The sequence below is a fragment of the Bufo bufo genome, chromosome 4, assembly GCF_905171765.1.
Source record: "Bufo bufo chromosome 4, aBufBuf1.1, whole genome shotgun sequence".
Lineage (NCBI taxonomy): Eukaryota > Metazoa > Chordata > Amphibia > Anura > Bufonidae > Bufo > Bufo bufo.
Window position 1 is genome coordinate 525,206,716 of NC_053392.1, and position 72,089 is coordinate 525,278,804.

The 72,089-nt window shown below is 45.3% G+C and overlaps 2 protein-coding genes across 2 annotated transcripts; one reads left to right on the forward strand and one right to left on the reverse strand.

The window, feature by feature from the left end:
* The first annotated feature begins 286 nt into the window (after positions 1-286).
* ERLEC1 (endoplasmic reticulum lectin 1) lies at positions 287-29,414 on the forward strand. The gene is made up of 14 exons (XM_040429737.1): positions 287-550; positions 2,050-2,154; positions 3,737-3,817; positions 7,796-7,873; positions 12,627-12,687; positions 14,095-14,138; positions 15,144-15,367; positions 15,801-15,930; positions 17,037-17,195; positions 25,641-25,700; positions 26,522-26,646; positions 27,933-28,010; positions 28,104-28,179; positions 29,025-29,414. Exons 1-14 carry the CDS (start codon positions 410-412, stop codon positions 29,094-29,096), a joined length of 1,434 nt encoding a protein of 477 aa, XP_040285671.1. The 5' UTR covers positions 287-409; the 3' UTR covers positions 29,097-29,414.
* Positions 29,415-66,631: 37,217 nt separating this feature from the next.
* GPR75 (G protein-coupled receptor 75) lies at positions 66,632-69,708 on the reverse strand. The gene is made up of 2 exons (XM_040427463.1): positions 69,586-69,708; positions 66,632-69,322 (listed from the first exon to the last, which is right to left on the reverse strand). Exon 2 carries the CDS (start codon positions 69,099-69,101, stop codon positions 67,488-67,490), a length of 1,614 nt encoding a protein of 537 aa, XP_040283397.1. The 5' UTR covers positions 69,102-69,322; positions 69,586-69,708; the 3' UTR covers positions 66,632-67,487.
* Between the last annotated feature and the right edge of the window lie 2,381 nt (positions 69,709-72,089).

Here is a 72,089-nt window from a genome sequence, read left to right on the forward strand (position 1 = left end):
ATTCAGTGCATAGGCAATAAATACGGCTAGCTGGAACACCCCTTTAAAGACGAAAATATGCGGACTCCAAAATTGTACCACCCAATAAGAATAGTGGTCTGGAAAAAAAAAAGGGAAAGGCGGTCCTGAGGCAGTAAGGAGCAGCAATCTATTTTCTGCATCTTCAAGTTATAATTGAAGTCAATCAGTTCTGTGGCTCTCAACCTGTTATGTGTAAACAAGTCCATTGTCATGTGCAATAAAGTTTATTAACAAGAAAAAAAAAAAAAACTCTTCTACCCCCGGAAGTGCTGAGCTGTCGCCGCTACGGAAGAGACGTGGCGGCCCTGGCTGTGTGCGCTGTGCCGCGATGTGATTGGCCAGGGCTGTGTCTGGCGGTCAGAGAGTTGCACCCGCAGCCGGGGAGAGGATGCCTTGGAGGGAGGTGACTGCTCGTGCTCCGGCCCTGCTCGTCTTGTGCGGGGTGTTGTGCAGCGGAGTGAGGGCGCTCCCGGCAATCAGCGATGACATCCCGTTCCGCCTCAATTGGCCCGGGTCGGACTTCTCTCTGGTCAGTCAGCCCGGGTGTGCTGGGGGAAGGGAGGGGAGGGGGTGTGGCACCGACAACTCAAGGGAATGGAGAAGTTGTCAGTAACCATGGTATTGGTCATGTGACTGTGAACTGGTGTGGGGGTGGGGGCTCCTCAGCAGATGTAGGGGTGCTGTCAGCAAGTCCATATACATTACCCATGTGTGTACCCCTGACATATGGGCACAGAAACTGATACCCACCCCACAGATACAGCATGGGCGGATTGGCCATAGACCCTACAGGGAAATTTCCCGGTGTGCCAATTCCTAGGTGGGCCACCCAATTCCTCATCATGGCTGCAAGGTGGGTACATAATCTAATTCTCTCCTACTCACATGGCAAGTAGCCCTTCTGAATTCAACCGTGTCCATCCTCAGGACAGTGATACCGTTGAATACTTGGGCGCAGGTGGCAGTATTTTGTGCTGCACTGTGGTGTTTGGTTCAGCTGGGGAGGTATATTGCTCTGCACTACGGTATTGCTGGTCCTGCCTACTTCCGTTGTCCCTGCCTAATTATGTTGCCTTCTTTCTATTCGGACCCGCCTGCAACATGGGGCCACTTTTAGTTCCCAGTCCGCCCCTGAGCAGCGCTGTTGTGTACTGATAAGGCCCTGTTCACATTTAGCATCTGCGCCATGACCGCTCCACATGCCCACAGTGTTCATAGCCTTCAGTCTCCTCATCGTTCGGTGTTGTGATCCTTCTTTCCATCTGTTATCTCCATACGTCCAGCACCCGGCCAGAGCAGCATGATAGTTACATAACATTTCCAGGGGCCACGCCCCCATTCTCACATCTGTGTCACGTCCCACTAGGGAATTTATACAGCTGATGGTCTATGTCATTATATTAAAACCATGTATGAACATAAAGCGGAGTATCAAACATGGCACAAAGGATCTTACTAGAGAAATGCATTGGAATTATTTCTTCCCCGTGTCAGCATGTGGTTTGATGCCGGGTCATGTGACCACTGCAGCCAATGAGTGGTGTGTCACCAATGCGGCACATCACTGGGCACTTGATGCATGGGGGACACGTGACCACTGCAGCCAGTCATTGCCTGCAGTGGTCACATGATCCAGCGTCAAACCGGATGTTGATACAGGGAGAATTGGGCCTTATGGAGGCAGAACCCAGCAGCGGGGATCAGGAAATTCTCATTACCACTGCGGGTCTGGCCATCCTGTGGAGCCTGTAGAAATCTGGTTCAGAGGTGAACAATCCCTTGAAGGGGGTACCTGACTTAGGAACACTGAGTAGCCTTGTAGGGTAAGTCTTCTATGCTATAAGCATGTTGACCTACAGCGGAGGACTGCGCTGTGATACCGTAGTAAGCACTTTGGACTTTATCCCACCCGCAGACAGTGGTGGACGGCTCTGCGGTGCCCGTGTTGAGGGTTGCAGCACTCTACTGAACCACACCAGCAAATTGTAATATTATAATTATCATATAATTGTTATTTATATTTTGCAGCCAACCACAGGAATACCATACAGAGAAGACAACTACATCATCATGACCACGGCCGATAAGGAGAAGTACAAGTGTCTGCTCCCACTCACTGCCAGCGATCACCAGGTCCGGCCATTACTGACTGAGCTGTCATTTTGGATTCTGCTTATACTTAATCTGCTCTTTTTAGTATTAGTAATCTATGGTTGTACTTTTCTTAGCCCCCTTGATGTTATGCAGGAGGGTTAGACATACCAGAGCAGGGATCAGCAGCCTCCGGCACTTCAGATCTTCTTAGACTACAACTCCCAGAATGCTCCACTCACTTCTGTGGGTGTTGTAAGAACAGCCAAACATGTTTGCATGCTGGGAGTTGTAGTTTCACAGCAGCTGGGGGACCGAAGGTTGTCGATCCCTGTACTAGAGCATAGAAAGAGATCTGACGCTGCTCTCCAAGCCACACCTTGTGTGTGTGTGTGTGTGTTTTTTTTTTTTTGTAAATCACTCTTTGTTCACCTACTTAAAGAGAACCTGTCACCTGGATTTTGGTCTATAGAGCTGAGGACATGCGTTGCTAGCACATCCGCAATACCCAGTCCCCATAGCTCTGTGTGCTTTAATTGTGTAAAAAAAAACGATTTGATACATATGCAAATTAACCTGAGATGAGTCCTGTCCGTGACATATGTATCAAATCGTTTTTTTTTTGCACACAATAAAAGCACACAGAGCTATGGGGACTGGGTATTGCGGATTTGCTAGCGGCCATCTAGCAACCCATGTCCTCAGCTCTATACACAAAATCCCGGTGACAGCTTCCCTTTAAGGCCGTCTCTCCATTGCCAAGCTAGCTGGGGAGAGCATTATATCATTTATACAGACCTAGGGACAGATTTATTAAACTGGTGTAAAGTAGAACTGGCTTAGTTGCCCATAGCAACCAATCGGATTCCACCTTCTGTTTTTCAAAGCTCCTTTAGAAAATGAAAGTTGGAATCGGATTGGTTGCTATGGGCAACTAAGCCAGTTCTACTTTACATCAGTTTGATAAATCTCCCCCGTAGTCTCTGGTTTTTATGCCGTTTTCAGCTGCAGTGACCGTGTGCCGCAATATACCTGTTCAGTCTCCCACCTCTTCCTAATAAAGTTTTATTCACCTGTAGTTTTTGCAATAGACTTTGACGTGTGAACAGACCCAGAAGGCCCTTATGCACATTAGATTACTGTCGGCCAAACCCATCCGATTTCAGCAGGACCAGCCGACTGTCTAATGTGTATGAAGACCTCCCAGCTCTTTCCCGGAGGGGTAGAAGGATTGAGCGAGTTGAATTTCGGCACCCGGTCCTTTTGTTCTCGTGGGTAACAAGCCACATGCTCGGCTGATCCATGCATGAATGTGTATGAGGGAGTCAGGAGGGAGAGTTGTCAGTCAAAACTGTCTAGGACGAGAAATCTACTATAATGGGACGTTTTCTAACTCTCCTTTAAAGGGGTTGTCTACCTTCAGCAAATGGCATTTATCATGTAGAGAAATTTAAAACACGCCGCTTACTAATGTATTGTGATTGTCCATATTGCTTCCTTTGCTGGCTGGATTTATCTTTCCATGCCATTTGCTGAAGTGAGAGAACCCCTTAAACACAAGTGATTATGTTGCTGTGACGCTGTTTTCATCTGGTATTAAGGAGTCTTAATTTATTATTTTAAGGAAGAAGAAAGAGAATATAAAGGTCTGTCTCCTGGAGAACTGTTAGAACCGCTCTTCAAACAAACCAGCTGCTCCTTCAGGGTACTGTGGATATATTTTCGTCTATTAAAATAGAGGTACTAAATATTAAAGAACCCCAGAGAAGTTCCCGAATAGTTCAGCAGAACTCATGCCCATATCCCCGCCTAGCTGTAAATGAGTCGCTTTCGTACACCATATGTCTACCACGGAGGGGGCCATTCCACTCGTGTGCTGAGCCATTATTTACATAAATGAGTACATGGGGATATTGGCTTGTTCCCAATAAGGCTACTTTCACACTAGCGTTCGGGTGTCCGCTCGTGCGCACCGTTTGAAGGGGCTCACGAGCGGCCCCGAACGCATCCGTCTGGCCCCAATGCATTCTCAGTGGAGGCGGATCCACTGAGAATGCATCCGCCTGCCAGCGTTCAGCCTCCGCTCCGCTCAGTGAGCGGACACCTGAACGCTGCTTGCAGCGTTCGGGTGTCCGCCTGGCCGTGCGGAGGCGAGCGGATCCGTCCAGACTTACAATGTAAGTCAATGGGGACGGATCCGCTTGAAGATGACACAATATGGCTCAATCTTCAAGCGGATCCGTTCCCCATTGACTTTCAATGTAAAGTCTGAACGGATCTGCTCAGACATCTTTCACACTTAGAAAATTTTCTAAGTTTTAATGCAGACGGATCCGTTCTGAACGGATACAAACGTCTGCATTATCGGAGCGGATCCGTCTGATGAAACATCAGACGGATCCGCTCCGAACGCTAGTGTGAAAGTAGCCTAAGAAGATAGACAATGCCTTGTGGATGGAGACTTCTGTCACCCCTAAATCTGGGACTAAAACCTAACAGAACCACCAATGTTGAACATGGTCCCATCCATCCTTGTAAACATGGAGAGTTCATTGGGTACATTTTCTGTAACCTGGTAGGTACAAAATAAGCCCTATGCTAAATTTTAAGGCTGCGAACAAGCACGCATAGGACGTTGTTTCTGCTCACCGCACGAGAAGGGCTCCATAAGTCTCCAGACAGAGTATATGTTTAATATTGGGACACATAATGGCTCTTTGGGGTGAGCAGCAGCAGGCAACTGTTTTTCTGGAATTGGTTTGATGATGGGTACCCTTAGGATTATTTCCTGGAATGTAAGGGGAATGGGCCAGACTTCTAAACGTCATGCGATCTTCCATGCTTTGCAAACATACCAACCGGCAATCGTTTGCCTATCTGAAACTCATCTTCTGACAAAACTCATCTGATACAGAGCATGGAGGTGCATGAGTTTCACTCTACTTATTCCACCCATGCTCGTGGTGTTAGTATTTTAATACATAGATCTCTTCCCTTTGTCGCTAGAGACACAGCAATTGACAATAAGGGAAGATTTATATGTGTGGACTGCTCTATTTTTCATTTTAGGTTGATCCTGGTGGCAGTATACATTCCCCCACCATACTCCAGCGAGGTTCTGACAAAAATACTAGTGTTCACAGCCAGGTTTCCTAATGTCCCCATACTAATGATGGGAGACTTCAATATGTACATGGATAAGTTCATTCCAGATGCTTGTGCAGTGGGCTCCTCACCCTCCTCGCTGGCTAGATTGATATCAGAGGTTGATGTGTGTTCTCTGGAGGGCTAAGCATTGGGAAGAAAGGCAATATTCTTGTTACTCTTCATTGTCCAGAATTGATCTAGCGTTGGGATCCCTGTCCTTATTGGAACTGATCCAAGAGGTCTCTTATCTCCCCCGGGGTGTATCTGACCACTATCCCATTCTGGCACAGTTGAAAGTAGGAAACTTGGGGCAAAATTCTGGCTTCAGCTTGTGGACACTGGCAGTACCATTTCTAATAAATTTTTCAATTCTAATATAAGAACTGCCACTACACAAATAGTATGGGATACAATAAGTGGCGTATGTAAGAAGTGTCAATATCAAGAGCATTAGTGGCCACAAGACCAAAAGTAGGGCTCTCTCTGTAGAGCTATCCAATAGAGTACTGACCACTGAATCCAAATATATAGAAACTCCAACACAGGAAAATGCCGCTAATTGGAAAGATAGTTGTATCAGCGGGCTGAGCACTTTTGCTCCTTTGGTTTAGCAGTCAGTTGAGTTCTCGGCAACCAGACTCACCGATCCAAATGTCTAACTTGTTGCCATAACATGTCAGAAGTTAAAAAAAAAAAAATGATAGGTACCACAAAATGCAGTGCCATCAGCAGACAGCATGAGCAGTCAGCTGAACAGTTTTGTGGGGAAAAATTACTGTATGTAAAACTTGTAATTTATACATTTATATTAGCTTTTTTAGAATTTAAGATCACTCCTGTAAACTGCTATAAATGACTGACCACTATCTGTACACACACTTAAACCAAGAGTTCTACCAATCACTGATACCTCCCTCATAAACAGCTATCAGTGATTGGTAGCATTCTCTGTGTAAGTGTGTATACAGAGATAGCTGTCAGTCACTGATAATTGTACACGAGGGGCAGTGTTATCAGTGATTGATAGCATTCCCTGTGTGATGTCTCATTCACACAATGAGTATTCGGTCAGTGATTTCCATCAGTGATTGTGAGCCAAAACCAGGTGCGGCTCTAAGCAGGGAACAGGTGCAGATTATTTCCCTTTTACCTTATATCCGTATAGGCTCCAATCCTGGTTTTGGCTCAAAATCACTGAGGGAAATTACTGACCAAAACACTGATGTGTGAATAAGACATAAGTGTGTATATATCTATATTACACAGGGGCGGTGTTATGTGATTGCACACTTAGGGAGCATTCACACGACCGTATAAATGGATCCGTTCCGCAAATTTGCTGAACGGGTGCGGACCCATTCATTTCAATGGGGCCGCAAAAGATGCGGACAGCACACCGTGTGCTGTCCGCATCCGTTGTTCCGTGGCCCCGGAAAAAAGATAGAGCATGTCCTATTCTTGTCCGCGGTTGCGGACAAGAATAGGCATTCTCCTATATAGAGCCGGCCAGGTGCGTTCCGCAAAATGCAGAACGCACACGGCCAGTATCCGTGTTTTGCGGGTCCGCAATTTGCGGACCGCAAAACACTTACGGTCATGTGAATGCTCCCTTACACAGAGAATTCCTCCCCTGTTTACAACTGAAGTCAGAAAAGGCAGAGCTAAATGTATACACATGTATATTACAGGTTTTACTGAATATTTTCCCACAAAACTATATATCGCTCTTCTCAGCTCCTCCTGCTCTATAAAGATTGCACTTTAAAGGGGTTCTCCAGGAATTAAAAACATGAAAATACTTAAATATTATTTTATAATAAATATATTCACAAATACCTTTCATTACTTAGAATGGCTTGTTTTTGTCTGGGGAGCAGTTATTAGGAGAGGAGAAAATGGCAGCTGTCCTATCAGTACACACAAAACCTGTCCTAATCACACAGCAGGACAAGTTACTTCACCACAATGAGCCATAGTGCTGCCTCATCCTCCTCTCTGCTCTGCTTGTCAGGAATCACGATCCTGAAAACAGATGAATCTCTGTGGGAATGGAGATGATGAGGAGACCTGAGAGGAGGGTGAGGTGTGTCTAATGAGCAGCAGCACTCGTTTACAGTCTCCATTACCACAGCAACACATTAGCACCGCCTGTCCGTCCTCTCTGTACTTCATGTCTCCTCATGAACTAAATTCCCCAGAGATTCAGCTAAAGTTCTTATCATCTGTATTCAGGATCATAATCCCTGACAAGTAAAGCATAGAGGAGGATGAGTGTTGTAAAGTAACTTGTCCTCATGTGTGATCAGGACAGATTTTGTGTGTACTAATAGGACAGCGGCCATTTTTGTTTCCACTGATGATTGCTCCCCAAACAAAACGAGCCATTATAACTAATGAAACGTATTTGAGAATATGTTTACAATAAAGTAATATTTAAGTATTTTCATTTTCTTAATTCCCGGAGAACCCCTTTAACAGAAGAACATTTCACGCTTTCATTGTTCCTTTGCAAATATCTTGCTCTTTAATGTTTTAGATTGAATCGTACTGGACATATCAGGTATGCCATGGAAAACATATTCGTCAGTATCATGAGGAGAAAGAGGCAGGACAGGTATGTACGTTATAGCTGTATTTAGAGCTTATACATTCTAGTCGGGGTTGGTAGGTAGGCGATGAGTCTTTCCACCTGCATGCCGTGTGTAATGGTTCTAGGCCTGTTATACAGCTGCATATGAACCTGCATTGTTGAAAGAGAATAGGGGAAGCTTAATCAAAACTGGTGTAAAGAAAAACTGGCTTAGTTGCCCATAGCAACCAATCAGATTCCACCTTTCATTTTCCAAAGGAGTTCTGAAAAATGAAAGGTGGAATCTGGTTGTTAAGGGGGCGACTAAGCCAGTTTTTCTTAACACCAGTTTTGATAAATCTCCCTCAATGTCTCTTTAGAAAATGACCTATTGGTTAAATCACATTTTTTTTTCTGTTCACATTTTTTAAGAATTTTTATTTTGTTTTTACATTTTTTCTTGTCAATATATTTAAAAAAAAAAAATATAAATAAAATCCTGCAATTTTCACACTGGTCACTAGGCCTAAAATGTTAAGACTTTTTAGAGCGGGTACATGGGATACAGACATAATGGACAAGGGGGGGCCAATTGACTTCTATGGGAGAGTTTTCTAGGCATGCTCTTTGACCTGTGTTTAGGTCAGGAGGGAGTAGATAAGTTGTGATATCACCTATTGTGAATGGTGGATTCTGTGTTATCTATACAGAGGTGTTATGTGTCATTGTAATTCTGCCTGTCGTGATAGTGATAATGGCATCCAAAAAGTTACCTGTAAACAACAGGAAATGATGACCTATTATTAGGCAAAGTGGCCTGTGGGAAAAATGCATGATTTATGTACATTTTGGAAAATTAAATACATTATATAGACATGGAAAATTAAAAGAGAACTCACAAAGAAATAAGTTTAACACAAAAACATGATTTAAACAGTAGGACATTTTCTGATTACACATGTCCTTTAATACCAATGTTCAGAAATATGTTAAAAATTATTGTAATAAAAGTTTTGAAACTGAAATAGATGCTTATATCAAATTCAACCCGTTGCCCAGTGTCTCAAGAGGAAGGTTACGTGTGATAGCATTGCCAGGGGCGTACACAGATGTCAAAGAGCCTCATACCAAAACTTAGTTTGGGCCCCCTTTGCTGCAGCCAGTTTCCCCATATTCATGTGTCAAACACTCTTGGCAACATGACAAACTGAATTTTTATATTTTTTTAAAGGGAGTCTGTCACCTACCTGACCGTTTTTAAACAGATCACATTGTTCAGTGGGGCACAAAGACATGACACAGATGTTAACCTGTGTTTAGTTTTTCAGATGCTTCAAATCGCCCAAAAACTCAGGCCCGCCCTGTGACATCATATTTCCCTATAGGACGTTCGCGCATCGCTGCCAGGCCCGGGCATGCGCAGTGTTCTGCCCACACAGAGATATGCAGTGCGCATGTGTCGATTTCACGGAAGTAACTGATATTCATTCACCTTGCAGTGTCTTTCTGTATCCTTAGCTGAGCTCCAGCACCACAGCCTTTGTTTGTTATGTACATGCTGGTCCCGGCACTGTGTATCGGAGACAGAAGCAAAAATTAAAATAAAAATGAACAGATTCACTTTATCCCCTTCACACCCTGTGCAGTAATAGTATGTTGCGTCAGAAGCCTATATCCCGTGAGCCTCCATACTATTATGGCACAGTGTGGTATCAGGAGCTGTGCATGCACCATCACCACAGCACACAGCTCTGTTTATGGAAAATTAAAAATGTTATAGGACTTTGAATGCTGCAACAAAGAAAATAAAAAATAAAGTGTTCTTATTGTGCAAACATAAAAAGAAACCTATAAATTCGGTATCACTATAATCGTATTGACCTGCACAATAAAGTTATCACTTGTAAATACACCACACAGTGAATACTATAAAAACAAAACCCCAAAAATGGTGGAAAAACCATATCCATGGAAATGTTATTGCTTTTGAAATGTGGATTCCTTAAAGGGGTTCTCTAGGCTTTTAATATTGATGGCCTATCCTCGGGATAGGTCATCAATATCAAATCGGCGGGGGTGCCGGATGTCGGACCCCCGCCGATCAGGTATATGCGGAGACGGTGCGTGCAGTGTGCACGTGCCGTTTCCCGCGTCTCTCTTCCTTCTCTTCTGCTTTGCGGGCACCGCCTCCTCATTCAGCTGATCTGCGGGGGTGACAGGTGTCATAACCTCACCGATCTGATATTGATGACCTATCCTGAGGATAGGCCATCAATATTAAAAGCCCAGAAAACCCCTTTAAATGGAATCTCTCACCCCGATTTTGGGCTATTAATTACAGAAATACAAGAGTAGTAGGCGTTCAGTAGTAGGCGAACCAGTCCACTCCCAATATCCCTCTCATTTTGGAATTCCTTCAGGATGGGTTGGATATGGGTCTCTCCCCAAACATTCTAAGGCCTCTTTCAGACGGGCGTTGCGGGAAAAGGTGCGGGTACGTTGAGGGAACACGCACGATTTTTCCGCGCGAGTGCAAAGCATTGTAATGTGTTTTGCATGCGCGTGAGAAAAATCGCGCATGTTTGGTACCCAAACTTCTTGACAGAAGTTCGGGCTTGGGCTCGGTGTTCTGTAGATTGTATTATTTTCCCTTATAACATGGTTATAAGGGAAAATAATAGCATTCTGAATACAGAATGCATAGTAAAACATCGCTGCAGGGGTTAAAAAATAATTTAACTCCCCTTAATCCACTTGATTGCGCAGCCGGCATCGCTTCGGTCTTCTTTCTTTGCTGTGTGCAGGAACAGGACCATGGTAAAAGATCATGTGATGACCGGAGTGATGTCACCACAGGTCCTGTTCCTGCACACAGCAAAGAAAGAAGACAGAAGCTATGACGGCTGTGCGATCAAGTGGATTAAGGTGAGTTAAATTTTTTTATTTATTTTTTAACCCCTCCAGCACTATTTTACTACGCATTCTGTATTCGGAATGCTATTATTTTCCCTTATAACCATGTTATAAGGGAAAATAATAATGATCGGGTCTCCATCCCGATCGTCTCCTAGCAACCTGTGCGTGAAAATCGCACCGCATCCGCACTTGCTTGCGGATTCTTGCGATTTTCACGCAACCCCATTCACTTCTATGGGGCCTGCGTTATGTGAAAAATGCACAAAATAGAGCATGCTGCGATTTTCACGCAACGCACAAGTGAAAATCACCGCTCATGTAAACAGCTTCATAGAAATTAATGGGTCGGGATTCAGTGCGGGTGCAATGCGTTCAACTCGCGCATCGCATCCGCGCGGAATACTCGCCCGTGTGAAAGGGGCCTAAGGGTGCAGGTGTCCGCCCTGTGTGCCTTCTACAACACCAGTATTTAGATGTCCCCTGGGTTGCTAGGTTTTTGAAAGCTGCAGATAGGCTAAAGCCGAGAATTAAGAATTTGGTAGCCCCATGGAACCTGAACACAGGACTTTTGGGCTTGTCAGATTCCTTGTTTGAGCCTTTAGATTCTCTGTCTATCGAGTGGCTTACTCTTAAGACTGTTTTCCTGGTAGCAATATCTTCTGCTAGGAGAGTTTGCGAGCTTCAGGCCCTATTAATCCAGGAGCCTTCCCTTAGGGTCTTAGAGGATAAGTTAATATTTAAGTTGGACCCCAATTTCCTCCCAAAGGTAGTATCCACCTTTCACGGGTCCCAAGATATTGTCATTCCCTCATTCTGTGCCAATCGCAGGAAGAAAAATTTCATAACTTAGATGTGAGAAGGGCAGTTCTTTGTTATATTATATCGTTATATTGACGCTACCAGGAAATGGAGGATAGATAAAAATTTATTTGTGCAGTTTTTGGGCCCTAATAAAGGTAGAAAAGTAGCTAAGGGCTCCATATCCCGGTGGATAAGGAGTGCTATTACGGAAGCGTATTCAGCCTCTGGTAAAGAGCCTCCTCTGTCTCTGAGCAGTGTCTACCTCCTGGGCCGAACGGGCCTCTGCCTCCCTAGAGCAGATTTGCAGAGGGCCCATACTTTTACCAAACATTATAGGCTTGATGTATTTGCCAATGAGGATATAGCCTTTGGACACAAGGTCCTGGGTGCTGTAGTTTCACTTTGATAGTGTGTGCTGTCATGGAGACGACTGGGGAAATGAGTATTACACTCACCTGTAATCCAGTTTCCTGGTAGTCTCTATGACAGCACATATATTCCCGCCCCTTTTCTGTTTTCGATAAATTTGGGTTCTACCCTTTATCCTGGTCTCCGTTAAAATACACTGGCGATGAGGGGAAGGGGTGAGTGTAGTACTCATATCTTGAGGGTAGGCCATCAATCCTGGAAACCTCTGTAAAAAAGCTAGAGAGATACTGGTGTCCAGTGATTTAATGTGCCTACTCCTTGTTTACTGCATTGATTACTTACCTGCAGCCCAGCTCTCCAGGCCCAAATGGACACTGATGAAGGGTCACGTGGCCAGTTCAGTCCATCAACAGCCTTTATTAATTAACACGGTGGATGGGCATGATCATTGTTAGTCAATACAGAACATTGACGGACAGGATTGGTTACCCTCCAACAACCATTTTAGGTGGCAGGTAAACAACCAATGCAGTGCACAAGGATCAGGCATAATAAACCATCTGACATCAGTCTATTACTAGCTGCCTTAATGTGCTGTTCCCAGCAGATCTGCAGCAATACTGGCCAACCCCTTTAAGGGGGTCACGGCTATAAGTCACTATATCTATAGTTTTATACATCAATTTTAACTGTCTTGATTTTCTTTCTTTAGCAATCGAATATTCAAGAGTATTACCTCGGAAACATGATGAAGAAAAGCTCATCTGACACAGGTCTGAGTCAGTGTAATGGCTAGGAGTTCATAGCTGGCCTTATGTCCAAAGTGGACTTGTTGCGAAACATTGGGGCAGATTTACTATTCTGGTACATGGACCTTTGTAAACTTGGAGTATCGTAAATCCTGCGGCAGATTTATGCTAGAATTCTGTTCATGTGCGAAAAGTTTGTCCATGCTGCAGAATTTTGTCTGTGCAGCCAAAAAAAAGTGTCCTTGTGTCCAAAAACGCTCTAGTCTAAGTTTTCGCCACCTATAAGATGTAGAGCCGCTAGGTGTAATGGTAACGCCCTCATTGCTCCTAGAGGCTAATTTGCATATATGAAAACATAACTTTTCTCAGAAATACGGACACATATGAACATGGGACCAACACAGAAGCCTTTAGCTGCCAAGCGCACATACGACAGGTCAGCCAGTTCCATTGGTACAAATCTGCTGACAGATGCCCTTTAATAATGTCTCCCATAGTGGCCCCCAGCATAGTATATTTTTTTTTTTTTGTATGGAATAAAAATTAGCTCATCCACTTGCAGATGCAGTCTTCTCTCCCCTCTTCATGCTGAAGACCTGCACTCCTAGTGCAATTACATCATCGTGCACTTCCAGCGATCATGCTGGTAGAGCATGGTGATGTCATCACGCTGGTTGCATAGGTCCTTCAGCATCAAGAAAGGAGCAACTACATCTGTGCGTGCAAATGGATGAGATGAGCAATTTATTTAAATTTTTTTACCTTGGCCATTTTCCACTAGTGTACCCTTTTTTTTAACAGCCGTTAGATGGGTACACTCCTGTCTAATCGCCGTTAAAAACGATCCCATTGAATTTTAGTGTCTCTGTCTGGCCATGAAAATGGCCAAAAATAGGATGGCCTATATTTTGACTGCCGCTATTCACTGGTCGTTAGAAAATGGCCATGTGAATAGTCCCATTGACCTCAGTTGGTTCTAAAAACAGCCGTGTGATGGCCATTACATGTCATGTGAATGTAGCCTAAATCCCTCCACTGACCTTGTCCTAGTCTACAGCAGAACAGAAATATCCGCCTATAGTGTGTGCTCCAAGCCAGGATGATTATGTAAGGATAATCGCACAAAAAGTTTTTTAAAAAATCCGTAATTCCGGATAGGTCATCTGCATCAGATCAGTGAGGTTCTGACACCCCACTGAAATGAAAAACATCAATTGTCGCAGCTCACCGTCACTGATCATAACGGAAGATTGTCAAACAACGGAATGAATTGCCTGGGGCTTATAGTGAGGCAGTGGTAAATGGAGCTAAAGTTCTGATTCACTTGCTATATTTTCGACTGGCAATTGTCTCAGGTTAAAAAAAAATCTGCCAATGTAAAGGGTCCTTTAGACATTATGAAAATAAACTTTTTCTTTGTGTATTGAACAGGTGAGAAACAGGAAGAAGGAGAAATAGCTGGAATCCATAGAGATGTAAGTAGGGCCAATATTCTCTTTGGTGCTTTTTAGTATGTACTAAGGAAAAAAGTAGTAATTCAATTTATCCTATTACAAATAGAGTAAGTCCCATAATGACTCGTGAAGCTTTCACCAGAGTTCAGGCTGTGTCTACTGATGGGTTGACAGGGATGTTGCAGGAATTTGTCCGCCGCTTTTCTTCCCTTTTGCTTCTAATAGTTCTGGATGTGCTGTCCGTACCCTGATATTTAAGTATAGGTTTGTAAAGATGTAAATATAAACTGTAGAAGTGATCTATGCTTCTATTATGGGACTGTGATACTGGCCCTTAAAGTGGGTCACCAGGTCTGAGATATTGCTGAACTGTCCTCAGGATCGGTCATCAATATTAGATCATGGGGGTCCAATACCTGGCGCCGCCCACCAAGCAGCTGTCTTGGGCAGCCCATGGCGTCAGAAACCATATAGTGGAGGAGCCGGTACGCAGAAGGCCCTGTCCACTGTGTAGCAGCTGTGCGGGAATACTCCAACTTAGCATACGTTTAAGTGAATGGAAGCTGAGCTGCGGTACACCAGTGCCAGAAACTGCACCGTGAGCCTTTCATCCAATAGATTCTGGTGCTGGCGGCTGCATGGAATAGCTGAATGGTGGGGGTGCCAGGTGTCTGACCCCCACCAATGATTTTGATTTTGGTAATCAATATCTAAGTCCTGTAAAACCAGTTTAAGGGTCTATTCACACGTCCACAAAATGGGTCCGCATCCGTTCCGCAATTTTGCGGAACAGGTGCAGACCCATTCATTTTCAATGGGGCTGGAATGTGCTGTCCGCATCCTCATTTGCGGATCCGCACTTCCGTTCCACAAAAAAATAGAACATGTCCTATTCTTGTCCACAATTGTGGACAAGAAAAGGCATTTTCTATGAGAGTGCCGGCGATGTGCATGGACCCTAATACAAGATTTTCGAAAGATTCCAGAATAAAATATTACCGTGGAGTCGTCATTGTTTTCTTCTAGATCCCAGCCAAAAACATTGAAGGACAGATGACACCGTATTACCCCGTTGTAATGGGGAATGGAACACCATGCAGCTTGAAACAGAACCAACCCCGTAGCACGACAGTCATGTATATATGTCACCCAGATGCCAAACACGAGATCCTGTCTGTAGCCGAAGTCACTACATGTGAATATGAAGTTGTAATACTGACACCTCTTCTTTGTACCCATCCCATGTACAGGTACGTTACCCTAGATGTCCATCTATAAATACTTGGACTTGGATATTGATGACCTATCTAATCAGTGCTTCCTTCTGCAAACTGAGTTGCAGTATCCTGGCATGGACTGGAACAGCTGATCATAACAGGCTGCTCAGAACTGGTGGTCAGTGGGGGTAACTGGTGTCGGACTCCCACTGATCTGATCTAGCGACCTACATGTATGCTGAGGATAGGTCATCGATAGCTATGTCCCGGAAAACCCCTTTAACGTGTTGTCGGTGGTAAAACTGGTTTGAGGGTACCATCCACTCTTGGAGGTGACATACCTTGTGTTAAGCAGTCATTTGCAGCATGGTTTTGAGCCTGCCGATGCTGTTTGAATGTATCTGTTCTGTTGTAGAACTGTCTCTGGCTCAGAATACACTGTCATTCCATTATCTCTTTCACACAGGTTTAAAACCTCTCCTATAAATGATATCTTTTGCCAGTCAATGCCAGGGTCACCACTAAGGCCACAAAGCCTATTGAAATTGGAACAGCAGCGGGAGATGATGAAGGCACCATTTAAGCCCAACAAAGAGGTGAACTATTTAAAGGGAACTTTTAAAGTTTATGCATAGTATAAACCATATAATAATGAGCATACAACAAGTGACAGATTGTGACAGAGTAGTAATGAGTCGGAAAAAGGAGGTAAGGCTACATGCACATAAGGATTTTAGTATTCCGTTCTGGCATAGAAATGGTACTGCCGGATCCAGCATATGGCAGACGCTGCTGGCACCCGACGAATCCTGTTCACTATAATGGGGTCCTTTTGGTGTCTGCACCTCCGATCATTTTACCCAATGAACAATCGTTTCGATCGTTCATCGGATGATCTACAGCGCCTTTACATGGCCCGATTATCAGGAGCGAGCATTCGTGGGAACATTGGTTTCCCCCATAATCAGCCCGTATAAATCCAGCATTAGACCTCACCTCTTTATCCAGACCTCTTGTTCTTGACATTTAAGATCATAAGAGGGGAGAGATAACATGGATGTCTCCAGAAACATATAGAAGACACTGTAAAGTATGAGATGTAACTTGAACCAGTACAACATGATTCAAGGTAGTGGAGGATAGGACTCTAACTTCTGGTAGTCATTATTATTTTTTTAAATGTGCAAGTGTGTGTGTGGAGAGTCTTTGAGCCTTAAAGGGGTTATCCAGTATCTACAACAGCTCCCCCCCCACCCATGTGCCGGGCCCCTCTGTGGAAATATACTTACCCTGCTCCCTGCGGCGCTCCTGGTCCCCGCACTGCCGATCCGGCATTTAAAACCATTGTAAGTCAATTATGTCCTAGAAAACAGATTCGGCACCATTGACTTGCATTGTGTGTCACACTGGATCCGTTTTGTTCCGCATCTCATGACGGACAGTATTTTTAACTATGTAACATTAAAATCAATGGATACCTGTGCTGTCCTCAGAAAATGCAGACAGCACACATCAGTGAACAATGGAAATGTGAACAAGGCCTCAGACTGCATGGTCGATGTGACAAGTTCCCTTTAAATGCTGTAAGACTGGCTAAGTTGTGCACTTACCCAGTTTCTGTTTTGTTCAGCAATGTGCAATACATAGTGAATACCTAGACAATGTAAGTTTGGCATTTTATGGTGCAACTATATAATTCCAGGAAGAGCAGCAAAGCATTAAGGACAAGTTCTCCACCATCCATAAGCCGGTGACGGTGGGCTCCCAGCATCTTGTCACTGTGGGGACCACACACATTTCCAAGCTGACAGACGAGCAGTTGATCAAAGAGTTTCTCACAGGATCATATTGTTTTCATGGGGTAAGACAGTCATATGTTTGTCAGGATACAGAACATTTTGTTTGCTATAGGCCCCATGCACATGACTGTATTTTGCGCAGATCTGCAAAACATGGATTCTGACAGCGTGTGTTCCGCATTTTTCCCTTGCACGTCCCGCCCTATGTTACAAATGCCTGTTTCCCACAAAACGGATAAGAATAGGACACTTTCTATATTTTTTTGCGAAAAAGACAGAACAGGCATTTTGCAGCTGCATTGAAATAAATTGGTCTGCATCCAATTTACAAAAATGCGGATTGGATGCAGACCAAAAAGGCAATCGTGTAAATGGGGCCATATTCAGAGTCTTCATCTTTTATTAAATTTTTATTTTATTGATTATCAGCAGCACACAACCGAATTACATAGGGAGATGTGCTGCCGATAATCTGGCATCTTTCATCCTAATGAAAGATGCCCATCAACCGATAAACAAGCATTTGCTTGTTTATCTCCTGATCAGCTGCTCTTTAATACGTGCCAGTTATCTGAAATGAGAGTTGTTCCCAATTGGCTCAAAAATTGTGTGGTCTAGGGCCTTAAAGGATAACTGTCACACTTAGGCCCTAATTTCAATTTTCATATATGTAGTTACTAATAACATGATATTCCAGAATCAGTTACTATTAGACTGATTTACCCCATATTTAATAAGATTCAGCCCTTAGCAACCAGTCTGCATAAAACTGCAATTTCACTATTCAGTTAAGATGGCGGCCACTGCCCTCACCCTGAGGCTAATCCCTCCTGCCCTCACTAGCCAGTAACAATAGCCCCCCAAAAGTGTCAGTAACCAGAGCCCTCCCCCTAAAGGGTTAATCTCCTGCAGCACAAAGGGGTCCTCTTACCACATGTTGCTTTCATTTATACACTGAGCAGACGGCAGATCTCCCATCTCTGGTCTGCGCTGATTCAACTCTGCATTCTCCAGCTCTGCTGAGTGAGGGAGCATCTGCCAAGCGCAGGGACAGGGAGAAGTGCACACAGCCCAGGCACTGTTATCAGCTGCTGGGGAGGACCTGGCTTTAATCATTTACTTACAGTCCCTGGCTGTCAGTAATCTGACCTTCACGCAGCCTGCTTCTGCGTCCTTCAACAGATAGATGGACCATGCCTAGCAACCTTATTTTAAGCAGAGGTAAAAGTAGGCAGTACAGGGAACAAAACTGTGGAATTAAGGGGTAATTGAATACACAGTGAAAAGTTGAAATAGGGCCACCAAGGTGATATTAATCACCACAATCCAATACTCCAAAAAATAAATAAATACGACAGTTATACTTTAAGAAGTAAAAGGCCACAGGACAACCAAAGAATTTTTTAAATATATTTAAAAATTGTGGCGATACACAAATAATTAAAAACTTGTGCTACCTTTCACTCCATCATCAAAATATGTTTGCTGTACAATTGACAAAAAGGCAATAGAAGTAAATATGACTTAAAGGGGTTTTCCGAGACTTTAATACTGATGACCGGTCCTCTGAATAGGTCATCAGTATCTGATCGGTGGGGATTCGACTCCCGGGACCTTTCCCCCCCCCTAAATCAGCTGTTTGAGAAGGCACCGGCCTTCTCCAGCTTTTCCTAGGCCATGTGATGAAACATTCAACGGTCACATGGCCTAGGCCAGGGGTGGCCAACCTTACAGACGCAAAGAGCCAGAAGAAAAAAAAAAACATATGACTACGAGGAGCCACAAGCTATACATCGTGTGGTTGTGATTTAATTTTTTTTTTCCTGTTACGGCGTTCCCCCCCCCCCATAGGAAATATTTTTTTTTATATTTTAATAATTCACACTTTTTCAGGCATGGCGATATGTAATATGTTTCTTTTTTATTGTTTGTAAATTTTATATGTAAAATTGGGAAAGGGAGCGATTTTAAACTTTGTATTTTTGGTGTTTTTTTATTTCCTTTTTTTAATTTCCTTTTTTAAATTTACTATTAGCCCCCTTAGGGGCTAGAACCCTTGTCCTATTCACCCTAATAGAGCTCTATTAGGATAAATAGGACTTCACACTCTCCCTGCAGCCCTGTGCATAGTGCACACAGCAGCAGGGAGCTTACCATGGCAGCCAGGGCTTCAGTAGCGTCCTGGCTGCCATGGTAACAGATCGGAGCCCCAGGATTACACTGCTGGGGATCTGATCGGAACAGCCACCAATGAAGAGGGGGAGGGGACCCTGTGGCCACTGCCACCAATGGTTAGAGTGTATAAAACGGGGGCACACATTTTCTAAATCCCACCTCCATTGATAAATTGGTATCCGGTTGGTTCTCTTTGAACCGGACTCTGATTTATCTACTCTGTTATAGATAGAGTTGCATTGTTCTGTTTAACCTTATCTATCCTACTTCCCCCTTTTTTTTTTTTTTCCTTTACTTTAACATTACCCTGTAATTCCTAAGTGACAAGTGAGCTCGATATTCTTATTTATGGCTGCGGAGCAACTACGTCACCCTTACGTTGTGGTGCCCGCACTTGCTCTGTAGCATATTGTATTATTTACTTTGCACTACCTTCACTGCCAGCGATGGTTTTCAAAATTTCTTCAATTAATGCTATTGGGCTAAATAGTCCTTTTAAAAGATCTATATTATGGAAAGAAGTTAATTCCCTTTAAAAGTGACGTGATTAGCATTCAAGGAAACTCACTTGAATAAGTCTGACACTTATTGACTTAACCATAAAAAATTGACCAACTTATTTGCATCACCTGCAGTGAACAAGAAAAGAGGGGTAATTATTGCTGCTAAAAATTCCCTTTCTTTTCAAATGATTTAAAGCAAGACTGACAACATCGGGAGATATATTATACTAGTATGTAACATCAACAATACAATATATACCTTAGTTTCCTTGTACGCACCAAACACAAATTAACTTGCATTTATCAAAGAGGTAATAACAACCGCCCTATCTATCAAACAAGGCTCTCTAGTTATATGTGGAGACTTTAATTTGCCTCCATCGCCCTCTATTGACAAGTCGAACCATACGAAATCTCAACCCTCCTTACATTTTGCGCAATACCTACTGGCAGAAGATTTATATGACACTTGGAGAGTGTTACACGCATCAGAATGCGATTACACTTTTTACTCATACCCCCATAAATAGTATTCTAGGATTGATTTGATAATTGTTGATAAATGGAATTTACAAAACATTTCGTTCTCTAGCCTAGAATAGGTTCCATAATATAGTCCGATCACCCACCAATTTCATGCCTAATCTCAGAGCGATTCAACCAACTCACATACACACCCTGGCGAACCAACAATCATTTAGCTTTACCTTCCACCCAATCCCAAATTAATGAAGCTCTTACAGAATATTTCACCTTATTCGCATTTCAGCCTTCTTAAAAAAACAGACGCACTCGTACGGAACAACTATGCTCATCCATTACTAATTTAGAAGCTACAGGACAAAATAAACCCTTCCGAAACTATACTAAACGAACTTAAAGATTTACGTTACGAACTATACCAGCTTTATCAAAATAACTTCAAACACAACTTGAGGAAATCCAAGGCGAAATATTACCTACAAGGCAATAGAGCGAGTACAATATTGGCCAATAAAATTAAAGCCGCCCAAAACAGAAAAAAACTACAGTTTATTTACAACTCTCGTAAAGAAAAGATCATTAACCCCCAAGGTATCTCCAACACGTTAGCCGATTATTACTTCGACTTATATAACCTCAAAGACTACAACTCAGTGCCCCATCCGACCCCAGACCTCATTAATAAATTCCTATCTGATATCTGACTGCCCAAACTGTCCCCTGATCAACTTGCTCAAATTAATAAACCAATTGAACTTGCAGAAATAACTCATATTATCAAGTCAACAAAAAATAATAAATCTCCTGGCCCAGATGGATTAATCAATAAATATTTTAAAACCTTAGTATTTTTTCTATCTCCCTATCTTTTATCTAGCTTCTCCCACATAATGTCTACCGGGAACATACCACCTGAAATGCTCCAGGCCACTATAGTAGCTCTTCCTAAACCAGGAAAATCTCCTGACCAACCAGGGAATTTCCGACCTATTTCTCTCCTGAATGTTAAAATTTAATTAAACTATTAAAATGTATTCTAAACTATTGGCCAATAGACTGTCTCCCCTGATTCCTTACCTGGTCCACCATGATCAAGTGGGTTTTGTTAAATCCAGACAAACGCTAGATGTTCATCAGCAGAAGCGGATATGGAGCACATATGGTGGAAATGCAGAGAAATCAAACCCGTTTGGAACTCAATTAATACAATTTTAACCTAAATATGCAAAACTCTCATTTCCCCATCAATGGCGCAAAGCCTACTTTCTATTAATTTGGATTCCTTCCCAGATTCTTTCCGAACAGTTATCATTCATATGATTATAGCAACCAGAATGAAAATTACCCACTACTGGAAAAACCCAAACCCTCCTCCGTTAATGGAAATAGTGAACTCTATGAGATGATTAACGCCTCAGTCTCCAATTAATTAGCCAGGTTTAAGGTTAAGTGGCATAACTGGCTTCACTCTCAATTCAACAAAGTTTCACTATTTTCGTGACGAGCATACTACTCCTTGTCACCTTCTTTATACAGTATCTCACAAAAGTGAGTACACACCTTACATTTTTATAAATATTTTATTCTATCTTTTCATCGGACAGCACTGAAGATCTGACACTTTTGAGCCAATGTATGGTAGTCAGTGTACAGCTTGTATAGCAGTGTAAATTTGGTGTGCCCTCAAAATAACTTAACACACAGCCATTATTGTCTAAACCGCTGGCAACAAAAGAGAGTACACCCCTAAGTGAAAATGGCCAAATTGTGCCCAATTAGCCATTTTCCCTCCCGGTGTCATGTGATTCGTTAGTGTTACAAGGTCTTAGGTATGAATGGGGAAGCAGGTCTGTTAAATTTGGTGTTATCACTCTCACTCTCTGGTCACTGGAAGTTCAACATAGCACCTCATGGCAAAGAACTCTTTGAGGATCTGAAAAAAAGAATTGTTGCTCTACATAAAGATGGGCCTGGCTACAAGAAGATTGCCAACACCCTGAGCTGCAGCACGGTGGCCAAGACCATACAGCTGTTTAACAAGACAGGTTCCACTCAGAACAGGCCTCGCCATGGTCGACCAAAGTTGAGTGCACATGCTCAGCGTCATATCCAGAGGTTGAGTGCTGGCAGCATTGCTGCAGAGGTTAAAGGGGTGGGGGGTCAATCTGTCAGTGCTTAGACCATACGCCGCACACTGCATCAAATTTGTCTGCATGGCTGTCGTCCCAGAAGGAAGCCTCTTCTAAAGATGATGCCCGCAAACTGTTTGCTGAAGACAAGCAGACTAAGGACATGGATTACTGGAACCATGTCCTGTGGTCTGATGAGACCAAGATAAACTTCTTTGGTTCATATGGTGTCAAGCTTGTGTGGCGGCAACCAGGTGAGGAGTACAAAGAAAAGTGTCTTGCCTACAGTCAAGCATGATGGTCAGAGTGTCATGGTTTTGGGGCTGCATGAGTGCTGCCGGCTGTGGGGAGCTACAGTTCATTGAGGGAACCATGAATGCCAACATGTACTGTGACATACTGAAGCAGAGCATGATCCCCTCCCTTCGGAAACTGGGCCGTACGGCAGTAGTCCAATATAATAACGACCCCCAAACACACCTCCAAGACGACCACTGCCTTGCTAAAGAAACTGAGGGTAAGGCCTCCTGCACACGGACGTTTTTTTTTCCCGTTTACTGGCCGTTTTTTGCGTTCCGTATACGGTCCGTATACGGAACCATTCATTTCAATGGTTCCGCAAAAAAAACGGAATGTACTCCGTATGCATTCCGTTTCCGTATTTCCGTTCCGTTTTAACATAGAACATGTCCTATTATTGCCCGCAAATCACAGTCCGTGGCTCTATTCAAGTCAATGGGTCCGCAAAAAAACGGAACACATACGGAAATGCATCCGTATGTCTTCCGTTTCCGTTCCGTTTTTTGCTGAACCATCTATTGAAAATGTTATGCCCAGCCCAATTTTATCTATGTAATTACTGTATACTGTATATGCCATACGGAAAAACGGAACAGAAACAGAAACAAAAAACGGAACAACGGATCCGTGAAAAACGGATCGCAAAACACTGAAAAAGCCATACGGTCATGTGCAATAGGCCTAAAGGTGCTGGACTGGCCAAGCATGTCTCCAGACCTAAACCTGTCGGGGATATAAAGCAAATGCTATATTTAAAAAATAAACTAATGGATCAAAAGAAAAATTATTTTGTGCAATCAGTAAAAACAGGGTACAAGCATCTATGCAAAAATATAAATGATTTATTATACTATAATTTAAAATACAATAAAATGAATCGATGTTAATTTCAATGATGCACAATGATATGCAGTACCCAGAATTCACCACTAGATGGTGCCAAAAAAAAACTACTCAACCAACACAAGAATATTATTTAATACTGCTTTCAATTATGAGAGATATATCAAACAATTCATTATGCACAGAAATTCAATCAAATAAATGACAGATACGAGCCCTTGCTCTGGTAACTATGCCCAATCTAGGATTGTATTAGGAGTATTGCAATAAAGCTTATACATTTATCGGCTTGATATCAAACTAGAGAATATAAAAATTCCCAACAGAGAAATTCTCTCTGAATTCAATATTAGATCCTTTATTCAGTTATATGCATTGTAACTGAACAACGCCAATATTGATGTAGCATCTTAACACTATAGCCACACAAAATGGGGATTTTGGCTAGATATCAAGCGAATGAATTTATCAATACTACACACGCATAAAAATCATACATTACGCGAGAATGTAGGTGATAGGCAGAGTCTAGGGGAAGTCAGCTCTCAAGAGTTTTCCTGATAATCAAGATCCTTCTCCAGGCTCTCTTCTTTCTTTTTTCCCTTCTATTTTTTTTATGTGGTTTCTTAACCAAAAACTTATCAGATGAACACACCTTCCTAGTTTGGAACTCTCCAATTATTGTCAGATAGGCGTGTACATTGATAAGGAATGTGACGTCATAACACTACCCAGAATGCACTTTTGCTACTGGTGTAGTGTTACCTGCTCATACCTAGGTGGAACTGTTGTATAAGCATCATACTATTAAGGGTTAAAGCATACATGCCTGACATCTTCAACACTACACATACCTGACATCTGGAAGCCTTATTTCAGAGCTGAGGGACAAACTTTGATACATGAACCAACTATAATATAGACTCAGGAACTTCTTGACACTTCTCACATTGTGGAATTTATGTTCAGATAACAAATACAATGAAGCCTCTACTACCACAGGTGGCATGTATCTTCTAACTGTCTAAATGACGATTGACTATTGGTTACAAAAACACAACTTCCTCTGAACGAAGTCTCATTCCCAGAAGTCTATTCAAAAATAGTGAATATAAACCAACATTGCTCTTAAAGGCAATAAATATCCAACATAACTAGACTAAGTAGATATAACTGTTTATACTTCTGAAAAGGCACAACATACCCTATTGAACATCTATGGGGCATCCTCAAACGGAAGGTGGAGGAGCGCAAGGTCTCTAACATCCACCAGCTCCATGATGTCATCATGGAGGAGTAGAAGAGGATTCCAGTGACAACCTGTGAAGTTCTAGTGAAATCCATGCCCAAGAGAGTTAAGGGAATGGTGGAAAATAATGGTGGCCACACAAAACATTGACGCTTTGGCACCATTTGGCCATTTTCACTTAGGGGTGTACTAGCTTTTGTTGCCAGTGGGTTAGACATAAATGGCTGTGTTTTAAATTATTTTGAGGGCACACCAAATTTACACTGTTATACAAGCTGTACACTGACTACTTTACATTGTATCAAAGTGTCATATCTCCAGTGTTGCCCCATGAAAAGATATAATAAAATATTTACAAAAATGTGAGGGATGTGCTCACTTTTGTGAGATACTGTATCCCCTTTTCTTCCTTTGTTATTATTTAATTTGGTCAAGTTAATCATATTGTAAAGTTTCTTTTTTTCTTGTGTCCCTCTGTTAATGGGACTATGAGGATCATGCAAGATCAGATCAATGTTTGGAAAAGAAAGTAAAATAATGCATATTCTTGTATGTAATACTTTATTTTATTATTAAAAACAATGTTTAAAAAAATAAAATAAATAAATGAGAATTAATCAAAGTTCCAGTTCATTGAAACCGGTGAGGAATAAAGTGCAAGTATATTAGAAAGTTGCAGTCATGATGTAATGAGGATGGTACAGAGAATTATCTGCATGATCCTACTCCTGTATTTTTTCTTGATTTTGCCTTTTATTAGGTAGAAAGCATTTTCCCTCTAAAATGTGCAGATTTGTTTTTCATTTTGTTTCTTTATTTTTGCAGGGTGTTGGGTGGTGGAAGTATGAATTCTGTTATGGAAAATATGTCCATCAATATCATGAGGTGAGTGCAGCTACTGTTTTTAATCTAGATGGCATCTTTCTTTTAAAAGCTACAGGAACAATGGAAGTGAAGATCCTAGAGAAGCAATATAACTTTATTTGAGATTGTGCTGTGGTCATATGTACAGCACTAAAACCAGTAGACACTGCAATAACACGAGACCACTTTACATTTTGCATTTCACTGTCAAGGACACCGTTTATAAACCTGATAAATCAGTGGTCTCCAACCAGAAGGTCTCCAGCCTTTGGGAAGCTACAAGTCCTACTATGAATTGACAGTTGCAGACTGTCAAGGTATGATGGAAGTTGTAGTTCAGGGATGCTCAACCTGCAGCCCTCCAGCTGTTGTAAAACTACAATTCCCACCATGCCTTGCTGTAGGCTGATAGCTGTAGGCTGTCTGGGCATGCTGGGAGTTGTAGTTTTGCAACAGCTGGAGAGCTGCAGGTTGGAGACTGAATCGAGAGCATGTGCGTTTAGAACAATTATGTTAAGTATATCAAAACATGATTATACAGTATATACTTTGGTATACAAAACTGCACGGAATTAGCGCTATATATAATGGGGGATATTTATCAAAACTGGTGTAAATGAAAACTGGCTTAGTTGCCCATAGCAACCAATCAGATTCCGACTTTCATTTTCCAAAGGAGCTCTGAAAAATGAAAGGTGGGATTTTTTTATTTTTTCCTTTACATCAGTTCTGATAAATCTCCCCCAATGTGTGTGTATATGAAAATGCTGCATTGGTATATTTCATAGCCAGTTACTTAATGGCTGATTTAATGCATTTCTTTCTTGGCTTTTGATATGCAGGATAAGGACACTGGCAGAACGACCCTTGTTGTTGGCACTTGGAAAGAAGAACAACATTTTGAATGGGCCAGAAAAAATGTTGCAAGGTTGTACCATCCCCCTGACGAGGGCGTGCAGAGCGTTAGGCAAGTCTTTTGTTGTACATCCGTGTCTTACCTTTTAATCAGAACTGTTCCATACACTGTACAGTTATTAGAGCCTGTGGTTGGCAACAGCTGATCGGTGGGGGTGCAAGGCATCCGACCCCCACCGATCTGATATTGGTGACATATCCTCAGGAAAAGTCTTGGAAGAATCCCCTGTAAGCCCCTTTTACATGGGCAGATGATCGGGTGAATAAATAAATGTTTGTTCCCAATCATTGCCCCTTGTAAACATGCTGACGTTGCAACGGCTGCACACGGACAAATGCCGCCCACCCGTGACTGCCAATGGCAGCAGGATTTTGAAGGTAAGTCTGACATATCACGTTCAAAATCGTGTGGCTTTTGGCCACTACATGCAGATGGGGTTTTGTCCACATAAAGCTGTTAGAACATTTCACCGTACCCTTATGCGGGCATAAAAATACTCGTTTACCCAATGAGATGTGCTGCCAACCAATGCCGACTGAATGGAGAACAACTATTGTATTAAGTGTTTGTCGACATATGGTGTCATCAGCCGATGCTCGTTAATCTGCCCGTGTTGTAAAGGGACCTTTAGCATTAGGATTGCTGCACTGCTATCATGGCTTACATTTTTACAGAATCCATGACGGTTTCATGCTTTTCTGACTGTCAAGGCAGAAGAAACCTGCTATAAAGTAAGCCTAATAAAGGTTTAAACAAATGGGGTCATTTATCAAACTGGTGTAAAGTGGAACTGGCTTAGTTGCCTATAACAACCAATCATTTTTGACAGCTCCTCTGGAAAATGAAAGGTGGAATCTGTTTGGTTGCTATGGGCAACTAAGCCAGTTCTACTTTACACCAGTTTGATAAAAATGACCTCAAAAGTCCTTACCTTGGACATGTGGTGATTTTTTTCAGGTTTCCTTGTACCACAAATGTGTAGATAGTACATGCATGTTATTGTGAGATTTGGTCAGTTATTGGTGAATAGGGAGTGCAACAGTCTGAGGGCGGATAGGTAACTGCACCATGTCGATCTTCTTTTTTTTTTTTTTTTTTCATAGTAGCCAATCAGATTGACTTTTTATTTTCAAAGGGGTCTCTGAAAAATTAGAACAGGAATTGCATTGGGCAACTGCTCTACGTCCCTTGCACCAGTTTTGATAAATCTGTTCCAATGTTCTTTACACTTCATTTTGTTCCTCTGTGAATCTAGTTTGTCTTTCAGGCAGATTTTTCCCTGTCTTTAGAGAAAAATTGAACAGATGTCTAAAATCTAAATGAAACTTTTCTTGCAGAATGGTGTCACATTTCTATGGTGGTGGCGATATCTGCGAACTGACAAATAAGCCTAGGCAGGTGATCGTAAAACTAAAGTGAGTGTTGTTTGTGCGCCTGTAATCTCTGCACTGTCATTTATGTTGTCTTTATGGAAACACTCAACTGTTTGCTGTTCTGACTCTTTTTAGGTGTAAAGAGTCCGAGTCTCCCCATGCTGTCACTGTATATATGCTCGAGCCACAGACTTGTCAGTACATACTTGGCGTAAGTATATGTCACTTTTTATTTTCAGTATATTTTGATATACATACATACCAACCTTTACAATATTGCCACGACAGTCCTGCGAATCGGGCAACCAAAGGGGCCAGGCTTATGCAAACCCCCGCCCATAGGTGGGGGTTCCTGTAGGAGGAGCTTAGCTGCCTGTTTTTTTTACTTTTGAAATGCCTACATCAGTCCCAACAAGACTGAAAGGTGGACGAAATGGGACCTGTCTGATATGTGCATTTATCTAGGAAGTACATAATCTACAATAATATTTTAGCATTTTTCTCATTGTATGCATATCATGTCTCACATTTGAGGCATACATTGCAATTAAAATGGTAGCTTACTTAGATTACTTTCTCATCTGCGGTAAAGGTATCCGGCAAGCTGTATTGGCAAAGAAACAACCTGCCAGAGTTCACAGTATCCGGCATGGCAAGATAGGGCCGTGCACCGCCGGAGCCCATAGACTACAATGGGATCCAGCAGTGATTCGACCGCTGGGTTTTGGACAGACAAAAACAGATGCATGCACTGTTGTTTATCCTGCCGAAACCCAGCACTCATGCCAGAAACCAGGCGGATCCCATTATAGTCAGTGGGCAGTATCTGCATAGGCTGGATCAGGCTGAACACCACCAAACTGTTCCTCTGCCAGAATTTGTTAACCGCACAGGTGAAGTAGCCCTAGTTGACTCTTTGCCATTTGCCGAAAACAAAAATGTCACACCTGAAAAAAAAATATGACGGACCAATGAATAGACAAGGTGGAATTGTGAAATGTGCCATCAGCGTATGTTCCATGGAAAAAATTAATGTTTTCTTCATGTTATCTTTAGGTGGAATCCCCAGTAATATGCAAGATTCTTGATACAGCTGATGAAAAGGGGCTCCTCTCAATTCCCAACTGAGACAATAAATGAAGAATGTTCTGCTGGGACCTCTAATCAAGCAGCGGGATCAAGTGTACAAAATTTCAAAGAACATTTGTGTATATGTACGTGTGTATATATTGGATAATACAGATTTTAAATACAATAATCTTTTTTTATAGGTTTCTGAAACTTTTTTTTCTTCAAGGCGTTTCATGATAATGACTGTTACGGGTACTATATATATGAGCTTTGTGTTAATATTGTTATAATGTGCTGCAGCAAGTGTTTCATGCTCTGCAGTATACACTATAAGGGAAATTTACTATGAAGTAAACATTTCAAGTCAGTTTTGCTCGAGTCTACGTGCCAAATTTGTCATATGTTTGATAACACATGGTGCATCTGTAAAAACGAGATTTTGTGAAACTCACCTGTAAAATCTGTTTCTCGCTTGATTCATTGGGGGACACAGACCATGGGCATAGCTGCTTGCTGCCACTAGGAGGCGACACTAGGCTGAAAACTGTTAGCTCCTCCTCTGCCAGCTATACCCCCTCCGGCCAGGAGAGAGCCTTCAGTTTGTGCAAAAGCAGAAGGATAAAACAACATGAACCAACTCCACGGCCAACGGACCCAAACGGGGTGGGTGCTGTGTCCCCCAATGAATCAAGCGAGAAACAGATTTTACAGGTGAGTTTCACAAAATCTCGTTTTCTCGCTTATATCATTGGGGGACACAGACCATGGGACGTCCTAAAGCAGTCCCTGGGGAGGGAACACAAAACAGAGTGAGGAAGGTAGAGAACCTCGTGACAGTCATCACACTGCAGCCTGCAAGACCAGGCGGCCCGGAGCGGCGTCCGCAGAAGCGAGTGTGTGAACCCTGTAAAACTTTGTAAAAGTGTGGAGGGAAGACCAGGTCGTGGCTTTACACAACTGAGCCGCCGACGCCTGGTGGAAGTGAGCCCAGGAGGATCCAAGTGCCCTGGTAGAGTGGGCCGTGATCCCCGGAGGGGGCGTCCTGTCCCGAACGCGGTAAAATTCCAAAATAGTGGAGCGAATCCACCGGGAGATCGTCACCTTTGAAGCCGGCAAACCCTTCCTAGACCCCGCCGGAAGGACGAACAAGGCGTCCATGCGCCGAAAGGGAGCCATAGCCGAAAGGTAAATCCGCAGAACCCGCACCACATCTAGACGGTGTAACGACACCTCTCTCGGATGGGAGGGCCCAGGGCAAAAGGACGGCAGAACAATGTCCTCATTTAGGTGAAAAGCCGACACTACCTTGGGCAAAAAGGAAGGGACCGGACGGAGGACCACAGTTCACAGCATGACAGAGCTGCCAACTCTGAAACCCTGCGTATGGATGTGATGGCGACCAGGAAGGCCACTTTCCAGGACAGCAGGCGGAGGGAAGCCTCCCGCAAGGGTTCGAAAGGAGAAGCTTGCAGAACCCCCAATACCAAGTTAAGATCCCACGGATGAAGTGGGGGACAGTAAGGTGGAGCGGAGTGCGCAACGCCCTAAAGGAAGGTCCTAACAGGACCCAGTGCCGCCAAGCATAGCTGAAAGAAAATGGAAAGGGCCGACACCTGGCCAATTCCAGTCCGGACTGAAGGAAAGCCAAAACGACCGGCAGGGAGAAGGATCTGGGAGATAGGTCCCGCTCATCACAGAAACGAAGGAAGGACTTCCAAGTTCTATAATATATCCTGGAAGAAGTAGGTTTCCTAGCCCGAATGAGTGTCCGAACGACCGCATCGGAAAAACCCTGCTGCTTCAAAAGGAAGGTTTCAAGAGCCATGCCGTCAAACGAAGAGTATCTAAACTCGGGTGAAAGACGGGCCCTTGCGACAGAAGATCGGGTCTGAGAGGGAGCGGGAACGGAACGTCCCCTAGAAGGAGGACAAGATCCGAGTACCATGCCTGGCGCGGCCAGTCCGGAGCGATCAACAGGGTCTGAACGCCCTACGCCCTCCCACTTAATCATGCGGAGGATACGAGGCAGGAGGGACAATGGCGGAAAGACATAGAGGAACGGGAACCCGTCCCACAGTGCCACGAGCGCGTCCACTTCGCAAGCTGCGGGATCCCTTGTGTGGGCGAAGTAGCACGGAAGCTTGTAATTGCGGCCGGAAGCCATCAGATCCACGTCCGGCCGACCCCAGCGATGACAGAGAGCGTTGAATACTTCCGAATGGAGAGACCATTCCCTGGGAAATATCGTCGTCCGGCTCAGGAAATCCGCCGTCCAATTGACCACGCCGGGAATGTGGACCGCCGACAGGACCGAAACATGGGCCTCCGCCCACCTGAGAATCCTCGCTGCCTCCGACATGACGTTCGAGCTGCGAGTCCCCCCCTGATGGTTGACATATGCCACTGCCGTGGCATTGTCCGACTGGACTTGGACATAAAGGCCCCGCAGGAGGGGAGACCAATGGCGCAGAAAGAGGAAAATTGCACAAAGCTCCAGGACATTGATGGATAGTCTGGACTCCGACGGAGACCATACGCCCTGGGCCGTCCGAGTGCCGAAGACTACTCCTCCCCAACCCTGAAGACTGGCGTAGGTCGTAATGACCGTCCATCTGATTGGAAGGAAAGACTTCCCCATCTCCAGGTGAGTTGGGGAGAGCCACCAATGGAGGTCCGACCGAACTTGTTGAGGAAGGGAAAATCGACAATCCAAGGACTCTCTCCAGGTCGAGAGAATCGCTCGCTGTAAAGACCAGGTGTGAAATTGGGCGAATGGTACCATAAGGCCCAACACCCGCATACAAGTCTGGATGGAGACTGTGCGCTGCCGAAGCAAGCGGAGCACCGCCCTGCGAAGGTCCTTCATCTTGTCCGCTGGAAGATGGACCCGAGCTGCTCCGGAGTCCAGAATCATACCGAGGAACCGAATCCGAGAGGACGGGACCAGGGAGGATTTCCGAAAGTTCACAAGCCAGCCAAAGCGGGCGAGAGTGTCCAAGATGATCTGCAGATTCCTCACACTGCCGGAACGACGACGCTTTGAGGAGAATTTCGTCCAGGTACGGAATCAAGGTGATGCCCCTGGAGCGAAGAAGGCCCATAAGCGGAGCGAGCACCTTGGTAAACACCCTCGGCGCAGTTGCCAGACCAAATGGCAGGGCGACGAACTGGTAGTGGACCGCGAAGCGCAAAAACGCTGGTGGGCGATCGTAATGGGGACGTGCAGGTAGGCGTCCTGGATATCCACGGAAGTTAACCATTCCCCTTGCGCCAAGGAAGCTATCGCGGAGCGAAGAACCTTCGTGTGCGCAGTTTTCGCATGGAGTCAACGGTTTAACCTCTTGAGGTCCAACACCGGGCGAACCGCTCCCTCCTTCTTGGGCACAATGAAGAGGTTGGAGTAAAAACCGGAAAAACAATCCCTTGCCGGAACGGGGGAGATTACTCTCCTAACCAGCAGATCTTGAACCGCTTGAAAGAAGGCTCCTGCACAAGAAGGCTCTCTAGGGGAACGGGACAGAGAAAAACGGTTTGGAGGCACGGATTGGAACTCCAACTTGTAGCCCGAAGTGACTACCTCGAGTGGCCAGGCGTCTGAGATGTGGGCCTGCCAAACCTCCTGAAAATGAAGGAGCCGACCCCCCACCCAGGAAGGTGGGGGGCGCACCTTCATGCAGGGGATTGCTTGCCAGAGGAAGAGCGCTGAGGCTGCGCTCAGGAACGCCAGGCGGGCTGTGGCTTGAATGAAGGCTTTCGCCATTGCTCCTGGGTGGGCTGCCTCGCGGTCGAGGGAGCCGCCGGGCAGGTGCCCGTGAAGCGGCGAAAAGGACTGGTGAGGCGCAGAAGGACGTGGTCGGAAAGAACGCTTGGGTTTGGGCTGTGGAAGATGGGTGCTTTTGCCACCCGTGGCCTCAGAAATGATTTTGTCAAGATTTTGGCCCAAAAAGACGAGAACAAGGGAAGGGAGAGAAGGGAACGTTTGGAGGAAGAATTGGCCTGCCAGGCCTTCAACCAGAGTTCCCGTCGAATGGAGACGGCTAAGGCGGAGGACCGCGCGACCATGGATCCCGCGTCCAGGGCCGCCTCACAAAGGTACTTCCCCGCCTGGGATATCTGGGCCGCCAGAGCCTGGAGGTCTGTGCGGGAAAGGTCCGAATCTAAATCTTGATGTAAGCGCAGGGCCCATTCGGAAACCGCCTTAGCCACCCACGCTGAAGCGAAAATGGGACGGAGTGCCGAACCGGTGGCAGAAAAAAATCGACTTCGCCAGCGATTCGACCCGTTGGTCTACGGGGTCCTGCAGAGAGGAGCTATCCGCAACCAGAATAGTGGTATTCTTGGCCAGGCGAGCCACCGGCAGGTCAACCTTTGGAGGGGAAGACCACTTACCCACCCAATCCGGGGAGAACGGATAAAGAAGATCCAGCCGCTTGGGGATCAGGAAACGTGAACCTGGCTGTTCCCATGCTTTAGCGGTGAGGACGGAAAAATCGTCATGTACTGGGAATGACTTTAGAGCCTGTTTGCTACGCAGGAAAAAAACTCCCTGGTGACTGGAAGAGGGGCCCTCCTCTTGAAGCTGAAAGGTGTCCCGGATTGCCGAAACCAGACTGTCCACTAAGGCGGCCATCTGGGATGAGCGATCCAGATCCGTGTCCGACTCGGCGAGTTCTCCTCTGGACGAATGGTCTCCAACCAACGAGGACACCCTGGACAGCGAACCGGGGGGAGGAGGAGAAGGCGATGCATCTGAGGAGGAGGGGCGTTCCTGCCTGGGATGCTTGCTGGGGTGCCTGCTCCTGGATGGTGCGCCCTGGGAGAGAGCAGGTTGCGCAGGTGACGACGTCTCCACCAAGCGACCCATTAAGGAAAGGGTGGATTGGGAGATCGTAGACAGGCCAGTCCATGCCCGGGACAGGGATTTAGCCCATTCCGGTTCCATACTTCCAGCAGAAGGGTGCACGTCAGTGGACTGCGACTCAGGTGGCACGCTCTGGGTGGCCTGGCATGAGGCACAGAGAGGGTTCGCTTGACCCCTAGGAAACTTCACATTGCATGAAGTGCAGGCATAATGGGTAGCCCTACCAAGGACCTGGGGCGCGGGATCCGCTGGGTCCGACATTACCGAGAGCATGGAGCCAGAGAAGGTATAGAGGAGGGGAGCAGCGCTGGTCCTTCCAGAGTGGCACAGAGTAACCCTTGGAACGTGTCCCCAGGGGCAGGAATCGGCAGGGAGGCGATCTGCAGCGAGAAGGACGATCCTCTCAGGGTGGAAAACACGCGCACTGCCTCTGTACTTCCGCGGCGGAAAAATTAGGCTCCAGACCTCACGGACCGCCAGCGCGAAGCCCCCCCCCCCCCCCCCCCCCGCTGCTGCGATCCGGCGAAGAAGGGGAAATGTCACCGGGCAGCCCCCCCCCCCCCCCATTCCCCGGGGATGCAGAGCTCTTAGTAGCCCTGGACCCCCAACCTAAAAGAGAAAATAAAAATGTAAAAAATCTTTAAAAAATAAAATAGAGGAGGGGTCTGCCTCCTACGACACTAAGCTAAAAACTGAAGGCTCTCTCCTGGCCGGAGGGGGTATAGCTGGCGGAAGAGGAGCTAACAGTTTTCAGCCTAGTGTCGCCTCCTAGTGGCAGCAAGCAGCTATACCCATGGTCTGTGTCCCCCAATGATATTAGCGAGAAAATAACATTTAATTCTACAGATGTTACTCCAGTTTTTACTTAACTCCTTAACTGGAGTGAGATTTAACCATTTTTTTGGACTTTTTGAAGCAGTTGGATTTGGTAAATCTGGCGTCTCCTAACTACAGCGGGGAACATATGTATTGATACATTGGTGATTTTGCAAGTTTTTCCTCCTACAAAGAATGGAGAGGTCTGTAAATTTTATTGTAGGTACACTTCAACTGTGAGAGACAGAATCTAAAAAAAATAAAAAAAATTCTGAAAATCACATTGTATGGTTTTTAAATAATTAACGTGCATTTTATTTTATTGCTTGAAATAAGTATTTGATACAATTGAAAAACAGAACTTAATATTTGGTACAGAAACCTTTGTTTGCAATTACAGAGGTCAGACTTTCCTGTAGTTCTTGACCAAGTTTGCACACACTGCAGCAGGGGTTTTGGCCCACTCCTCCATACAGATCTTCTCCAGATATTTCAGGTTTCGGGGCTGTCGCTGGGCTACATTGAATTTCATCTCCCTCCTAAGTTTTTTGATTGGGTTCAGGTTTGGAGACTGGCTAGGCCACTCCAGGACTTTGAAATGCTTCTTACAGAGCCACTCCTTAGTTGCCCTGGCTGTGTGTTTTGGGTCATTGTCATGCTGGAAGACCCAGCCACAATCCATCTTCAATGCTCTTACTGAGGGAAGGAGGTTGTTGGCCAAAATCTCGCGATACATGGTCCCATCCTTGCTCCCTTCAATACGGTGCAGTCGTCCTGTCCCATTTGCAGAAAAGCACCCCCAATGTATGATATTTCCACCCCCATGCTTTACGGCTGGGACTGTGTTCTTGGGGTTGTACTCATCCTTCTTCTTCCTCCAAACACGGTGAGTGGAGTTGATACCAAAAAATTATATTTTAGCCTCATCTGACCACCTGACGTTCTCCCATGCCTGCTCGGGATCATCTAGATGGTCAATGGCAAACTTCAAACGGCCCTGGACATGTGCTGGCGTGAGCAGGGGGATCTTGCGTGCCCTACAGGATTTTAAACTATGGCGCCATAGTTTGTTACTAATGGTAATCTTTGAGACTGTGGTCCCAGCTCTCTTCAGGTCATTGACCAGGTCCTCCTGTGTAGTTCTGCGCTGATTCCTGGCCTTTCTGAGAATTATCCTTACCGCAACAAGGCGAGATCTTGCATGGAGCCCCACACCGAGGAAGATTGACAGTAATCTTGTATTTCTCCCATTTTCTAATAACTGTGCCAACAGTTGTATAAATAGATCGGCACTCACAAATATATGGGTCACGCAGATTTAATAAAATTAAAATTTATTCACACTACTAAAATTACATATACATAAAACTTGCACAGTACGTATTGGCCAATACTCGAATGCTGGGAATAACTGATTCGGAAGGATTATACAAAAAAATCAATCAAGATAAGCGGTTCTTAAAACAGCTTCTTAAATCGAATCAAAGGCTCATATACAAAAACACTGGTTAGATCCAAACGTGCACATATTTGTTGTAAAACTGAAGATTCTTAAAATATTTTATATGTCAGTTGTTCAAGCATTATACTCCATATATCAGTGGTTATGTCTCTTTAACCGCCTCCGGACCACCTAACGCAGGATCGCGTTCTGGAGGCGGCAGCTCAGCGCACAGTCACGCATATATGCATCATCTCGCGAGACGCGAGATTTCCTGTAAACGCGCGCACACAGGCGCGCTTTCACAGGATCGGAAGGTAAGCGAGTGGATCTCCAGCCTGCCAGCGGCGATCGTTCGCTGGCAGGCTGGAGATGCGATTTTTTTAACCCCTAACAGGTATATTAGACGCTGTTTTGATAACAGCGTCTAATATACCTGCTACCTGGTCCTCTGGTGGTCCCTTTTGTTTGGATCGACCACCAGAGGACACAGGCAGCTCAGTAATATGTAGCACCAAACACCACTACACCTCCCCCCCGTCACTTATTAACCCCTTATTAACCCCTGATCACCCCATATAGACTCCCTGATCCCCCCCCTGTCATTGATCACCCCCCTGTAAGGCTCCATTCAGACGTCCGTATGATTTTTACGGATCCACGGATACATGGATCGGATCCGCAAAACACATACAGACGTCTGAATGGAGCCTTACTGGGGGGTGATCAATGACAGGGGGTGATCACCCCATATAGACTCCCTGATCACCCCCCTGTCATTGATCACCCCCTTGTCATTGATCACCCCCCTGTAAGGCTCCATTCAGACGTCCGTATGTTTTTTACAGATCCACGGATACATGGATCGGATCCGCAAAACACATACAGACGTCTGAATGGAGCCTTACAGGGGGGTGATCAATGACAGGGGGGTGATCACCCCATATAGACTCCCTGATCACCCCCCTGTCATTGATCACCCCCCCTTTCATTGATCACCCCCCTGTAAGGCTCCATTCAGACATCCGTATGTGTTTTGCGGATCCGATCCATGTATCCGTGGATCTTTAAAAAACATACCGACGTCTGAATGGAGCCTTACAGGGGGGTGATCAATGACAGGGGGGTGATCACCCCATATAGACTCCCTGATCACCCCCCTGTCATTGATCACCCTCCTCTAAGGCTCCATTCAGACATTTTTTTGGCCCAAGTTAGCGGAAATTTTTATTTTTTTTCTCACAAAGTCTCATATTCCACTAACTTGTGTCAAAAAATAAAATCTCACATGAACTCACCATACCCCTCACGGAATCCAAATGCGTAAAAAATTTTTAGACATTTAGATTCCAGACTTCTTCTCACGCTTTAGGGCCCCTAAAATGCCAGGGCAGTATAAATACCCCACATGTGACCCCATTTCGGAAAGAAGACACCCCAAGGTATTCCGTGAGGGGCATATTGAGTCCATATAAAGATTGAAATTTTTGTCCCAAGTTAGCGGAAAGGGAGACTTTGTGAGAAAAAACAAAAAATAAATAAATTTCCGCTAACTTGTGCCAAAAAAAAATAATTCTATGAACTCGCCATGCCCCTCATTGAATACCTTGGGGTGTCTTCTTTCCAAAATGGGGTCACATGTGGGGTATTTATACTGCCCTGGCATTTTAGGGGCCCTAAAGCGTGAGAAGAAGTCTGGGATCCAAATGTCTAAAAATGCCCTCATAAAAGGAATGTGGGCCCCTTGGTGCATCTAGGCTGCAAAAAAGTGTCACACATCTGGTATCGCCGTACTCAGGAGAAGTTGGGCAATGTGTTTTGGGGTGTCATTTTACATATACCCATGCTGGGTGAGATAAATATCTTGGTCAAATGCCAACTTTGTATAAAAAATAGGAAAAGTTGTCTTTTGTCGAGAGATTTCTCTCACCCAGCATGAGTATATGTAAAAAGACACCCCAAAACACATTGCCCAACTTCTCCTGAGTACGGCGATACCACATGTGTGACACTTTTTTGCAGCCTAGGTGGGCAAAGGGGCCCACATTCCAAAGAGCACTTTTAGGATTTCACAGGTCATTTTTTACACATTTTGATTTCAAACTACTTACCACACATTAGGGCCCCTAGAATGGCAGGGCAGTATAACTACCCCACAAGTGACCCCATTTTGGAAAAAAGACACCCCCAGGTATTTTGTGATGGGCATAGTGAGTTCATGGAAGTTTTTATTTTTTGTCACAAGTTAGTGGAATATGAGACTTTGTAAGAAAAAAAATCATCATTTTCCGCTAACTTGTGACAAAAAATAAAAAGTTCTATGAACTCACTATGCCCATCAGCGAATACCTTAGGGTGTCTACTTTCCGAAATGGGGTCATTTGTGGGGTGTTTGTACTGTCTGGCCATTGTAGAACCTCAGGAAACATGACAGGTGCTCAGAAAGTCAGAGCTGCTTCAAAAAGCGGAAATTCACATTTTTGTACCATAGTTTGTAAACTGCGTGAGAAGTAGTTTGAAATCAAAATGTGTAAAAAATGACCTGTGAAATCCTAAAGGTGCTCGTTGGAATGTGGGCCCCTTTGCCCACCTAGGCTGCAAAAAAGTGTCACACATGTGTTATTGCCGTACTCAGGAGAAGTTGGGCAATGTGTTTTGGGGTGTCATTTTACATATACCCATGCTGGGTGAGATAAATATCTTGGTCAAATGCCAACTTTGTATAAAAAAAATGGGAAAAGTTGTCTTTTGCCAAGATATTTCTCTCACCCAGCATGGGTATATGTAAAATGACACCCCAAAAAACATTGCCCAACTTCTCCTAAGTACGGTGATACCAGATGTGTGACACTTTTTTGCAGCCTAGGTGGGCAAAGGGGCCCACATTCCAAAGAGCACCTTTTGGATTTCACCGGCCATTTTTTACAGATTTTGATTTCAAACCACTTCTCACGCATTCGGGCCCCTAAAATGCCAGGGCAGTATAACTACCCCACAAGTGACCCCATTTTGGAAAGAAGACACCCCAAGGTATTTCGTGATGGGCATAGTGAGTTCATGGAAGTTTTTATTTTTTGTCACAAGTTAGTGGAATATGAGACTTTGTAAGAAAAAAATAAAATAAAAAAATCATCATTTTCCGCTAACTTGTGACAAAAAATAAAAAATTCTAGGAACTCCCATGCCTCTCACGGAATACCTTGGGGTGTCTTCTTTCCAAAATGGGGTCACTTGTGGGGTAGTTATACTGCCCTGGCATTCTAGGGGCCCTAATGTGTGGTAAGTAGGTAAATGACCTGTGAAATCCTAAAGGTGCTCTTTGGAATGTGGGCCCCTTTGCCCACCTAGGCTGCAAAAAAGTGTCACACATGTGGTATCGGCTTATTCAGGAGAAGTTGGGCAATGTGTTTTGGGGTGTCTTTTTACATATACTCATGCTGGGTGAGAGAAATATCTCGGCAAAAGACAACTTTTCCCCTTTTTTATACAAAGTTGGCATTTGACCAAGATATTTATCTCACCCAGCATGGGTATATGTAAAATGACACCGCAAAACACATTGCCCAACTTCTCCTGAGTACGGTGATACCAGATGTGTGACACTTTTTTGCAGCCTAGATGCGCAAAGGGGCCCACATTCCGTTTATGAGGGCATTTTTAGACATTTGGATCCCAGACTTCGTCTCACGCTTTAGGGCCCCTAAAATGCCAGGGCAGTATAAATACCCCACATGTGACCCCATTTTGGAAAGAAGACACCCCAAGGTATTCAATGAGGGGCATGGCGAGTTCATAGAAAAAAAAAATTTTGCCACAAGTTAGCGGAAATTGATTATTTATTTTTTTTCTCACAAAGTCTCCCTTTCCGCTAACTTGGGACAAAAATGTCAATCTTTCGTGGACTCAATATGCCCCTCACGGAATACCTTGGGGTGTCTTCTTTCCGAAATGGGATCACATGTGGGGTATTTATACTGCCCTGGCATTCTAGGGGCTCTAAAGCGTGAGAAGAAGTCTGGAATATAAATGTCTAAAAAATTTTACGCATTTGGATTCCGTGAGGGGTATGGTGAGTTCATGTGAGATTTTACTTTTTGACACAAGTTAGTGGAATATGAGACTTTGTAAGAAAAAAAATAATAATTTCCGCTAACTTGGGCCAAAAAAATGTCTGAATGGAGCCTTACAGGGGGGTGATCAATGACAGGGGGGTGATCAGGGAGTCTATATGGGGTGATTACCCCCCTGTCATTGATCACCCCCCTATAAGGCTCCATTCAGATGTCCGTATGTGTTTTGCGGATCCGATCCATGTATCCGTGGATCCGTAAAAAACATACGGACATCTGAATGCATCCTTACAGGGGGGTGATCAATGACAGGGGGGTGATCAGGGAGTCTATATGGGGTGATCACCCCCCTGTCATTGATCACCCCCCTATAAGGCTCCATTCAGATGTCCGTATGTGTTTTGCGGATCCGATCCGTGGATCCGTAAAAAACATACGGACATCTGAATGGTGCCTTACAGGGGGGTGATCAATGACATCGGGGTGATCAATGACAGGGGGGTGATCAGGGAGTCTATATGGGGTGATCACCCCCCTGTCATTGATCACCCCCCTATAAGGCACCATTCAGATGTCTGTATGTGTTTTGCGGATCCGATCCATGTATCCGTGGATCCGTAAAAAACATACAGACATCTGAATGCAGCCTTACAGGGGGGTGATCAATGACAGGGGGGGTGATCAGGGAGTCTATATGGGGTGATCACCCCCCTGTCATTGATCACCCCCCTGTAAGGCTTCATTCAGATGTCCGTATGTGTTTTGCGGATCCGATCCATGTATCCGTGGATCCGTAAAAAACATACGGACATCTGAATGCAGCCTTACAGGGGGGTGATCAATGACAAGGGGGAGATCAATGACAGGGGGGTGATCAGGGAGTCTATATGGGGTGATCACCCCCCTGTCATTGATCACCCCCCTATAAGGCTCCATTCAGATGTCCGTATGTGTTTTGCGGATCCGATCCATGTATCCTTGGATCCGTAAAAAACATACGGACATCTGAATGCAGCCTGACAGGGGGGTGATCAATGACAGGGGGGTGATCAGGGAGTCTATATGGGGTGATCACCCCCTGTCATTGATCACCCCCCTGTAAGGCTCCATTCAGACGTCCGTATGTGTTTTGCGGATCCGATCCATGTATCAGTGGATCCGTAAAAATCATACGGACATCTGAATGCAGCCTGACAGGGGGGTGATCAATGACAGGGGGGTGATCAGGGAGTCTATATGGGGTGATCACCCCCTGTCATTGATCACCCCCCTGTAAGGCTCCATTCAGACGTCCGTATGTGTTTTGCGGATCCGATCCATGTATCAGTGGATCTGTAAAAATCATACGGACGTCTGAATGGAGCCTTACAGGGGGGTGATCAATGACGGGGGGGGATCAATGACAGGGGGGGGATCAGGGAGTCTATATGGGGTGATCAGGGGTTAATAATGGGTTAATAAGTGACAGGGGGGGTGTAGTGTAGTGTGGTGCTTGGTGCTACTTATTACTGAGCTACCTGTGTCCTCTGGTGGTCGATCCAAACAAAAGGGACCACCAGAGGACCAGGTAGCAGGTATATTAGACACTGTTATCAAAACAGTGTCTAATACACTGTGTGCAGAATTATTAGGCAAATGAGTATTTTGACCACATCATCCTCTTTATGCATGTTGTCTTACTCCAAGCTGTATAGGCTCGAAAGCCTACTACCAATTAAGCATATTAGGTGATGTGCATCTCTGTAATGAGAAGGGGTGTGGTCTAATGACATCAGCACCCTATATCAGGTGTGCATAATTATTAGGCAACTTCCTTTCCTTTGGCAAAATGGGTCAAAAGAAGGACTTGACAGGCTCAGAAAAGTAAAAAATTGTGAGATATCTTGCAGAGGGATGCAGCACTCTTAAAATTGCAAAGCTTCTGAAGCGTAATCATCGAACAATCAAGCGTTTCATTCAAAATAGTCAACAGGGTCGCAAGAAGCGTGTGGAAAAACCAAGGCGCAAAATAACTGCCCATGAACTGAGAAAAGTCAAGCGTGCAGCTGCCAAGATGCCACTTGCCACCAGTTTGGCCATATTTCAGAGCTGCAACATCACTGGAGTGCCCAAAAGCACAAGGTGTGCAATACTCAGAGACATGGCCAAGGTAAGAAAGGCTGAAAGACGACCACCACTGAACAAGACACACAAGCTGAAACGTCAAGACTGGGCCAAGAAATATCTCAAGACTGATTTTTCTAAGGTTTTATGGACTGATGAAATGAGAGTGAGTCTTGATGGGCCAGATGGATGGGCCCGTGGCTGGATTGGTAAAGGGCAGAGAGCTCCAGTCCGACTCAGACGCCAGCAAGGTGGAGGTGGAGTACTGGTTTGGGCTGGTATCATCAAAGATGAGCTTGTGGGGCCTTTTCGGGTTGAGGATGGAGTCAAGCTCAACTCCCAGTCCTACTGCCAGTTTCTGGAAGACACCTTCTTCAAGCAGTGGTACAGGAAGGAGTCTGCATCCTTCAAGAAAAACATGATTTTCATGCAGGACAATGCTCCATCACACGCGTCCAAGTACTCCACAGCGTGGCTGGCAAGAAAGGGTATAAAAGAAGAAAATCTAATGACATGGCCTCCTTGTTCACCTGATCTGAACCCCATTGAGAATCTGTGGTCCATCATCAAATGTGAGATTTACAAGGAGGGAAAACAGTACACCTCTCTGAACAGTGTCTGGGAGGCTGTGGTTGCTGCTGCATGCAATGTTGATGGTGAACAGATCAAAACACTGACAGAATCCATGGATGGCAGGCTTTTGAGTGTCCTTGCAAAGAAAGGTGGCTATATTGGTCACTGATTTGTTTTTGTTTTGTTTTTGAATGTCAGAAATGTATATTTGTGAATGTTGAGATGTTATATTGGTTTCACTGGTAAAAATAAATAATTGAAATGGGTATATATTTGTTTTTTGTTAAGTTGCCTAATAATTATGCACAGTAATAGTCACCTGCACACACAGATATCCCCCTAAAATAGCTAAAACTAAAAACAAACTAAAAACTACTTCCAAAAATATTCAGCTTTGATATTAATGAGTTTTTTGGGTTCATTGAGAACATGGTTGTTGTTCAATAATAAAATTAATCCTCAAAAATACAACTTGCATAATAATTCTGCACTCCCTGTATACCTGTTAGGGGTTACAAAAATCGCATCTCCAGCCTGCCAGCGAACGATCGCCGCTGGCAGGCTGGAGATCCACAGGAAATCTCGCGTCTCGCGAGATGACGCATATATGCGTGACTGTGCGCAGGGCTGCCGCCTCCGGAACGCGATCCTGCGTTAGGCGTTCCGGAGGCGGTTAATGCCATTGCTTGTTCCCATACTGACTAGTTAGCCCTAGCCTAATCTTTCAGTCTTATCTCCTGCCTGCATTGATCATACAGATCGGTGTCAGGCAGGGAGAGAGAAATACTGCTTTGTGATATTTCATACTAAACATGTGTTAAAAACTTCTATTTTTGCTTCGTTATTTTTTTTTTTTTTTTTACTACCTTGTAACTTTTACCATAAAAGAAAAATTATGGAAAGTTAAAATTTTATTTCTCGCCCATATTCATTAGGGGACACATAGACCGTGGGTATAGCTATGTACTCTAGGAGGCGTTGACACTATTAAAAGCTGTTAGCTCCTCCCCTGGTAGCTATACCCCCTCCAGCCTGGAGAGAGAGCTTCAGTTTTTTCTAGTGTCAATAGGAGGCAAGACCTGGGGGCGTGGCCTGAGAGCGCATGGAGTAGGTCGCACCGCACTGAGCTCCTGCAGATATCCTGACTTTAGAGTGGTAGCAACCCCCTAAATCGCTGATCCTTCCTTACCTGGTGGTTGAGAGGCGACAGGAGGGTGCTGTGGTAAATTTCTGAGCGCCGACATGCCGAGGAAGTCCGGTAAAGGGCCGCGATCCGACAGGCCAGAGGTGAGCCGGCATGGCGCCGAGGAAGAAGAGGGGCCGGCCTTACAGCCCAAGCTGAGCCAGAGTGCGGCCGCAAAGCTGAGCAGGTTTGCTCGCACGGATAGCGATGTGGGAGACTGGGCCGAGGGAAAGGAGATGGACGCTCATACCTCCTCTGGACAGGAGGATGGATCCACCGATGGGGAGGCCCTAGATGCGGTGAATTGGCCGCCATTAACCCCTGCACGGCCGGCAAAAGACGCGGTAGGCCCTAAAGCTGTGGTTGATGCAGAGCCTACTTTAAAAGATATCATGGCCGCTGTGGCCAGTTGTAACAGCACACTGAAGGTGCTTACAGTGCAAGTTGGCAGCCTGAGGTCGGATGTGTCTTTAATTAGGCATGACCTACACAAAATTTCAGAACGCACCTCTGAATTGGAGAAGAGGGTGTCCACCATTGAGGACGTTATTCAGCCTTTGCAAATGGCGGCAAAAACAACTGCTAAAGATATAGCTGCTTTATACGCCAAAACAGATGATCTGGAGAACAGGTCCAGAAGGAATAACCTGCGGATTGTGGGTATGCCAGAGAAGACGGAGGGGGATAATGCCACCGAATTTGTGGAAAAATGGTTGCATCAACTATTTCATGAAAAAGGTCTATCTTCCTTATATGCGGTGGAGCGGGCGAACAGAGTCCCCATGCGGCCGCTTCCGCCTGGCAGACCTCCCCGTCCCATACTGGCGAAGATCCTGCATTTTAAAGACCGGGACACTATCCTGCGGCAATCAAGGGACAATGAGGAGATGGTCCTGAATGGGGTTAAAGTGTCCATATTTCCGGATTATTCCAACGAAGTGCAGCGGAGGCGAAGTAGATTTATGGATATAAAGAAAAGGCTGAGAGCTCTACAAGTCCAGTACGCTATGCTGTTTCCCGGCATTGGGATCCACCAGATTTTTTGAAGATCCGGAGGAGGCGGCGCAGTGGCTGGATGTCCACGAGCGACAATTGAGAAGTGGAGCCCTGGACACTTGAAGGAGGCAGATATATGGTTTCATTTGTTCACTTTATATATGCATTTGCACTCTAGGATTGCTTTAAATGTTGCACCAGTTAAGGAGTGTATTATGTAATGCTACCACATGGTAGTTCCTGAGGAGGGAGCAGGCGGTAAAGAAAGTAAAATGTATTTCTCAGATGTGGGGAGGATTCTCTACCTGAGGAAATGTGTTATAAACTGTTATGTTTATTGTATGTTGGGGGGCAGGTTGCTCTCGGATTGCCCTGTTTTAATGTGTGAAGTGGATACTGAGGGGACAGTGATCCCCAGTTACAGTAACCTGACTATGAGAGGGAGGGAGGGGGGTGGGGGGGCAGGGAGAAGGTTGGGGGGAAGGGTTAAGGTCTTGAACTATGAGCAAATGTTGTCTGAGTGGGCTGTGAGATTCAAATATGGTTTGAAGTTTTACCATGTCACAGGTGATTAGAGTCTTAAGTTGGAATGTGAGAGGGATGGCGGATGCACGGAAAAGGCAGTGCATTTTTCAATACTTGGGGCGGTTTCAGCCGGCTATATGTTGCCTTCAGGAAACGCATTTGACTGGAGAAAATTTACACTGGATGAGTAAAAATTGGGTGATCCATGCGTTACATTCAACTCATTCCTCTCATTCTCGAGGTGTAAGTATGATTGTGCATAGTAGTATTAGGTATGAACATATGCAGGATTGTGTGGATGCTGAGGGTAGATATGTGTGTGTTGTGTGTAAGGTGGATGGAATACAGGTGGTGCTGGTGTCTGTGTATGTGCCTCCACCGTTTGCTTCCCCATTAATAAGAGAGATCATGGGCTTTGTGGCGGATTTCCCTGGGTTGCCGTGGCTATTGGTAGGGGACTTCAATTGCACGTTGAATGACTCCCTAGATAGATGCCGGGTGGAAGGAGCAGGTGGTTCACCGGGGAGTGCGGCTCTCAGGAATATTTTGGGTGAAGTAGGAGTACAGGATGTATGGAGATTGCGTAACCCAGATAAGCGTGAATTCTCGTGTAGATCAGCCACGCACCATTCGCTATCGCGTATAGATTTGGCCCTTGTTAACGACATAATGCTACCACTGGTTAAGGATGTCGTTTATCATCCTCGGTCGTTGTCGGACCATTCTCTGGTGCAGATTGACTTGTGCCTGGGGGTGCTCAGACAGGGACCGAGGCTGTGGAAGTGTAATTCTCATTGGCTGAATGTGTTGGGTGACCTGTCTGGGATTTCTCTGGAAATTAAGGAATTTTTTGATATCAATACAGGGTCGGCTTCGATACCAGGTGTATGGGACGCCATGAAAGCATTCCTGAGGGGAGTTTTGATGAAAGAAATTAACGAGCATAAATCCAGATCCAGGGAGGCGGATGTTAAGGCGCATGTACTAGTGGCTGAGGCTGAGAGAGAGTTTAGTAGATCCCCCACCACGGTTAGTAGTGAGGCGCTGGCGGTAGCTCAGGAGCAGCTGAGATGTCATTTAGTCCAGGCCGCAGATAGAAAGAGAAGCTTTTATCGTCAGAGATCTTTTGATGAAGGAGAGAAGGTGGGTCATTTGTTGTCGGTGGTCTCGCAGGCCCAGAGGGGCTCCTCTTGCATTCAGGAACTGAGAGATGACATGGGGAACAGTAGCCAGGACACAAAAGGAATATTAGATATTCTAAAAAGCTTTTATGTATCTCTATATACTTCCACTGGATCTAGTTCTGATGAGGCTCTGAATGATTTCCTAGGGGAGGCACAGTTATCGGTGCTGTCAGAAGAGGATAGAGAAAGGCTGGAGGAGCCGATTACACTTGAGGAACTGGAAGCTGCACTTGGGGACATGGCAAGTGGTAAGGCGCCTGGAGCTGATGGTCTCCCAGTAGAGGTATACAAAAAGCTGCAGGGGATATTACTCCCTGAATTACTTAAGGTGTTTGAGCACTCATTGGAGGCAGGTTCGTTACCACATTCGATGCAGGAAGCTATAATTGTGGTTATACCTAAACCTGGAAAGGATCCTAAAATACTGGATTCCTACAGGCCAATTTCACTTCTCACGGCTGATGTTAAGCTCCTGGCGAAGGTGTTGGCGAACAGGCTGTCCAAGGTGATTCTGACCATAGTACACCCGGATCAGACGGGATTTATGCCAGGGAAATCAACGGCTATTAATCTTCGTAGGCTGTACACTAGTTTAAATATTCCGGCGGATAACAGTGGAGACAGGGCCTTGCTTGCGCTTGACGCCGCTAAGGCATTTGACAGTGTGGAATGGAGGTATTTGTGGGGGGTCCTGAGAACTATGGGCTTTGGTGAGCGGTTCATTCAGTGGGTACAGGTCCTGTATTCTAGTCCTAAGGCGAGAATTAGAGCTAATGGAGGGTTGTCAGATTGTTTTCCCCTTGCCAGGGGCTCCAGGCAGGGATGCCCATTGTCGCCCTTATTGTTTGCTCTTGCAATAGAGCCGCTTGCGGCGCATATTCGCTTATCAACAAGTATAGAGGGGTTTAGATACGGCAGGCTGCACAATAAAGTGGCTATGTACGCTGATGACACTCTACTTTTCATGGGCGATACAGGTGTGTCCCTGGATGCGGCCATGGCATTGATTGACAGATTTGGTAGCTTTTCTGGACTTCGGATAAATTGGCAAAAATCCTCTTTGATGCCAATTGATGGGCAGGCCCTGGCAGGCAGACAAGTAGATAGTTTGGTGCCCTGGGTGGATAAATTTAAATATCTGGGATTGCATATAACACCGAGGCTATCGGATTTTGAAGAACTTAATCTGTCCCCATTGCTGGCTACTTTTAGGCTTAAAGTGAGGTCATGGTGTAGACTCTTTCTTTCGGTGGTAGGTAGAGTTAACCTTTTAAAAATGGTTATGATGCCCCAGTTGCTATATGTACTAAATAATGCTCCCGTATGGATCCCTCTGGATAGATTCAAGAAAATTCACTCTATATTTAGAGATCTTACTTGGAAGTATGGGCAGGCTAGGATCAAACTGGAGACATTACAGTATTCTAAGTCGGAAGGGGCCTAGCTGTCCCTAACGCATGGATTTATTTTTTGGCTTCACAATGTCAGCATTTTAAGGGATGGATGGATCTACAAGCACCGGACATGACTGGGCAGATATTGCAGCATTGGCTGGGCAGTCGTGACCTCATGGGCATTCTGGAAGGCTCAGGAATGCATGCAGGGAGGGAAAAACTCCCTCTTATTGAACTTATGAAAAAAGTTTGGGCAAAAGTGAAGCAGCTAAGAGGAGTGGGTGGTATTAGTGAACTTTCTCCTATTGGAAAGAACCACTTGTTGCCAGAACTATTTGCCATACCAGGACTTAGGAACTGGGAAACTTATGGAGTGACGAGAATTGGCCAATTAATTAAGGACAAGATATGTAAGTCATTTCAAAACCTGCAGCAGGAATTTAATATCCCTAGGGAGTGGTTCTATAAATATCTTCAAATAAGGCATGCCCTTGAGGTCACGTTGCGGAAAGGATGTGAGATAGCTCAAATGGAGGTGGTTCATAAGCTTGTTCTTCCGACGGTGGGGGAAAAAGAGGGTTAATATCACAGGTGTACGCTCTTTTACTGGAAAAATTCTTAGAGGGGTATCCGCTTTCAAGAATGAAAAAATGGGAGGCTGACGTGGGAGATATGTCTAAGGATAAGTGGGAAGATATATTGGAAGGAGTCCCCAAGGTGTCCTTGAGTGAACAGGGCAAACTGTCCCAACTATTTATCATACATAGAGTGTACAAAACACCGGTGTTCCTGAAAAAGATAGGAGTGAGAAGTGATGACAAGTGTCCAAAGTGTATGGAAGATGGTGCAGACTTGTTGCATATGCTGTGGTCTTGTCCAGTAGTTGGTAATTATTGGGAGGATGTTAGGAATATGATTAATAGCAAACTGACATTGAAAATTCAAAAAGATCCTAAGGTGTGTATTCTGGGGTATGTGTCTGAGATTGGAGGGACTGAACCGGTTAAGGTAGCTGTGGGGAGATTGCTATATGTGGCCAGGAAACTAATTGCTATGAGGTGGATCCAGGGAAGTCCGCCTACACTGAGTGAGTTTGAACGGAAGGTGCATGACATGCTGATACTTGAAAAAGGGGTGTATGTGAAGAGAGGGTGCCCTCAGAAGTTTGACAAAATGTGGAGTGAATGGTTATCTCATACTCATGTGGTTATATAGGCTCGTGATGGTCAAGACCAGTTGTTAGGGTAGGGGGGGTTAGGGCAGGGCGAGGGGGGGAGGGATGTTGGGAAGGTTAAGATAGTGGTAATTCTATGTCTAAAATATTTGTTTTAGCATGTGTACACGCAAACTGTGTGTTGGTATCTCTATGATTACTGTTGTTCACTGATTCCACACGGTGGATAAAGTAAAGAAAGGAAAATACAACGTATTGTTTTATGTTATACTATGTATTTATTGTTCAATAAAAACGATTTGATTTAAAAAAAAAAAATAGGAGGCAAGACCTGAAGATTTTTTTATTTTAGCTTTTTTTCCCCCTTCTTTTTCAGATGGGAAAACAGTGGACGCCTCGCCTCCCTGTTCTCCCGGGGTCGAGTTGCGCCAGTGCCGGTCATCCGCACTGCTGCCTCCCCCACAGAAGACAAGGTGGACCAGGGCAGCCTCGCTCCCCTTCATCCCGCCAGCCAAGGGGTCACCTAGGTCTGCCAAAGAGAAGACCCTCCTGCCATACCAGTCTCCTGCCACTCCGGTGCCAGCTGCTGAGGAGGTGACCCTGCTGGAAAAGGTACCTTATGGGCCAACTTAGGGAGGGTGAAGCGAAGAGGAGGAAGATAAGGTGAGTACGGACTAGGTGAGTATGTTAACCCCCTCCCTCCCTTCCTATTAAAGGGTTCTACAGAAAAGGCTCCCTCTTTGGCCAGACACAGGCTTCATTTATCTCTAGCCAGATTCCAACAGTCTTCTTTCCCTTCCCCTCTGTGCCGTTGATATTCGGGCACATAAGGGGGTTAATGGCCAGGTCCCCGCAGGCACTATTATATTAAACAGCGGGCGACCGTGCGCACCGCTTTGGTCGGGTGTGGAGAACGGATGCAGAGTGCCTGCGCAACTAGCGCTGACCTCACACAGGGGTCGTTTGGTTGATAACTTCTGCTCCCCAGTGTTATTCATCCCCTGGAAGCGGGCGCCTAAGTGCACACCACTCCAGGAAGCTAACGCCAGCTCTGGGTCTGGACACCATAAAATCTGGCCCCGCCATCACTCCGGCCCGCGCTTCCGACATGCGGGCGCATTTCTCTGCAGTCTGGCGCCATTCACTTACAGCGATGCGCTGGTGTGTGGTACGCTTCGGACCTTTCCAATCACCTGCCCTCCACCTGCGCAATCCGATTCAGCCGGCCGCGGTCATACACCGTTGTCCCCGCAGCCCTCGGTGCTCCGGCCGGGTCCTATAATTTTAGGCCCCGGCTTACGGCCTACTAGCCCGCAATTCATCCCCGGGGAGGGGGGCGGTCTGGCGCAAATTCTTCCCGCCTTGCCTTCCCCTCCCCCTGTAGCTCGCAGAGTCCCGCCCTCGGTCCTCAGGCAGTTAACCCTTCCTGGTCAGCCTTCTGTTGAAGCTGACACAGTATTATATGGGGTTCTTGCTGGGGGGCTTTACTGTTGAGGGACTTATCTCCTATGCCTCTTGCCCAATTGAGGTGAACATCCCAGTTTTTTTATTTAAAAAAAAAGATAAATAAAAAACAAATAAGTCCATTCCGGTCCTCCCTCTCAGTCTGCGTCAGACTGGGCCTGTGTCCTATCACGGTCAAACGAAGGACCCTTCAGTTTTCCATTCACCCTCCGGGGTCGCTTTGGTTAACAATCGCTGCCTGCGCAATCCAATGGTGGATCTCTCTATCTTTCCACTCACCCTCTGGGGCCGTTTGGTTGCCAAGCACTGCCTGCGCAATCCAATTGTGTACATCCGGACATTCCCAATCACCCTCAGGGGTCTTTTTGTTGATAGGCACCACCTGCGCAATCCGACTGTGTACATCCGGACCTTCCCAATCACCCTCAGGGGTCGTTTGGTTGATAAAACGCTGCCTGTGCAAATCCAATTGTGCACATCCGAACTTCACCCTCAGGGGTCGTTTGGTTAATAAAGCACTAGCTGCGCAATCCAATTGTGTACATCCGGACCTTCCCAATCACCCTCCGGGGTCGTTTGATTGATAAGCACCACCTGCGCAATCCAATGGTGGACATCCGGACCTTCCCAATCACCCTCCGGGGTCCGTTTGGTTGATAAAGCGCTGCCTGCGCAATCCAATAGTGGATCTCCGGGTTTCTTCCCAATCACCCTCCTGGGTCATTTGTTGGGATATGCACCGCCTGCGAAATCCAATGGTAGATGTCCGGCCTTTCCCAATCCACCCTCCGAGGTCGTTTGGTTAAGAAAGAACTGCCTGTGCAACCCAATGGAGGACCTCTGAAAATTCCCAATTTACCCTCCGGGGTCTTTTGGTTGATGTAGCTCCGCCTGCGCAATCCGGTGAGTGAACCTCTAGACGTTGCCATTCACCCCCAAGTAGTTTGGTTGATAGATTCTACCGGCGCAGTCTCCAGCTGCCATGAGCGAGTTCTTGTGAGGCAGGATTGCACATAGTGGGCCAGAGCAGGATACTTCCTCCTCGGTCACCTTCGCACCCCCACCCTTCCTCCCTAGGGTCACGCTCAGACACACCCTCCCTCCCTGGAGAGGGTCGGTCTGAAGGGGGATCAGTGGTTCAGTCTCTGCCGTGATTCCGGTGCAATCTTCCAAGATGGCGTCCGAGGTAGACAGCAGTACTTGTCGTATGCATTACCCCCTTCCTCAGGCGGAGTATTTGCACTACTACTGGATGCAGTACTCCCTTGGTTATTGCCTTCCTCTATTTGGGTCTAACTGCACTAGCACTGTTTCAGTGCCGGTAGTAGTATTTTCCCACTGGGGACAGTACTTACGGTATGCATTAGCCTCTTGCATAGGTGGCGCTATGGCATTGTCCCTGGTTCAGTGTTTACTGTATGTCTTACCCTCTTACATAGGTGGGGTATGGATTCGGGACTCTCCTTATGCCTTGCACTTTCCGTAAGAGGCGTATTCTCTCTACTTGAAAAGTGCCGCCAGGGATACTGTGGCTGTTTCCACGTTGTGTCTTTGTCCTTGGTGCCGTTTTGGGGAATGAGTATGACAACCTCTCTCCTCAGGGGGTTGCCCAGCGTCACTCATGTGTCCTAGCGTCCCCTATATCCATGGTCCTCCACTGTCCCAATATGGGTCTTCAACAATATGTAGTGCGTACACCATGGCACATAATATTGTGATTACGTTCCAGCAAGTCGAGTGTTACACTGACTCTATATTCCCTATCCACCATTTCTGATGTGGGAAGTGGTTGTGCTGGCACTCTGGTTTAGCATTGCAGCGTGTTCTCCTCCGCTGATGCGGATTTTTTATGCTGGTACTAGCGTTCACAGTCGCTGCAGTGGGACAATCCCTCAGGTAGTGGTTCTACCCTGACGCTGGCTTGGTGGTTGTTCCTGTCTTCCCAGGTGGAGTGTTTAAGGTTAGCTCTCCTTCCTGGGGCAGCATGGTACCATGGCCTCTACCAGATCCCTCTAGTCTGCCCCTCAGTTTGTGCTGGCGGGCGCGCTGCAGCTACTACGGTACGGGGGTCCTGGAGTAGCCATTACATACTCTGGCTCCTCCTGCACGGCTCCTTCGTCAGGTGACGAATTCTTATAACGCTAGATTCGGTGGTGTACGCTGCATGGCCTCCTCCTTAGGCGGAGTATGGCACCGCCACTATCATCCGGTGGCTACTTCTGTGTAGTGCCAGTCTCAGATGGGGAATGGGCTTCGCCCTGCCACTTTTTCCTTCCGTTTTTTCTTTTCCTTCTCTGGCTCAGGGTTCACGGCCACTCCGCAAACCTTGGTAGCTCCTACGTTACTACTTCCCCTCATCTATGTTGATGCAGGGTATTGGTCTGTTTTTTTTTTTCTTCCAAGTCCTGTTCCGGACCGACTGTTGGGCTGTGACGTTTTTTCCAACTCCTACCCGTTGGTCCTGGGTGTACTACCCGTATCTACAACTACCTCTCTCAAGACTTCACTAGTGACTGCCATATCAGTCCGATGTAGTCATGCCTTTTCACTGCACGTTCCGTAGCTAGACTACGAGACTCACCACGCCAGGCTGAGCAGGGGTGCTGTCACGACTTGATGGAGTTTCGTTCCTGAAACGGAACACCCCTTCTATTCTTCCTCTTCGAGGCAGGAGTTTTTTCTCTCATCTTGGTCTGGTCGAAATTTCCGTCAAGCAGTGTTGCTACTCCGTCAATACACGGTCGTTGACGCAAATCCACCGCCGGTGATTATCATATCGTCTCTACTTTTACCTATCCAATGTGTTTTTCCCTTGGCTTGCGGTTGGACATGCCTCATTCAGGCGTTCCTTTCTCGGTATTTTATCAGCCAGCTTCTCAGTCTCCCCACAAGCCTCTTCGGCTCGGGGGACATTGGTGGACCACTTACCGTTTCCGTGGAGCGCTTCCCTTTAGCAAGGGTGGATTCTGCGGACCTGGGTTTTTGGTTGGCCATTAGTTCCTTGCTGGGGCAGTTTCGGGGCTGTGTATCCTTCCAGCGTCCTCTGACTCACCCGGGGCCCATAATACCTTCCTTCAGGGAATGGCACATGTGGTTCCTTCATACCGTCCTCCTTTACCGCCTTGGGATCTGACCTTAGCCCTTTCAGCGCTCCGGAATTCTCCCCTTGCGGGAGATGTCTCTGATTTCCATTTCAATGAAGAAACTGTCCTTCCATCACTGTGTCCCTCCCCTTCACCCCCTAGGGAACGGGAGTTAGGTCATTTGGACATTTGTCAGGGCTCTGACGATTTATTGCCAGCCTCCAGTTCCTTCCGGTGTACGGACTCTCCTTTTTTGTCATCACGGAGGGTCCTCGCAAGGCATTGGCGGCCTCCAGGGTGGCAATTGCACGTCTGCATTTGCTTAAGCGTATTGCACCCGGGGCAGGGTCCCGCCCTTCGGTGTCACAGCTCACTCCACCAGAGCGGTGGCGCTCTTGGGCTCAGAGGATTCAAAGTTCGGCCGCGCAGTTGTGCAGGGCAGCTACTGTCCTCCTTACGCACATTCACAAAAGTTTGCCAGATGCATACTTATGCATCGGCGGGTGCCGCCTTTGGACCACATGGTCTTGCAGGCGGCAGTTCTTAGTTGTTACCTGCAGGGGCGCTTGCTCCATGGGTCTGGGGTTTTCCCTCCCTGTGGACTGGTCTCGGACGTCCCACGGTCTCTGTGTCCCCCCAATGAATATGGGCGAGAAAACGAGATTTTTGTAAAACTTACCAGTAAAATCTCTTTCTTGCTCTTCATTGGGGGACACAGCACCCACCCAGTATTGTTGTTCGACCACAGTTGTGGCTGTTGCTGGATAGAACCTGGTTCGGTTCTTGGCATTGTTGCTGTTCCACGTTTTTTTTCGTTGGTTTACTTGCTTTTTCTACTGCTTCTCACAAACTAAAGCTCTCTCTCCAGGCTGGAGGGGGTATAGCTGCCAGGGGAGGAGCTAACAGCTTTTACTAGTGTCAACGCCTCCTAGAGGACATAGCTATACCCACCGTCTCTGTGTCCCCCAATGAAGAGCAAGAAAGAATCTTGTTTTTCTGCCATAACTTTTACAGGTTTTAATGAGATTTAAACCCAGGACCTTCTATAAACAGCTCCCTTACTGTCTCCTATATACTGTAGAAGAGCTTTACTGTAAAGATGGGATTTTTTATGCCTTTATAGTAGTACCATTTTTTTTAATTAAATAACAGTACTTGGTAAAGTATTTGCTATCCCTGTAATCATAAAAACCTGTACAATAAAGTGAACATATTTATGTTGATTGTTAAACAGCATTAATTAAAATACGGGAAGGGGGAGGTACATTGTTTACCTGTATGGAGCCCCAAAATCCAATCCTGCTTGCAGCCCTGTTGGAAAAACTCCGCCCTAAGACACAACATGATTGCTGAGATCATGTCTGCATGACAGGGTCCGGGATAATGAGCAGAACACTGCCCTGAGAGGCAAGGTCACTGATGATGATGTGTCTACAGGGCACAGCCTTACAAGCCTTGCCACGCCTCAGATGTCCACGGGAAGTCATCAGGATAGGGAACTAACACGGTAGAAAATGTCACGTGACCCCAATGGAAAAACTGGACATTACAGAGGAACCCATCACTATTAGTGATAACATATGTTCTTTCCTGTCAATTGATGCTGAAAATTACAAAACCAGAATACCCCTTTAAGACAAAGAAACGCAAATGTTAAAGGAATTCTAGAAATCAATTAAAAAAAAGTAAACAGTTGAAATATTTTAGCAGGCTTGTAGAAATCCTGCAGAAAAAAGGTTCATTACCTTCTTCATTTCTTCCATTCTTTTTTCCTATTTGTGGACACCTTTTTACACTGATGCCTGGCCCTGTCAATGAAGTGCAGCAGCTAAGGTGCACAAAGTTGCTAGGACCTGACCTCAGTGCATTTAAATGGTCGTCGGGCTTCTTAAAAAAAAAAATCAATGCTTTCTTCTAACCTGTGGAAGAAAGACATTTTAGATAGTACTTACTCCTCAATCACTCTGCCAATGCCGCTGTCTCCACTGTACTCACACAGGTGGTGGGCTGTTCCGCTTGGGTCCAGACTGGATGTGCATCCTTCTCTTCCTGTTCAGCTGTATTTACTGTTATGCAAGGAAAGATAATCCAAGATAAGACAAGGAAAGATATCCATTCGAGACCGAAGTAGATGAGCCCCACAGCCTGTGTGAGTCCAGCAGAAACAGCGGCTTTGACAGAGGGGTAGGTGTTCTTTAAACTGTCTTTCTTCCACAGATTAAAAGAAAGCATTTTTTTAAGTCCAGAGAACCACTTCAAGCACAATTTTGCATATTTAAAAAAAATGGCGAATTGTGTTTTTTCTTATTTTTTTCCCGTTCTGGCATTCACAGCACAGGAAATGTTAAAAAAATATTTTTTTAGTTAAGACATTTTCAGATGCTGCGATACCTGATATATTTTTATGTGTAAAATTGATAAAGAGGGGTGATTTAAACTTTTAATATTTTAATGTTTTTGTTTTAACTTTTATCATAATAACTTTTAACGCCCTTTAGGGGGATAGAACCCAGGATGTTTTGATCCCTTGTCCCATTCGCCATAATCAAGATCTATTAGGGTCAATGGTATTATACTGCCCTCAGCCACAGCTCAGCAGGGAGCTTACCATGGCAGGCCTGGGAAGCTTCAGCAGTGCCCAGGCTGCCATGGTAACTGATTGGAGCTCCGCGATTTCACTGCGGGGGCTCCAATCAGAAGGCAGAGGGAGTGACATTCCTCTGATTTACCTTACAGATGCCGCAATTGCCATTCCCTGTTATTGCGGCCAGGTGTCTGCTGTATTATACAGTCGGCACCCGCTGCATATGAAGCGGGCTCACCACAGCAGCCTGCTCCATACAAGCCCTCAGCCACTGTAATGTACTAGTAGATCACGGTGGCTGAAGTGGTTAAATCACATTTTTATGTTAAACATATTTTGAAAGAATTTTTGGTGATGTTATATTTAATTCTATATTCTAAAAAAAAATCCTAAAATCTTTCAGTATTTACACTGACCACTTTGCCTAATAGGTGCCACTTCTTGGTCTGTACAGATCACTTTTCAGCAGTTATCTCATTATTACAATGACAGATATCAACTATATATACTCATTTACAAAAAAATAATGCACCAAGAAGGAGTTGTTGGAATGAAGGAGGGTTTAATGGTAATAGAAAGGAGGAGGGTTTAAGCCTGCTATAAGTAGCTAGCTTTTAAAGCGCTCGGTTTGTTGCTCCTTACCCCTGATGAAGCCACATGTGTGGCAAAACATGTCGGGGGGGCAATAGGGATTCTGATTTTAATAACTGAGGCACAGGCAGTGCTGTATGGGGGACGTACGGCAGACGTCTTCTCCCACTTCTAATAGCTAATAATACAGCAATAGCGCTGATAAATAGAGCATGTGCCATAAAGCACATGAGAGATCTCAGGGAGAGAGAAAGTAACTAACTTGAGTTTAGTGATATTATCTCAGCTAAACTAGATATTATCCCTACAAAAGGTGGATATCTGGCAATGATTATAAGCTAAATAAGGCAGTGATGAAAGTGGATATAGTGTGAAAATAACACATCTCCTACTTTCCACCGCAACACACTGTCTAATTTATAACATATATATATACTAGTTAATACCAATGTCTCAGTATGGTTTTAAAATCACACATGGCTTTAGGTAAAAATACACATTTTAAATTACCGGTATCTAGAAATAAAAGTTATATTTTACTTTATGTACAGCCGCAAACAGAAATTTGTAGCTATTATTTTTTTTTTTGCATCACCATATTCTGATCCCAATAACTTTTTTTATAGTTATATCTACTGAGCTGTATGGGGGCTCATTTTTTGCGGGAGAAGTTTTTATTGATACCATTTTGGAGTGTATGTGACTTTATCACACTTTATTACCCCCAAAAATGTAAGAAGCAATGGAAAAATGGCAAATTGGCCATGTATGGCGCTGGTAGCGAAGGAGTTAAAGTGGCTTTGGAAAAAAAAATAAGAGTGGCTCCATGTTGTAAGCGGGTCCAAACTGACAGAAGACAGGGCCAACATACTTTGGCGGGGCCAGCAATACTGTATTGCACCACAAAATACTGCACCAGTAGAACCAAATACCACAGTGCAACGCAAAATACTGCAGCCCCCTCTGCGGCATTTAACTCTATCACCATCCTGAGGGCAGCAATAAAGTTGAAGGCAGGAGGGCGCTTTCTTCTGCCAGCCGGGTGCATACGTACCAGATGCTCCTAGCATTAATTAATGCTGAGAGCATCAGATTGCTATGCATCCAATCGGCAGTTATGAGGAGGGCTTGGGTGGGCATCGGACCACCGGGAAATTTTCCTGTAGGGTCTATGGCCAGTCTGCCCCTGAGTCCATGCCTCAACAGGACAGCTGTTTGGCAGCACTAGAAGGATTAGACAGATGTTTTCGTGTTCACAGCTGATTGCTATATGGGGCTGAAAGAATCAGCAAAATCCATGAAGACTGTACGTGCACTTAAAGCGGCTGTCACACAGATCAACCCTACCCTACCGGGCTATATACCTACTAGGGTTGATGACGTTGATTAAAACGATACATGTCTGTCGGTGGTATACTTGCGGAGAAAAATTCACTTTTAAAATAATGCAAATTAACTATTCGAGCACAAGGAGGCGAGCTTATGCGGTTCGTGCGCCGCCCCGGTCATACCCCTGGTGCTCCATAATGATGCCCCTCTGCCTTTCATCACATCCCCTGCCTTCAGATTAACAGCGCTAGACTGCACTCCTGTCCAGAAGGGCGTCATCCCGAGGAGCGAAGATGTTCTGGACACGAGTGCGGTCTAGCAGAGAGGCATCATTATGGAGCACCAGGGGCGTCGCTTGAGCAGTGCTCGGGCCGCATAAGCCTGCCTCCTGGCGCATGAATAGTTCATTTGCATAATTTTAAAAGTTCATTTTTGTCTGCAACGATACCACTGACAGACATAAGACAGGTATTGTTTTAATCAGCGTCATCAACCCTACAAACTATATGTCTGGTAGCAGGGGCGTAGCTAAAGGCTCATGGGCCTTGGTGCAAGAGTTCAGCTTGGGCCCCCTTTCCCTTAGTGCTTTGTGGCCAGGGGCAGGGGAGCACATAGCCTTTATGCTGCCTAATGCAAAAAATTGAAACCTCCCCCTTCCTATGCCATATTCTTGACCTTGCACTTTCTATAATACCAGTGTCTTCTTATGTGGCAGAAGGGTTCTTTGGGCCCCCTCAGGCTTCAGGGCCCGGTGGCGACTGCTACCTCTGCACCCCCTATAGCTACACCCCTGCCTGGAAGGATAGGGTTGATTTGGGTGACAGAGACGCTATCCAGGATTTTAATATTGATGTCCTATACTTAGGATAGGTTATTAATATCAGTTAGACGGGGGGGCTCCGTGCGAGTGCAGCCTTCCCTTTATTGTCTGCGATGTAGACGGTGAGCAGCTGCATTCACAAGCTGTCCCATTCACTTCCATGGGGCGGCTTGTTCCTATACAAGTGTATACTACACAGCCGTCCTATAGAAGTGAATGGGACAGCGTGTAATTACACCTGCTCGCTGCTGCGATGTTGTCAGTGAGCAGGTAAACAATGAAGGGAAAGCTGCGCTCGCCTTCTCTTCAACCAGTTGATCGGCAATCTGATATAGGTCATCAATATTAAAATCCTGGAAAACCCCTTTAACAGCACCAATTAGTATTTGAGGTCATCTTCTGACAGCATCCCCCCAAACCTTATCAAAGACATTGTCAGAAACTGGAAGGAGCAGAGACTAGCAATAGCACTTGTAGTAACAGTTACAGTAATGCTGCCTTCACAAGGGGGATATAAATGTCCACACTAGCGTTAATATTTTCCAGTATTGAGATCCGTTATAGGGTCTCAATACCGGAAAAAAACACTTCCGTTTTATCCCCATTCATTGTCAATGGGGACAAAAAGTAACGGAACAGAACGGAGTGCTCCAAAATACATTCCGTTCCGTTCTCATACCGGAGAGCAAACCGCAGCATGCTGCGGTTTGCTCTCCGTCCTGGGATGCGGAGAAAGACGGATCCGTCATGACCCACAATGCAAATCAATGGGGACAATCTGACACTCAATGGAGTTCATGACGGATCCGTCTTGGCTATGTTAAAGATAATACAACCGGATCCATTCATAACGGATGCAGATGGTTGTATTATCAGTATCGGAAACGTTTTTGCTGAACCCTGCCGGATCAGGCAAAAACACTAGTGTGAAAGTAGCCTTACCCGGCGTTTCTTACCTTTTGCCGTGAATAATTAGAAGGCGAATGTACGTGAAATGGAAAGTTATCACTGTGGGACCATGTTAGCTTACCAAACACTAATATATTTTGGATTAAACCCTTGACCTTGAAATGAACTATATTAATAATCCAGTCCTATTCTAGTTCATGGCTTATATAGCGAAGGGGAGAGGGTGGAGGAGAGGGCAGCACTGACAGGCCCACCACATTTATCATCTTCTACGCCAGTTGTGTCCCTGCACAGTCTATAAATATTCAATCAGTGCTGCCAGTGGTAGACTGTGCAGGGGCATGCCCACAACTGGTAACACCCATCTGGATGAACATTGCAAACTGCTGGTAATTCATTCATAACTTCTAGCAGGAATAATAAAGGAATGGCACATCATACAGTCATAAGAATAGACGCTTCACAATTATTACATGGGGAATGCAAGAAGTTACACTATTCTATGTACACCAGATCACTGGAGGCCAAAAAGACACTTATCATCTGCTGGGTAAGTACAGCGCTATGTACACTAGTCTTATATGCCAGGAGCTCACCTGGAGTATACGGCAGATGTAGGGCTCTGATGGGATAAGAACAGAGAACATAGGTTTCTATAAGAATAGATTATTGAGGTCTATAAAGTCTTTTAATTCTGAAACACTGTGGTGGTCCAAGACCTTATCTTCTCACATGTCTAAAGCATGATGATGTTGAACATATGATTTTGTAGCTGAGGTTGATCTGTGGGATTGCCCTGTACGGATGTATATACTCACATGTTTATACAGGGAGCATCACGTACTTACATCATTACTGACCGTATGGACACATTCCGGTAAATAAAGTGAGGTGACCATCTGGGGAACTACCTAAAACGATCAGGGATTGTGTAGCTCAAGGATGCTCAACCTGCGGTCCTCCTGCTGTTGTAAAACTACAACTCCCATCATGCCCTGCTGTAGGCTGATAACGGTAGGCTGTCCGGGCACACTGGTAGTTGTAGTTTTGCAACAGCTGGAGAGCCGCAGGTTGGGCATCCCTGGTGTACAGTAGCTCATTCATCATCTAGAGATCTTCCAGATGAATGAGAACCTTTAGTTTTCACTGAGTTTCCCTGGTTAATATACAGATGCCCAACCTGCAGCCCTCCAGCTGTTGCAAAACTACAACTCCCAGCATGCGTGGACAGCCTACAGCTATTAGGGCATGATGGGAGTTGTAGTTTTGCAACAGCTGGAGGGCCGCAGGTTGGGCATCCCTGGTGTACAGTAGCTCATTCATCATCTAGAGATCTTCCAGATGAATGAGGACCTTTAGTTTTCACTGAGTTTCCCTGGTTAATATACAGATGCCCAACCTGCAGCCCTCCAGCTGTTGCAAAACTACAACTCCCAGCATGCTTGGACAGCCTACAGCTATTAGGGCATGATGGGAGGTGTAGTTTTGCAACAGCTGGAGGGCCGCATGTTGAGCATCCCTGATCTATACCATAGTTACAAAAAAGGAAAAAAAATACTAGCAATACAGTACTAAACCATGATATTGTCATCTTTCTTGGTGTCCCAAATCGAAAGGGTAAAACATTAAAAACAATTGCGCACTTCTATAACATCCTGTTGCTCTTCATCTAAAGGTAATGTGTCACTGAAATATTTTTCTGCCTGTTAAAACCAGATAGTGACACACATAGTTTTTCCTAATCTGTTTTTATTTTCTGCTGGTAGATTTTTTTAATTCTATTTCCTGAACATGATTATGGAGGCAGCCATCTTGCCTGAGCTGTTGTTAAAGGGGTTGTCCACTTCTTGGCTACTTGTGACCAATGTTTATGTAAGGCACTTACTCATATAGCCTTTGTGGATATTCTGTGCAGTTTGCAGTATTTTATAAGCCATGTCGGCCTTGTTAGGCAAATCTTCTGTGCTGACTGCGCAGAGGTTCTGTCCATAAGATGGCCGCTGATGGAGGGTCATGTGACCAGACACATCACTTAGCCTCCTTAATTCTAACACGCCGCACTAAACTCCCAACAGTGCAAGTGTAGATGGCAGATGTAGTGTATTTGAATGGAACAAGCGGAGTGATGTATCTTGTCACATGACCCTTCATCGGCAGCCATTTTATGGGCAGGACCTCTGTCTGGACAGCACAAAAGATATGGCCAACAGGAAGCATACCTTATGAAATATACAAAATGGCAAAGAATTTCAACAAAAGCTATTAGTAAATGCCCTACAATAACCTTACAAACACATTGGTTAACAGTAGCCAGAAAGTGGACAACCCCTTTAACATTCAGATAGATGATTTACAGCATGGGCCATAGACACAATGAAAAGGAGCGGACTTAATTGACTTCTATGGGGAGTCAGGAGGGAGTAGATAGGCTGTGATATCATCTATTGTGAATGGTGGACCCAGTGTTATCTATATATGGGTGATATCTATCATTCTAATCCTGCCTGTAATGATAAGTAGATAACTGCAGTAAAGTGATCTGTACAGACCAAGAAGTAGAAGCTTTTATGAGACTTGATGGCCAGAAACACTGCAGGATTTTATATTTGTTTTTATTTAAACATTGGCATGGAAAATTAAAGATAACATCACCAAAAATTCTTTAAAAATATGTTTAACATAAAAACATGACCTAAACAATAGGCTATTTTCTGATGATACATTCTCTTTGATGTCTATTGGCTTTGAGAAACGGGCTTAAAGGGAGTCTGCCACCAGGAAATTCACAGGAAACCAGGCACAATGCCTTGTAGGGCTAGCTCATCTGAATGTAGTGATGCCTTTCACATAGTGATCCATTGCTTCATTCTGAAGAAAAAGGAACTTTTTATCCATATGCAAGTGAGCAGTTAAGTGCACTGAGGGCAGGCCCGAGCCGCTCTGTGCAAACTTGCTCCTCCTCCTGCCTCCTCTGCCAGTCCCGCCTTTCCTTCTTGATTGGCAGGGCCAGGCTCCTATACAGTCATATCAACTGGACCTGTCATTTAAGAAGGAGAGGATGGGGCTGGCAGAGGAAGCAGGAGGTGCCAGGGTGCACAGAGTGGCTTGGGCCCAGGATGGTGGCCTTAACTGATCAGTTTCATAGGAATTAAAATAACTTTTTATTCAAAATGCAGCAACCGATCCGAGTGAAAGACATAATTACATTCAGCTGATCTAGGTCTACAAGGCGTTGTGCCTGGTGTCACAGTGAATTTCATGATGACAGTTTCCCTTTAAAATGAAAACCTTGAATACTTTTTTTTTTTTTTTTTATCAAAATAGGCCCAAAATTCTAAGCTGATTAATTTCCTAATATATGTTTACTCTAAATCCACAGTACATAAAGCAATACATTTCCGACTGCCTGCAGCCACCACTAGAGGGAGCTAAGGAACTTACTGCATACTGTTATACACTGCATATCATTATAAAAAGTATTCGGTAAGCACCTTACACCAACTCTACATCTATGCAGGGGATTTAGGGGTCTATATGAGAAAAACAAGGCTCAGACTGTATAAAAATATATTAGGAAATTCATCAGCAGGGAATGTTGAACCTAAATACGGCATGATGATGATGATGATGATAAAAAGTGGACATACATTTTAAGCTGTTCTTTCTCTGGCTGGGAAGTAGCATAAATCTCCCCCTATTATTCTGCTAAACCACGCCCCTTAGTTTAAGCCCAACCCCTTTCAGACACAACAGCCAAAACACGGCTAAAATCAATGTGTTATAGGTCCCTAATTATCTGTGAACGCCCCTGCAGACTGACATTCATTTTAAGTTTTTTCCAGGTGTTTAATACTGATGACCTATCCTCAGGATAGTGTAGGTAAAAGTTGAAGAGCAGCACCCACGGACCTCAGCGACCACACCGAAATGCACCAGCAGATCCTCAGCGGTCCACAGATCAGCAATCAAAACACGGTCACGGCAGCATCTCCGGTTCCATCTTTATTTCATGTACTTAAAAAGGAATTTGTACAAAACAGCAGCAACGTTTCGGCTACATAGTAGCCTTTTTCTAGCTTGAAAAAGGTTACTATGTAGCCGAAACTTTGCTGCTGTTTTGTACACATTCCTTTTTAAGTACATGAAATAAAGATGGAACCGGGCATACTGCCGTGACCATGTTTTGATTGCCATCCTCAGTATAGGTCACCAGTATCTGATCGGTGAGGGTCCAACCCCCGCCGATCAGCTGTTTAAAGAGGCTGAAGCGCTCAGTGAGCCACTATATAATAGATGGCTCTGTGCTTGGCAAGCTACGAGGAGGCTGTGGCGCTTACCGGAACAACGCAACCTCTTCAAACAGCAGATCAGCAAGGATGCAGGATGTCGGACCCCCACGATCAGATATTGATAACCAATCCTGACCTATCTACACAGAAAACCCCTTTAAGTGTTCCTTTATCATGTTTCCTAAAGGGGTTGCCCAAGTTAACATTTTCCTGGGGCAGGTAAAATAGTAAAAAAAAAAAAGGCTATGGGCACCTTCAGGGCAATTTTATTATGATTACATTTTACTCATTTTGGGCCAAAAATCATTTTTTTCAATTGATCTTTATTAAACATGTTCAGCTGTTTTTTGAGATACAGGGGTTAAAAATCAGTATGTTTGCAGAGCACCACTTCTCAGTCCCGTCAGCTGACGGCTCATGTGCAGTCTTATCTCCTGATCTCATAAACACTCATTTAAGCCATATTCTTATCAGTTTGATAAGAGTTTAGCTATAATGAGTGTTGATGTCAAGAGATAAGGCTTCACACGGACTGATTTTTAACCCTTGTATCTCAAAAACAGCTAACTATTTTAATAAAGACCTATTGAAAAAATGATTTTCAGCCCAAACTGAGTAGAATGCAATCTAAAAAAAAGAAAAGCCCTGAAGCTTTTCATGGCCTTTAAGCTCAAATCCTTCGCCCCCTTCTGATTCAGCGCCGCTGCTCCTCTCTGTTGGGCTGGAGCTGTTACATAATGTTTTGGCTTCAGCAATGTTCACTACAAGACCACTGAGGCCAGTGATTGGCTGCAGTGGTCATCTGTGGTATAGGGGACAACAGAGGTCATAATAATGCCTGTACAAGCGTCTATGATGCTTGTTCAGGCCATTTTACTCCCTGGAAAATTCTAAGGCATACCAATACGCCTTAGACTTTTCCAGCACATTCATCAGCACAGTGAGCGCTGTGAACGACAAAGGCAGCGCAGCGATGCTGCCTGTGCCTGAAATAACCAATAACAAAGCTCACAGTACAGAGCTTTGTGATTGGTTGGTTACTGGCGCGCCATAGCGATACAGGTCGGGGTCAGGCAGGGGAAGCCAGCAGGAGCTGGAAGGAGGAGGGGCCGGCTCCCGGTGGTGGCCGTAGTAAGGAGAGCGGGGCGTGCTGCCCAAGGACCCTGGCAAACATGACAAGGCTGCTGGAGAGCTAAGGAGCCGCAGACTCACGTGACTGGTCCCTGGTCTGAGAGAATAGCTGCCCCCAGGCCTGTGTCGTCGTCCCCCCCCCCCCAACGGGTGGAGCGGGCTGGGGGGTGGGAGAGTTGTGGCAGTGAAAAGCTCGGCCTGTCAGTCTTCAAGTGAGTGATTCCCCCCTCCCCTAATCATGGTTCTGTCCAGTCTCCCAGTTCTCTGCTCCCCCCTCCTCCTGTCACCCCACTAGTAACCCTGCTCCCCCCTCCTCCTGTCACCCCACTAGTGACCCTGCTCTCCCTCCTCCTGTCACCCTACTAGTGACCCTGCTCCCTCCCTCCTCCTGTCACCACACTAGTGACCCTGCTCCCCCCTCCTCCTGTCACCCCACTAGTGACCCTGCTCCCCCCTCCTCCTGACACCCCACTAATGACCCTTCTCCTCCCTCCACCTATCACCCCACTAGTGACCCTGCTCCCCCCTCCGTCACCCCACTAGTGACTGCTCCCCCCTCCTCCTGTCACCCCACTAGTGGCCAGCTCCCCCCTCTCCCGGCCACCCACTAGTAATCCTGCTCCCCTCCTCCTGTCACCCTACCAGTGACCCTGCTCCCCCTCCACCTGTCACCCCACTGGTGACCCTGTTCCCCCCTCCTCCTGTCACCCCACTGGTGACCCTGCTCCCCCTCCACCTGTCACCCTGTTCCCCCCTCCTCCTGTCACCCCACTGGTGACCCTGCTCCCCCTCCACCTGTCACCCCACTGGTGACCCTGCTCCCCCTCCTCCAGTCACCCCACTGGTGATCCGTTCGGGATCCTGTCTTTTTACCAGACAAAAAAGTGCTGCATATGAGGCTTTTCTGTCTGGTCTTTCAACAGAATCCTGAAAAGAGGCTCCAAACGCAGATGTGAGCGAGTGCAGGACTATGTATTATGTATTTTAATTACCGCAACTTTCATACTCCTCGGGTAAAAATACTCCTCAAAAATGGTCAGAGGAGTATTTTTACTCTTCTGGAAAAAACATAGTGCGACCTCTGGGGGACATCATCGCTGCAGCCAAAACATTATATCTCAGCTGCAGCCCAGCAGAGAGAACGAAGCAACAATGCTGGATCGGAGGGAACTTAGGAGGGCGAGTTTATTTTTTAAATAATTTTAACAGCCTTTTTGCAGTTTGCGTCAGAATTTTTTTTATCTTGAACGAGCCCCTTTAGGGGACACCATGTCCACAACCTAATACTGTCAGGGCTTCCAGCTGAACATACTCCTAATCAATGACAATTCTTACTATCAGTTCCATAAAAAAGATGAATGATTATTGTGCAGTACTGAACCTGTTTAATCATGAGCAAAATAACGGACTACACGTGTATTCACCATGATGAGACTACTGCAGATATTAAAAATCATTACTCTCTTCATACAAAACTTCCCCCAAACGTTTGCTCATTATTAAACATATTTGACATCCGGTACAAAAATACATTTTAATAATTAAAAAACGCCCTATCACTGCACTTTCCCAAACGAATCACTTCCCCTTACCCTCCAAACCATCCGGAATGACGCCCCAACACCCTGATAATACAGAAAATCCAGAGTTTATAACATTAACGTACAGTAGATGCTGTATGACAAAAAACAAAAACGGCGTCCAATAAACGTGCTCAGATCATAGCGTGGACGATACCCAAAGGCAAGCTCGCGTATAATAAAAAAAAAAAGGAGTGTTGAAGTGTTACACTGTTTAATAAAGTTATATGAAAAATAACTTTTTAGTACATGAGTCCTAATACTTATGAAAGTGTCAATTGTAAACCGCTACCTTTATGGCAAGTTTAAGAACATGTCAAAAATGCGTACGAGATGCCCATTACAGTGTCAGACAGACGGCACGGGGATCTGCTTGGCAGAAGTGGTCTCACACTCTTGCATCAAGTCATTTGTGGTATGGTAATGCATGGCAATGTACGATTTGGCAAATCCGAAGGTGGAGTTCACAGGTTGCAGGCTGTTGGGGGTACTTATCTCTTGGGAGGGGCTGCTGTTATAGATGCTATAGTAGGGCTCTATGCGGGTATTAATCGGGGTAGAACTGCTCTGGGCATAATGCTGGTGCCCCCCTGATCCTTTTGGGCTCAGGACACTGTCCTTCGAATGGCTGGGGCCGCAGGCTTGGTCGACAAACTTTTTTTGGGGTTTAGGAGATAACATATAAGCAGAATTGGTCTCGTGGTGAGAGGACTTGTTTCTGTTCGCTTCCAAGCTGCCTTTGCCCATGGCACGCAATCTCGTTTTCTGTTTGCAGCAAAGAAACCCAAGGGCGACGTATTGGATGCACCACAGCACTCTCCTCCTTAAGCCGGCGCTATTACGAGAGTAGATAAAGGGGTTCAATCCGGACTTCAAAAATATCAGGGTGAAGCCACAAAGCTCAAACTGGTAGAGGATAAAACTGCTGCTGTTGGTCAACACATCCTGAACCAAAGAAATGCCCAAGGGCAGGCAGCAGATGAGGACGGACAACACTATGACAACACAAGTCACCACCGCTTTGGAATCCTTTGCGGTGGACAGGTTGACGGCCGACACCAGCTGTAGTCTGCTGGCCGGCGCCGGCATTTGGCTGAGTTTTTTCGTATAGGCGTGAGTCTGTACGTGCTGAAGTTTGTTGTAGTTCTGGTTCCTGTATAAAGCAGGGACGGCACACTGCACCCCGTCCACTCCGGGGGCGATGAAGGGTTGAGGTCTGGTGGTGTCCACAGTGATGATGGGACATTTCCTCACCTGGGCATTCTTCCTCAAGGCCTGGGCTATCATGATGTAAGAGGCCGACACCACAGCAACACAGAAGGTAAAATCGATGACGTACAAATAGAGGATAATCTTCCCCTCGCCGCTGATCAAGCTGTACATGGGCAGGCAGATCCGAGATTTTCGTGTCCTCAGTGTAGCCAATGTGGCAAGGGTAAAGCTCGTGGTCCACAGGAGCACCGTGAGCATTAAAGTGCATGGGAAAGAAGCCGTCCGATTGGGTTGCTGCCCTAGGACCATCCGCAGCCGATGAAGAGCAATCACCGCTACCGTTTTTAAAGACATGATAATAAACCCAGAACTCGTCAGGTGAAACGTGAAGCAAAACGCTTCGGGCACATTACTGCCGGTGTCAAAAAACAAGACGAAAGCAAACATGGGAGTAGAAATGCAGCAAATAAAGAGGTCGCAGAAGGACAGGTTCAGTATCATGAAGTCAAAGTTTGTCCTGAACTTCCTAAAGGCGGGATCGAAAAAGGACAAAAACACCACCAAGTTCCCATAGGATCCGAGGCAGAAGATAATGACCAGCAGGAAGGTGCAGGTGACCAGGGTGGCCGTGTGGATGATCTGTTGGATGTCCCTCAGCGTCCCATTGCCAACGTGAGAGACGGAGGTGCTGTTCACATAATCGTATCGGATCTGGTCTGCAAAATCTGTCATCCGGTCTGATAGATTCATTGTGAATACTGACGGGATCCCGGCGGCCAGTGGTGCTGGTTAAGCCTGGGAGAAGGTCCATGAAGGAGGCAAGGAGCCTTATTGCAGGCCAAGATGGACCCCAATGTGTAGACGCCTGCAGGGCACAAGCAGAAAGAGGATGCACAGAGCCATGGCAGACTGTCTCCTCAGCACTCCTCCTCACAGGCGATGCTGCTGCTGGAGCAGGTTCTCCGTGTCACCTACAACACACAAGACTCCATTTTAACACAACATCACAACAACCCTCAGCATCAGCACCAAAGCTGTGGCCACCACCCATCTACACCACTACTACTACCATCATCATCATCATCATCATCATCGCCTGACAGATGGCATCCTCCATCTACGTGCAGGGCCCCGCTGCCAAATAGCTGCACTGATGATGCACGATGGGATGGGGCTCTGCTGGCATAACATGGCGCTCTGGGGGTGATGAAATGCATGCGGGCAGCCTCCATACCTGGCGGTGGTGCCGTTCTCCGTCGCTGGCTGACAGGTGAACCGACGTACCGGGAGATCTGAGGACCCTGCACGACATTGCCTGCTGCATCCAGCGCAGCCCCAGCTCCCCACTCACGACCAATTGCCAATGGAAGAGCAGCCAGCTAATAGGCGGCCGCGTCTTATCCGCATCCAGCGCTGGCGGGGATGAGAGGAGGGCGCTGATTGGCTGCAAGAAGGCTGAGCTGATTTATTTATTTAGCTGTTTGTACAGGGATGATAATGATTTAGGGGGATGTGAAAAGGATGACACTGGCCCCCTGAGCTGTCACCCCCTGCTGCACCGTCTGGGTGCCCCTCTATATTCGTTATGGTTCAGCTGCTATCATGATTGTATGGTATAATGTCAGTAGATTTGTTACCTATAGCCCCCATTATTCTCTAAGCCCACCCATACAGCATACTGAGCCTCCCCCCAAATACTATAGGAATAAGACAGATTACACCGCGCAACAATGATTTTGCTACTGAGAGAAAAACATGTGATTTATACTAAAATGATTCCAAATATGAACTCGGAATTTGCCTGACACGTCTAGATTTTAAGATATACATGCAAAGCCTATTCAGTTATAATATTAGAGCTCATGCACACAAACGTTTTTTGCGTTCCGTATACGGGCCATTTTCTGAGTTCAGTATGCGTTACTTATACTGAGCCATTCATTTCAATGGGTCAGCAAAAAAAAAAGTGAAGTGTCTCCGTGTGCATTCCGTTTCCGTATTTCTGTTTTTCCGTTCAAAGAGAGAACATGTCCTATTATTGCCCGCAAATCATGTTCCGTGGCTCCATTCAAGTCAATGGGTGCGCAAAAAAATGTTTGGACACACCTCATTCAATGAGTTTTCTTTATTTTCATGCCCCTGAAAATTGTAGATTCACACTGAAGGCATCAAAACTATGAATTAACACATGTGGAATTATATACATAACAAACAAGTGTGAAACAACTGAAAATATGTCATATTCTAGGTTCTTCAAAGTAGCCCCCTTTTGCTTTGATTACTGCTTTGCACACTCTTGGCATTCTCTTGATGAGCTTCAAGAGGTAGTCCCCTGAAATGGTTTTCACTTCACAGGTGTGCCCTGTCAGGTTTAATAAGTGGGATTTCTTGCCTTATAAATGGGGTTGGGACCATCAGTTGCGTTGAGGAGAAGTCAGGTGGATACACAGCTGATAGTCCTACTGAATAGACTGTTAGAATTTGTATTATGGCAAGAAAAAAGCAGCTAAGTAAAGAAAAACGAGTGGCCATCATTACTTTAAGAAATGAAGGTCAGTCAGTCAGCCGAAAAATTGGGAAAACTTTGAAAGTAAGGGCTATTTGACCATGAAGGAGAGTGATGAGGTGCTGCGCCAGATGACCTGGCCTCCACAGTCACCGGACCTGAACCCAATCGAGATGGTTTGGGGTGAGCTGGACCGCAGAGTGAAGGCAAAAGGGCCAACAAGTGCTAAGCATCTCTGGGAACTCCTTCAAGACTGTTGGAAGACCATTTCAGGGGACTACCTCTTGAAGCTCATCAAGAGAATGCCAAGAGTGTGCAAAGCAGTAATCAAAGCAAAAGGTGGCTACTTTGAAGAACCTAGAATATGACATATTTTCAGTTGTTTCACACTTGTTTGTTATGTATATAATTCCACATGTGTTAATTCATAGTTTTGATGCCTTCATAGTCATGAAAATAAAGAAAACTCTTTGAATGAGAAGGTGTGCCCAAACTTTGGTCTGTACTGTACGAAATGTACTCCGTATGTCTTCCGTATCCATTTCGTTTTTGTGGAACCATCTATTGGAAATTTTATGCCCCAGCCCGCTTTTTTCTATGTAATTACTGTATACTGTATATGCCGTACGGAAAAACGGAACGGAACCAGAAACACTACTGAAACAAAAAATGGAAAAACTGATCCGTTAAAAACGGCCGCCCTCAAAACACTGAAAAAGCCATACGGTCGTGTGCATGAGCCCTTAATGCATTATATTGGAAATATTCCAATGGACATGTCCAGACCTGTCCGGACGCACTCAGGCTGATGTCAGCAGTAAGTATATAAGGCAAGCTGGACAGATTTTGATAAAGTGATCTGTTATAGTGCTATCAGTTTTGAAACTTAAGATGGATAAACGCAAATGTGTTAACGATCCAGACAATTTCTGCTACATTTAACCCGAACCGAAGACAAGAGAACACTATGGAATACTAATATATATGAATATATAAAAATCTTTATTATATCAATTACAAATATACATGATTGGACAGTCTGACAGAAATAGACATGATGTAAAAACTAGATACAGTAGAAAAAATGACTGAGACGTCACCAGCAGGGTAAATCGCTTCAATAAATCAATGTAGGAGTATATCCTGTAGGACCCCCTGGTGCTAGTAACGCTATCTATAATGGCAATAATGCACACCTAGTCAGGTATAAGGTACTGCCTACACAATTAAAA

What these genes read in the sequence shown, in the direction of transcription:
- ERLEC1 (XM_040429737.1), top strand. Translation starts at nt 410, where the DNA reads ATGCCTTGGAGGGAGGTGACTGCTCGTGCTCCGGCCCTGCTCGTCTTG. An exon ending in AAACCAGCTGCTCCTTCAGG is followed by an intron (nt 3,818 to 7,795) that starts GTACTGTGGATA and finishes TTAATGTTTTAG; the next exon opens with ATTGAATCGTACTGGACATA. An exon ending in CTTGTCAGTACATACTTGGC is followed by an intron (nt 28,180 to 29,024) that starts GTAAGTATATGT and finishes TGTTATCTTTAG; the next exon opens with GTGGAATCCCCAGTAATATG.
- GPR75 (XM_040427463.1), bottom strand. Translation starts at nt 69,101, where the DNA reads ATGAATCTATCAGACCGGATGACAGATTTTGCAGACCAGATCCGATAC.